The sequence below is a fragment of the Arachis stenosperma genome, chromosome 6, assembly GCF_014773155.1.
Source record: "Arachis stenosperma cultivar V10309 chromosome 6, arast.V10309.gnm1.PFL2, whole genome shotgun sequence".
In the NCBI taxonomy this organism is placed as follows: domain Eukaryota; kingdom Viridiplantae; phylum Streptophyta; class Magnoliopsida; order Fabales; family Fabaceae; genus Arachis; species Arachis stenosperma.
Genome location: NC_080382.1, coordinates 39,776,525 through 39,839,398, shown reverse-complemented (window position 1 = coordinate 39,839,398; position 62,874 = coordinate 39,776,525). Strand labels below are relative to the sequence as shown.

The following is a 62,874-nucleotide window of genomic DNA, read 5'->3' as shown; positions in this document are numbered from 1 at the left end:
GGGTAAATGACATAAAAATCCACTTCCGGGCCCACTTGGTGTGTGCTTGGGCTGAGCAATGAAGAAATTTCGTGTAGAGACTCTCCTTGGAGTTAAACGCCAGCTTTAGTGCCAGTTTGGGCGGTTAACTCCCAATTAGGTGCCAGTTCCAGCGTTTAACGCTGGGATTTTCTTGAGGTGACTTTGAACGCCGGTTTGGGCCGTCAAATCTTGGGCAAAGTATGGACTATCATATATTGCTGGAAAGCCCAGGATGTCTACTTTCCAACGCAGTTGAGAGCGCGCCAATTAGGCTTCTGTAGCTCCAGAAAATCCACTTCGAGTGCAGGGAGATCAGAATCCAACAGCATTTGCAGTCCTTTTGAGTCTCTGGATAAGATTTTTGCTCAGGTCCCTCAATTTCAGCCAGAAAATACCTGAAATCACAGAAAAACACACAAACTCATAGTAAGTCCAGAAAAGTGAATTTTAACTAAAACTAATAAAAATATACTAAAACTAACTAGATCATATCAAAACATACTAAAACAATGCCAAAAAGCATACAAATTATCCGCTCATCACAACACCAAACTTAAATTGTTGCTTGTCCCCAAGCAACTAAAAATCAAATAAGATAAAAGGAAGAGAATATGCAATGAATTCAAAAAACATCTGTGAAGATCAGTATTAATTAGATGAGCGGGGCTTTTAACTTTTTGCCTCTGAACGGTTTTGGCATCTCAATCTATCCTTTGAAATTCAGAATGGTTGGCTTCTTTAGGAACTTAGAATCCAGATAGTGTTAATGATTCTCCTAGTAAAGTATGATGATTCTTGAACATAGCTATTTATTGAGTCTTGGCTGTGGCCCAAAGCACTCTGTCTTTCCAGTATTACCACCGGATACATACATGCCACAGACACATAATTGGGTGAACCTTTTCAGATTGTGACTTAGCTTTGCTAAAGTCCCCAATTAGAGGTGTCCAGGGTTCTTAAGCACACTCTTATTTGCCTTGGATCACAACTCTTATTATTATTTTTTTTTCGTTTTCTTTTTTTCTCTTTTTTTTCGGTTTTTTTTTTTTGAATAGCAATGCTTTTTCTTGCTTCAAGAATCATTTTATTGATTTTTCAGATCCTCAATAACATGTCTCCTTTTTCATCATTCTTTCAAGAGCCAACATTCATGAACCACAAATTCAAGATACATATGCACTGTTTAAGCATACATTCAGAGAACAAAAATATTGCCACCACATCAAAATAATTAAACTATTATAAAATTCAAATTTCATGCAATTCTTCCTTTTTCAATTAAGCACATTTTTATTCAAGAAAGGTGATGGATTCATAGGACATTCATAACTTTAAGGCATAGACACTAAGACACTAATGATCACAAGACACAAGCATGGATAACATAAAGCATAAAAATCGAAAACAAAGAATAAAGAACAAGGAAATCAAGGAATGGGTCCACCTCAGTGATGGCGGCTCTTCCTTGCTTTTGAAGGTCCTATGGAGTGCTTGAGCTCCTCAATGTCTCTTCCTTGCCTTTGTTGCTCCTCTCTCATGATTCTTTGTTCTTCTCTAATTTCATGGAGGAGAATGGAGTGTTCTTGGTGCTCCACCCTTAGTTGTCCCATATTGGAACTCAACTCTCCTAGGGAGGTGTTTAGTTGCCCCCAATAGTCTTGTGGAGGAAAATTCATCCCTTGAGGAATCTCAGGGATCTCATGATGAGTGGGATCTCTTGTGTACTCCATCCTTTTCTTAGTGATGGGCTTGTCCTCATCAATGGTGATGTCTCCCTCTATGTCAACTCCCACTGAATAACAGAGGTGACAAATGAGGTGAGGAAAGGCTAACCTTGCCAAGGTAGAGGTCTTGTCCGCCACCCTATAGAGTTCTTGGGCTATAACCTCATGAACCTCTATTTCTTCTCCAATCATGATGCTATGGATCATGATAGCCCGGTATATGGTAACTTCGGACCGGTTGCTAGTGGGGATGATTGAGCGTTGTATGAACTCTAACCATCCTCTAGCCACGGGTTTGAGGTCATGCCTTCTCAATTGGACCGGCTTTCCTCTTGAATCTTGCTTCCATTGTGCGCCCTCTTCACATATGACTGTGAGGACTTGGTCTAACCTTTGATCAAAGTTGACCCTTCTAGTGTAAGGATGCTCATCTCCTTGCATCATAGGCAAGTTGAACGCCACCCTCACACTTTCCGGACTAAAATCCAAGTATTTCCCCGAACCATAGTAAGATAATTCTTTGGATCCGGGTTCACACTTTGGTCATGGTTCTTGGTGATCCATGCATTGGCATAGAACTCTTGAACCATCAAGATTCCGACTTGTTGAATGGGGTTGGTAAGTACTTCCCAACCTCTTCTTCGGATCTCATGGCGGATCTCCGGATATTCACCCTTTTTGAGTGAAAAGGGACTTCGGGGATCACCTTCTTCAAGGCCACAACTTCATAGAAGTGGTCTTGATGCACCCTTGAGAGGAATCTATCCATCTCCCATGATTCGGAGGTGGAAGCCTTTGCCTTCCCTTTCCTCTTCTAGAGGTTTCTCCGGCCTTGGATGCCATAAATGGTTATGAAAAAGCAACGCTTTTACCACACCAAACTTAAAATGTTTGCTCGTCCTCGAGCAAAAGAAGAAAGAAGAGAGTAGAAGAAGAAAAATGAGGAAGGGGAGATGGTGGTGTATTCGGCCAAGGAGGGGGAGAAGTGGGTTTAGGTAGTGGGAAAATGAAGGGGTAAAGAGGGGTTTATATAGGAAAGAGGGGGATGAGGGTTCGGCCATTTGAGGGTGGGTTTGGGAGGGAAAGTGGTTTGAATTTGAAGGGTGAGGTTGGTGGGGTTTTATGAAGGATGGATGTGAGTGGTGAAGAGAAAGATGGGATTTGATAGGTGAGGGGTTTTTGGGGAAGAGGTGTTGAGGTGATTGGAGAATGGGGGAAGAAGAGAGAGAGTGATGGTAGGGTCCTGTGGGGTCCACAGATCCTGTAGTGTCAAGGAAAAGGCATCTTTGCACCAAATGGCATCAAAATCCACGTTTTGAGCCTTTTCTGGCGTTAAACGCCGGGCTGGTGCCCCTTTCTGGCGTTAAACGCCAGGTTTTTACCCTTTACTGGCGTTTAACGCCAGTCTGGTGCCCCTTTCCGGCGTTAAACGCCCAGAATGGTGCCAGACTGGGCGTTAAACGCCCAACAGCTAGCATTACTGGCGTTTGAACGCCAGCTTCTTCTTCTCCAGGGTGTGCTGTTTTTCTTCCTGTTTTTCATTTTGTTTTTGCTTTTTTCATTGTTTTTGTGACTTCTTATGATCATCAACCTACAAAAAAGATAAAATAACAAAAGAAAATAATTAATTATAAAACATTGGGTTGCCTCCCAACAAGCGCTTCTTTACTGTCATTAGCTTGACAGAGGACTCTCATGGAGCCTCAGAGTTGTTCAGAACCGTGTTGGGACCTCCCAACACCAAACTTAGAGTTTGAATGTGGGGTTCAACACCAACTTAGAGTTTGGTTGTGGCCTCCCAACACCAAACTTAGAGTTTGACTGTGGGGGCTCTGCTTGGCTCTGTTTTTAGAGAAGCTCTTCATGCTTCTTCTCCATGGTGACAGAGGGATATCCTTGGGCCTTAAACACCAAGGATTCTTCATTCACTTGAATGATCAACTCTCCTCTATCAACATCAATCACAGCCTTTGCTGTGGCTAGAAAGGGTCTGCCAAGGATGATGGATTCATCCATGCACTTCCCAGTCTCTAGGACTATGAAATCAGTAGGAATGTAATGGTCTTCAACCTTAACCAGAACATCCTCTATAAGTCCATAGGCTTGTTTTCTTGAATTGTCTGCCATCTCTAGTGAGATTTTTGCAGCTTGCACCTCAAAGATCCCTAATTTCTCCATTACAGAGAGGGGCATGAGGTTTACACTTGACCCCAAGTCACACAAGGCCTTCTTGAAGGTCATGGTGCCTATGGTACAAGGTATAGAAAACTTCCCAGGATCTTGCCTCTTTTGAGGTAGTTTCTGCCTAGACAAGTCATTCAGTTCTTTGGTGAGCAAGGGTGGTTCATCCTCCCAAGTCTCATTTCCAAATAACTTGTCATTCAGTTTCATGATTGCTCCAAGGTATTTAGCAACTTGCTCTTCAGTGACATACTCATCCTCTTCAGAGGAAGAATACTCATCAGAGCTCATGAATGGCAGAAGTAAGTCCAATGGAATCTCTATGGTCTCATTTTGAGCCTCAGATTCCCATTGTTCCTCATTGAGGAACTCAGAGGAGATTGGTACACGCCCACTGAGGTCTTCCTCAGTGGTGTCCTCCTCCTTTCTTTCCTCTCCATATTCGGCCATGTCTATGGCTTTGCACTCTCCTTTTGGATTTTCTTCTGTATTACTTGGGAGAGTGCTAGGAGGGAGTTCAGTAACTTTCTTACTCAGCTGACCACTTGTCCTTCCAAATTTCTGATGGAGGACCTTGTTTCATTCATGAAACTTTGAGTGGTCTTTATTAGATCAGAGACCATTGTTGCTAAGTCAGAAGTATTCTGCTTAGAACTCTCTGTCTGTTGCTGAGAAGATGATGGAAAAGGTTTACCATTGTTAAACCTGTTTCTTCCACCATTATTATTGAAACCTTGTTGAGGTCTCTCTTGATTCTTCCATGAGAGATTTGGGTGATTTCTCCATGAAGAATTATAGGTGTTTCCATAGGGTTTTCCTAGGTAATTCACCTCTTCCATGGAAGGGTTCTCAGGATCATAAGCTTCTTCTTCAGATGAAGCATCCTTAGTACTATTTGGTGCATTTTGCATTCCAGACAGACTTTGAGAAATCAAATTGACTTGTTGAGTCAATATCTTGTTCTGAGCCAATATGGCATTCAGAGTGTCAATCTCAAGAACTCCTTTCTTCTGACTAGTCCCATTGTTCACAGGATTCCTTTCAGAAGTGTACATGAATTGGTTATTTGCAACCATTTCAATCAATTCTTGAGCTTCTGCAGGCGTCTTCTTCAGATGAAGAGATCCTCCAGCAGAGCTATCCAAAGACATCTTGGATAGTTCAGAGAGACCATCATAGAAGATACCTATGATGCTCCATTCAGAAAGCATGTCTGAGGGACATCTTCTGATTAATTGTTTGTATCTTTCCCAAGCTTCATAGAGGGATTCTCCATCCTTCTGTCTGAAGGTTTGGACTTCCACTCTAAGCTTACTCCATCTTTGTGGTGGAAAGAACTTTGCCAAGAAGGCTTTGACTAGCTTTTCCCAAGAGTCCAGGCTTTCTTTAGGTTGAGAGTCCAACCATATTCTAGCTCTGTCTCTCACAGCAAAAGGGAATAGCATCAGTCTATAGACCTCAGGGTTAACCCCATTAGTCTTGACTGTGTCACAGATTTGCAAGAACTCAGCTAAAAACTGATGAGGATCTTCCATTGGAAGTCCATGAAACTTGCAATTCTGTTGCATTAGAGAAACTAATTGAGGCTTAAGCTCAAAGTTGTTTGCTCCAATGGCAGGGATAGAGATGCTTCTCCCATAGAAATCAGGAGTAGGTGTAGTAAAGTCACCAAGCACCTTCCTTGCATTGTTTGCATTGTTGTTGTTTTCGGCTGCCATGTGTTCTTCTTCCCTGAAGAATTCGGTCAGGTCCTCTAAAGAGAGTTGTGCCTTGGCTTCTCTTAGCTTTCGCTTCAAGGTCCTCTCAGGTTCAGGGTCAGCTTCAACAAGAATGCCTTTGTCTCTGCTCCTGCTCATATGAAAGAGAAGAGAAACAGAAAGTGTGGAATCCTCTATGTCACAGTATAGAGATTCCTTGAAATGTCAGAGGAAAAGAGAAATAGAAAGAAGAAGGAGAAGAAGAATTCGAACTTTACTTGGATAAGGTTCGAATTGTGCATTTAGAAGGAGTGGTACTCCATAAATAGAAGGATGTGGGAAGGAGGGAAGAGAATTTTCGAAAATTCATTAAAATATTTTGAAAACATTTTTGAAAAACATTAATTGATTTTCGAAAATCAAAGTGGAAAAGAAATCAAGTGATTTTTGAAAAAGATTTTGAAATTAGAAATTAAAAGATTTGATTGAAAACTAATTTGAAAAAGATGTGGTTAAAAAGATTTAATTGAAAAGTTATGGTTTTAAAAAGATGTGATTGAGAAGATATGATTTGAAAACAATTTTAAAAGATATGATTTGAAAACACTTTGAAAAGATATGATTTTAAAAATTAATGACTTGCCTAACAAGAAAGATATGATTCAACATAAAACCTTCCTCAACAGAAAAGGCAACAATTTTTGAAATGTTCAATCAAATCATTAATTGTTAGTAAGTATCTTTTAAAAAGGAAAGAAATTGATTTTGAAAACATTTGATTGAAAAGATTTGATTTGAAAAAGATTTGATTTTGAAAAACTAAGAAAATTGATTTGAAAACAAAATCTTCCCCCTAGCACCATCCTGGCGTTAAACGCCCAGAATGGTATACATTCTGGCGTTTAACGCCCAAAATGCTACCTCTTTGGGCGTTAAACGCCCAACCAGGTGCCCTGGCTGGCGTTTAAACGCCAGTCTGCCTTCTTCACTGGGCATTTTTGAATGCTCAGCTTTTTCTGTGTAATTCCTCTGCAGTATGTTCTGAATCTTCAATTCTTTGTATCATTGACTTGAAAAGACACAAATTAAAAAATATTTTTTGGATTTTTAATAATCAAAATGCAAATGAATCAAATAACAATGCATGCAAGACACCAAACTTAGCAGTTTGTATACTACTGACACTAACAATATGAGAATGCATATGAGACACACAAAATACTTCAAGTCAATAGAATTCAAAGATCAAAACAAAGAATATATGCATGGATTCGAAAATTATAACAAAAACATGCATTTGACACCAAACTTAGGATGAGACACTAAACTTATGCAAGAAACATCAAATATTTTTGGTCTTTTTGGTTTTGTAAATTTTTTTGTGTTTTTCGAAAATTAAGTAGGAAAAGGTATCAAAATTCTTAATGAGAATTCCAGGAATCAGTGCAATGCTAGTCTAAGACTTCGGTCCAGGAATTAGACATGGCTTCACAGCCAGCCAAGCTTTCAAAGAAAGCTTCGGTCCAAAACACTAGACATGACCAAAGGTCAGCCAAATCTTAGCAGATCACTGCTCCAAGAGCAAAATTGATGAGAATCAACAAGCTCTTGTGGTGATAAGTTGAAACCTCGGTCCAATCAGATTAGACATGGCTTCTCAGCCAGCCAGATTTCAACAAATCATCATGAAACTCTAGAATTCATCTTCAAGAATTTCGAAAAAAAATTAATACCTAATCTAAGCAACAAGATGAACCGTCAGTTGTCCAGCCTAAACAATCCCGGGCAATAACACCAAGAACTTGATGTTGTTGCCGGATCTTGGCACTGATGTTACCAAAAGCTTGCTCAAAACTTGAACAATCCCCGGCAACGGCGCCAAAAACTTGGTGTCGCGAAATTGTGAACAATACTTTTTCACAACTCAAATAATCCCCGGTAATGGCTCCAAGAACTTGGTGGCTCAATACCATGGCATTACACAACTTCGCACAACTAACCAGCAAGTGCACTGGGTCGTCCAAGTAATAAACCTTAATCTATGGTGTGTAGAAACTCCACCGTTGAAAATACATAAGCATAAGGTCTAGGCATGGCCGAATGGCCAGCCTCCCAATGATCTAAGATAGCATAAAACTCAAAGATAGCTACCAAGATGTGTTTTAAATACAATAGTAAAAGGTCCTACTTATAGAAAACTAGTACATAGATGGGTAAATGACATAAAAATCCACTTCCGGGCCCACTTGGTGTGTGCTTGGGCTGAGCAATGAAGAAATTTCGTGTAGAGACTCTCCTTGGAGTTAAACGCCAGCTTTAGTGCCAGTTTGGGCGTTTAACTCCCAATTAGGTGCCAGTTCCAGCGTTTAACGCTGGGATTTCTTGAGGTGACTTTGAACGCCGGTTTGGGCCGTCAAATCTTGGGCAAAGTATGGACTATCATATATTGCTGGAAAGCCCAGGATGTCTACTTTCCAACGCCGTTGAGAGCGCGCCAATTGGGCTTCTGTAGCTCCAGAAAATCCACTTCGAGTGCAGGGAGGTCAGAATCCAACAGCATCTGCAGTCCTTTTGAGTCTCTGGATCAGATTTTTGCTCAGGTCCCTCAATTTCAGCCAGAAAATACCTGAAATCACAGAAAAACACACAAACTCATAGTAAAGTCCAGAAAAGTGAATTTTAACTAAAAACTAATAAAAATATACTAAAAACTAACTAGATCATATCAAAAACATACTAAAAACAATGCCAAAAAGCATACAAATTATCCGCTCATCAGAATACCACAGACAAGGTTAGACTTTCCGGATCCCCATGAATACCGTCATCTATCTAGCTTATACCACGAAGATTCTGTTGGGGAATCTAAGAGATATGCGCCCGGCCTAAGGTAGAACGGAAGTGGTTGTCAATCACGCGCGTTCATATGTGAGAATGATGATGAGTGTCATGGATCATCACATTCATCAAAGTGTTGTGCAACGTATATCTTGGAATAAGAATAAAAGAGAATTGAATAGAAGGTAATAGTAATTGTATTGAAACTTGAGGTACAACAGAGCTCCACACCCTTAATCTATGGTGTGCAGAAACTCCACCGTTGAAAATACATAAGTGAAATGTTCAGGCATGGCCAAATGGCCAGCCCCCAAAACGTGATCACAGGATTTAAAATACGATCCAGGATCCCCTGTGGTCAAAAAGACGTCTAATACACTAGTTAAATGTTCTATTTATAATAAACTAGCTCCTAGGGTTTACATGAGTAAGTAATTGATGCATAAATCCACTTCCGGGGCCCACTTGGTGTATGCTTGGGCTGAGCTTGATCAATCCACGAGCTGAGGCTTTTCTTGGAGTTGAACTCCAAGTTATGACATGTTTTGGGCGTTCAACTCCGGATCATGACGTTTTTCTGGCGTTTAACTCCAGACAGCAGCATGTACTTGGCGTTCAACGCCAAGTTACGTTGTCAATTCCCGAATAAAGTATGGACTATTATATATTGCTGGAAAGCTCTGGATGTCTACTTTCCAACGCCATTGAGAGCGCGCCATTTGGAGTGTAGCTCCAAAAAATCCATTTCGAGTGCAGGGAGGTCAGATTCTAACAGCATCAGCAGTCCTTTTGTCAGCCTTTTTCAGAGTTTTGCTCAAGTCCCTCAATTTCAGCCAGAATTTACCTGAAATCACAGAAAAACACACAAACTCATAGTAAAGTCCAGAAATGTGAATTTAACATAAAAACTAATGAAAACATCCCTAAAAGTAGCTTGAATTTACTAAAAACTACCTAAAAACAATGCCAAAAAGCGTATAAATTATCCGCTCATCAGCCGCCTCTATGGTTGAACCATTAGCTTAGCATCATCCTCCAATAGGATCTTGTGCATGCATCTGGCTGGGCTAATGCCCTTAAGATCACTTATGTACCACCCAAAAGCTGTCTTGTGTGTCCTTAGCACATGAATTAGTGCTTTCTCTTCATGTGGCTCTAAAGCAGAGCTTATGATCACGGGAAAAGTGTCATCCTCTCCTAGAAATACATATTTCAGGGATGGTGGTAGTGGTTTGAGCTCGGGTTTAGGAGGCTTCTCCTCTTCCTGAGGAGTTTTCAGAGGCTCTTTTATTTTCTCTGGTTCCTCCAGATCAGGCAAAACATCTTTAAAAATGTCCTCTAGCTCTGATTCGAAACTCTCAGTCATATTGACCTCTTCCACCAGAGAGTCAATAATATCAATGCACATGTAGTCGTTTGGGGTGTTTGGATGATGCATAGCTTTGACAACATTCAACTTAAACTCATCTTCATTGACTCTCAGGGTCACCTTCCCTTTTTGGACATCAATGAGGGTTCGTCCAGTTGCTAGGAAAGGTCTTCCTAGAATGAGAGTTGCACTCTTGTGCTCCTCCATTTCCAGCACCATAAAGTCAGTGGGAAAGGCAAATGGCCCAACCTTGACAATCATGTCCTCAATTACGCCTGATAGAATTTTAATGGAGCCATCAGCAAGTTGGAGGCATATCCATGTTGGTTTGACTTCTTCAGTCAAACCTAACTTTCTGATAGTGGATGCAGGTATCAGGTTGATACTTGTCCCAAGATCACATAGAGCTGTCTTGGTACAAGCATCCCCTAATGTGCATGGTATCATAAAGCTTCCAGGATCTTTAAGATTCTCTGGTAAGCTTTTTAGAATGACTGCACTGCATTCTTCAGTGAGGAAAACTTTTTCAGTTTCTCTCTAATCCTTCTTATGACTTAAGATCTCTTTCATGAACTTAGCATAAGAGGGTATTTGCTCAAGTGCCTCTGCAAATGGGATCTTTATTTCAAGAGTCCTGAAATAATCTGCAAAGCGGGCAAATTATTTATCCTGTTCCGCTTGACGAAGTTTTTGTAGATAATCTTGGCTTTATATTCTTCAACCTTAGTTGCTGCAGGTTTATTCCCTACAGAGGTGGTTGGAGAAGCCTGCTTAAGGGGGTTGTTATAAGCACTTGCAGGTGTCTGACCCCTCATTGGCGTTTGAACGCCAGGATTGGGGGCTGGATGGGCGTTTAACGCCAATTTTCCACCCTTTTCTGGCGTTTTGACGCCATAATTGGGCATCCACTGGGTGTTGAATGCCAATTTTGCACCCTTTTCTGGCATTTGAACGCCAGAATCATTCTTCTCTGGGCTCTTACGATCATCAGAGGGATTTTGGACAGTGGCTTGGTCATCCTCTATCAGTTGTCCCTTTCTTGGCTTCCTGCTATTTTGAGTTGATGTATTCAATTGCTGTCTTGTCTGATCCAATTGTGCTTCCATATCCTTGTTAGCATTTTAAGTGTCTTGTAGCATCTCTTTAAATTCTGCTAACTGTTTTGTTAGAGAAAATAATTGCTGATTAAATTCAGCAACTTGTTCTAGGGGACTAGGTTCAGTGGATACTGCTTTTTAGCCTCTTCTTTCATGGAAAATTCACTATTTAAATACAGATGCTGATTTCTGGCAACTGTATCAATGAGCTCTTGAGCCTCTTCAATTATTTTTCTCATGTGTATAGATCCACTAGCTGAGTGGTCTAGAGATATCTGAGCTTTTTCTGCAAGTCCATAGTAAAAGATGTCTAATTGCACCCATTCTGAGAACATTTCAGATGGGCATTTCCTTAGCATCTCTTTGTACCTCTCCCAGGCATCATAAAGAGATTCATTATCCTCTTGTTTAAAGCCTTGGATGTCCAGCCTTAGCTGTGTCATCCTTTTTGGAGGGAAATATTGATTCAGGAATTTGTCTGATAGCTATTTCCATGTTCTTATGCTGGCCTTGGGTTGGTTATTTAACCACCTCTTAGCTTGGTCTTTTATAGCAAATGAAAATAGCAATAATCTTTAGACATCTTGATCCACTTCCTTATCACGTACTGTGTCAGCAATTTGTAAGAACTGTGCCAGAAACTCAGTAGGTTCTTCCTGTGGAAGACCAGAATACTGACAATTTTGCTGCACCATGATAATGAGCTGAGGATTTAACTCAAAACTGCTGGCTCTTATGGAGGGTATACAGATACTACTTCCATATGAGGGGTTGGCATATGACCCCAGAGTCCTTCTAGACTTTTCGTTTCCCCTTAGGTCCATGATGGAGAAAGGGAGATGTGTGAATTGCAAATAAACAATTTTTCTCTCTTTTTTTTGAAAATCGAAATTAAAAGGAAAAAATTAAAATAAAATAAATGAAAAATTGAATATAAGTTTCGAAAATTAAGAAGGGAAAAAGAAATAAAAGAAATTAGAAAACTAAACTAATTAATTAATTAAAAAGATTTGAAAATTTTTGGATATGATTTTCAAAAATGAAGAGGGAGAAAGTGGTTAGGAAGTTTTGAAAAAGATATGTCTTAAAATTAAAGATACTTGTAAAAAAATAAATAAAAGAAAAGGCTTGAAAAAGATATGATTTTAAAATTTGAGATTAGAAAATATAAGATAAGATTTTGAAAAAGATATGATTTTTGAAAAAGATTTGAATTTAGAAATTCAAAACTAAGATAAGAAAAAATAAAAATTTTAAAATAAAAGTCTGAATTTTTTTTAATAGGAAAATTTGAAAATTCAGTTAAAATAAAGAAAAAAGATATTTTTGAATTTAATGAGGAAAGAGAAAAATAATAAAATGACACCAAACTTAGAATTTTTAGATTAAAACAAAGAAAACAAACAAGAAAACTTTGAATGTCAAGATGAACACCAAGAACACTTTGGAGATCAAGATGAACACCAAGAACAATTTTTGAAAATCTTTAGGAAAATAAAAACATAAAGGACACCAAACTTAAAAATTTATATACTTTGGACACTAATAATTCGAAAATGCACAAGAAAAACAAGGAAAGACACAAAACAAGAAAAAATACAGATCAAACAAGGAAAATAAACAAGAACAATTTGAAGATCAAGAAAGAACACAATGTATATATTTTCGAAAAAATTTTAAGAAAAATTAAAACATGCAATTGACACAAGACTCAAACAAGAAACAAAAAAAAAAAACTTGGTGCTCGAAATTGTAAATCACACTTTTCACAACTCGTACAACTAACCAGCAAGTGCACTGGGTCGTCCAAGTAATACCTTATGTGAGTAAGGGTCGATCCCACGGAGATCGTCGGCTTGAAGCAAGCTATGGTTATCTTATTATTCTTAGTCAGGATATTAATAATAATTCTTAGTTTTATTTGTAAAAAGTAAAAGAACATGAAATAAATAATACTTGTTATGCAGTAATGGAGAACAGGTTGAGGTTTCGGAGATGCTTTGGCCTCTGAATCTCTACTTTCCTACTGCCTTCTTCTTTAAACACGCAAGGTTCCTTCCATGGCAAGCTTTATGTTGGTGGATCACCGTTGTCAATGGCTACCATCCGTCCTCTCAGTGAAAACATGTCCGCTATGGTTTCCCGCATGGCTAATCATCTGTCGGTTCTCACTTGTGTTGGAATAAGATCCATTGATCTTTTTGCACACTGTCACTGCACCCAACAGTTGCGAGTTTGAAGCTCGTCACATTCATTCCTTCCTAGATCCTACTAGAAATACCACAGATAAGGTTTAGACTTTTCGGATCTTAGGAATGCCGCCAATTGATTCCAGCTTATACCAAGAAGGTTCTGATCTCACGGAATTGAATGCCCTATTATCAGGAGAGACAATCAAACTCGTGAATTAGGAGCCCAAGAGATACACACTCAAGCTGTTGCAGGTAGAACGGAAGTGGTTGTCAGGCACGCGTTAATAAGTTGAGAACGGTGATGAGTGTCACGGATCATCACATTCATCACATTGAAGTACGAGTGAATATCTTAGAATAGAAGCAAGCGTGATTGAATAGAAAATAGTAGTAATTGCATTAATTCATTGAGACACAGCAGAGTTCCTCACCCCCAACCATGGGGTTTAGAGAGTCATGCCGTCAAAAGTACAAGAAGGAATGTAAAAAATGTCATGAGGTGCCAAATGAATCTCTCAAAGTAGTTTTTATACTAGACTAGTGACCTAGGTTTACAGAGAATGAGTAAGTAGATGCAGAGAGTGCAAAAATCCACTTTCGGGGCCCACTTGGTGAGTGTTTGGGCTGAGCTTCCTAGCTTTCACGTGCTTGTGCTATTTCTAGATTTAAACGCCACTTTTGGTGCCAGTTTGGGCGTTTAACTCCAGCTTTGGTGCCAGTTCTGGCGTTTTACGCAAGAAAATGGTCTCTGACCGGCGTTTTGATGCCAGTTTGGGCCATCAAATCTCGGAAAAAGTATAGACTATTATACATTTCTGGAAAGCCCAAGATGTCTACATTCCAACGCAATTGAAAGCGTGCCGATTGGGCTTCTGTAGCTCCAGAAAATTCATTTCGCGTGTAGAAGGGTCAGAATCCAACAGCATCAGCAGTCCTTTTTTCAGCCTCTGAATCAGATTTTTGCTCAGGTCCCTCAATTTCAGCCAGAAAATACCTGAAATCATAGAAAAACACACAAACTCATAGTAAAGTCCAGAAATGTGATTTTTTTTTGCATAAAAACTAATAATAATATACTAAAAAGTAACTAAAACCTATTAAAAGCTACCTAAAAACAATGCCAAAAAGCGTATAAATTATCCGCTCATCAACAACCTCCAAGGCATATCATGGTTGAAGAATTTGAAGAGGTTGATCAAGAGATGGAAATTAAAGAAGAAGAGGCACAACCTCCTATGCCTTTGGTAAGCAATGAAGGAGAGATTGAATTGGAAGAAAGCTACCAAGAAGAAGAGGTTGAAATTGAAGAAGTTTGCAAAGAGGTGGAAGTTGTCAAGGAAGAGCACAAGGGAGTGGAGCTTGAAATCACCTTGCAAAAGTTATTGGAGACCTCTCCCCCTAAGTCACCATCATCCTTCACAACATTCAAGTGGGTAAAATTCATATCCCTTAGCTTTCTCATTCCACTTGAATTTGGTTTGCTTGAGACGGATGGGCAACTTAGAGCTCTTTGTCATTTTAAGAGTAAAAGGGAGATGGTTAGTGGTTGGCAGCACAATCCTAGGTTTCTTATGGTTGGAAGTCTAAGGTCTAAGTTCAAGGATTGGTGTAGAGTTCGATTGAATGAGTTTAGGAAGATGTCTTGGTGCATAAATGAGAATTCTTCAACCTTGTCAACCGAATGGAAGCATGAAGATCAAGAAGAAAGGGTGATGACCAACAAGGTTTGGGACCCCGGAATACACCTCAACCTTTATCAATCTTGGGGCCTTGTCACTTGTTCCAATTTTCTTGGAAGCTTGATGCGTTTAGTTTGGGATCTCGGAGGCAATTGGAATTGCAAGCATTGGTGGGATTCCTGGAAGAGTTCAAGCATAAGCCACCCTGACAAGGAACTCACCAAATGTCCAACTTAAGGACAATAACTAAAAGTGCTAGGTGGGAGACAATCCACCATGGTATATTATTCCTATTTCTCTTTTGTTTATATTAGTAATAAGTTAATTTATTATTTTTAATTATGTTTATTTCGTTTAATTTATGGTTTAGTTGTTTAATAATTTCTAAAAATAGTAAACCTTCCACGCGTAAGCGTCTATGACGCACACGCGTCATATGAAGGTTCGCACTATTTTGAAAATAATGGGTAGAGAGTTGAGCTAGAATCATACTGGTAAGGTGCCTGGTGCACGAGCCAACCCACGCGTACGCGTTGGTGACGCGTGCGCGTCACCTGCAATGTGGTCAATCCACGTGTAAGTGTCCGCAACGCGTATGCGTGGATGGAAAATCGGCGTAAAATGATGTCTTGACCCGAGAGTTGTGCGGGAAGGAGGCTGGTGTTGTGCGTCTGGCACGACGAGATGTCACGCGTACGCGTGACTGACGCTTACACGTCGCCTCTTCTTCTGCACACCCACGCGTACGCGTGGGCGATGCTTACGCGTCACGTCGCAGATTCTGCTCCTCCCATTTTTTTCTCTCCTTTCTTATTCTCTCCTCTTTCTTTCTCACTTCCTTCTCCTTTCACATATCCTCCTTATTCTCTTTCATTTTCTTTTACTTATTGCATTCACGTACCTTCATTCGTTGCATTTAATTTTGTGCATGTTTTTATTTTCTTTTCTAAGACTACCATTTTTCCGTTGGTGTTAAATTTTCTTACTCATCTGTTGAATATTTCTTCCATCATTTTGGTGCACAATGACTTGTTTATATTATTGGGTGATATTATTTATCGCTCAATGCTAATCTTTTATAACACTTTTATTCCTTGTGCATTGATATGAACTTATATTGTCTTTCATGACCCACTCTCTCCCCCCATTGTTGCAATTCTTGCACTATTGATATGCCATTTGCTTATATTATTTTCTCACTTCATGTTGTAGCTACCATGTAGTTGAGAACCTCATTATTCTTTGGCATTAGCCCACCCATGTTTATTTGTCTACATATCTTTGTTTGTGGGTTACTCTTCCTCCTCTTTCTCTTCTTTCAGGATGGCCATCAAGAAGGGAAACAGATAACTTCTAAATAGGGCGAACAACAAGTCACTGCGCACAAGCTTTGAAGGAACTCCGCAGTTGTAGCAGCCCGTCTACTTGCACATCTTTGCATGCACCGAGGACGGTGTAATCTTTAAGTGTGGGGAGGTCGATACCAACTTCTGTGGGTTAGTTATTTTCTTCTCAACACCAATGTTTAATTTCTTTTGTTAGTTCATTATTGCATTTGCATGTTTGATTGCATGTTTGTTTGATTTTGTACATATTTTACTAACTACTTGGTTGAAGTAACTATTCTCTTTTCAAGATACTGTTTTATAGCATTCCACTAATTTAAATCAAAATTTTGTTAAACTTGCTTGAAGAAATTTATTTTGGAACATGGTTTAGAGCTCGAACACACAAAACCAGTGAGATTTTGAGCCTATTCGATTGGTTGCATTCTATCAACCAATATATTTAGTTTTGGTGTATGTTGTTCTCTCTAAAATTGTGATTTTTGTCTTGCTTAATTCTATATTTCCATTGTTTGATGTATGCATACACTTATATGATAGAGGCCTTTGTTTCACTTAGCTTACATACCCATATGGCCTTAACCTTTCATTATCCTTTGCAAACCAATGTTGAGCCTATTTTACCCATTTGTTCTTTACTTTATCACATCATTAACTCTAAGCGAAAAACAATAATGTCATTAATTTGAATCCTTGGTTATCTTAGACTAGTGAGAGTGCTCATGATTTAAGTGTGGAAAAATTGGGTTTGGGAACATTTGGTTTGAGAATTGGGTATTGTATATTTTTTTGAATTTGTGAAAAAGATAGTTAAGCACATATTCTTGCATTCAATACCTTAATCATATGCATAAAAAGAAAAAAAACCAAAGAAAAAAATAAAGAGAAAAAGAAAAAAAGAGAGCAAATAATAAAAGGGGACAAAATGCCCCGAAATATATGGTGATAGCAATGCATATGTACTGTACTCAAAGTCGGATGCATGAATATCTTGCAAAACATAGTTAATGGGTAGTCAGATTTTGCATGTGATTATATGGATTGTCTTAAGTTAGGTGGGAAGTTTGGGTTAATTAAGGATTCAGATTTTAGTCCACTTGACCAAATACAATCCTACCTCGACCCTAACCCCATTACAACGCTTAAAAGACCTCTTGATATGTGTATTTTATGCATTAAATCTTTGTTGATTGGTAGAAGAAGAGAAAGTCTTAGAAAGCAAGCTTAGTAGAGAATTGAGAGAATCGAACCTCAAACACTTGAGTGATTAGAGTGTATACACTTCCGATGAGGGTTCGATGCTCGATTCTTTGTTCCCGGCTTTCATGAGCTATTTTCTTCTGCAAGTCTACTTGTACTTTATTTTGAGATTTGAATTAGTGGAATCCAGTTTATATTTATTCTTGGAGAATTTATTTACTTTTAAACCAAGTAGGAAAGAGCATTTTGCATTTAGTTTCATTCATATAGATAGGTTGAATTTCATACATTCTAGCATTCCTTTTCTCTCTTTTATAGTTTCTCTTGAGCTTAGCATGATGACATGCTAATGTTTAAGTGTGGAGAGATTGATAAACCGCTATTTTACGGTTTATCTTGTGCTTAATTTAGTGGGTTTTATACATTATTCTCACACTTATTCATTGAATTTGCATGTTTTACATTTTCCTTCCTAATTTTGTGCTATGATTGAAAACATGCTTCTTTGGCCCTAAAGTTGCTAATTTTAATCCTCTTTTATTACCATTCGATGCCTTGATATGTGTGTTAAGTGATTTAAGGGTTTATAGGGCAGGAATGGCTTAGAGGATGAAGAGGAAGCATGTAAAAGTAGAAGGAATACAAGAAACTGAAGGGATTGCAAAGATGTCAAGCGTGACCTCTTCGTATTAAATCGATCATAACATGAGCTATAGAGGTCCGAATGAGGCGATTCCAGTTGTGTTGGAAAGATAACATCTGGGCTTCGAAATGATATACAATTTGTCATAGTTACCTTGTTGTTAGGCAATGCGTACGCATGGATAGTGTGGTAGACAAGCGAAGCGTATGCGTGGGCGACGCGTACGCATGACAGAGCCACATGCTGGACGTATCAGAAAATGCTGGAGGCAATTTCTGGGCTGGTTTGGACCCAGTTTCAAGCCCGAAAACACAGATTAGAGGTTGCAGAGTGGAGGAATTAATCATTCACTTCTCATTCACTTCTCAAATCCAGGTTCAATGTTCCTTTAATTTAGTTTCTCTTCTACTTTTATTTGTTCTAGCATTCTAGTTTACTTTATTTTCCTTGTTGATTACTTTATGTTGACAATTTAGTTTATGAATATTTCATGTTATATTCATTTTCCATATTAATGAAATTTGAGATATTGTATGTTTATTGCTTCTTCCTTTAATTGTCCTCATTTATATTTGCAATTAGTTGTTTAGATTAAATGTTCTTCTATTACTTTTCTATGCTTTTGTTTTATGCCTTCCAAGTGTTTGATAAAATGCTTGGAAGGATGTTAGAGTAGATTTTTCTCCTCTTGGATTAGGTTGACTAATTGGTGACTCTTGAGTTATCTAATTCTCTTGTTGATTGATAATTAGAAGTTGCTAATTGATTTGAATTCCACTAAAGCTAGTCTTTCCTTAGGAGTTGACTAGGACTTGAGGAATCAAATTGATTTATCCACTTGACTTTCCTTCATAGTTAGAGGTTAACTAAGTGGGAGCAATGGACAATCGATGTCACAATTGAGGAGGATAATGAGGATAGGACTTCTAGTTCTCATACCTTGCCAAGAGCTTTATTAGCTATTAGTTTAATTCTTGCAATTTACATCTCTTGTTTCTTATCTTAAAAATCCCAAAATATACGTGTCCATAACCAATAACAAGAACACTTCCCTACAATTCCTTTGAGAGACGACCCGACGTTTGAATACTTTAGTTTATTTTTATAGGGGTTTGTTACTTGTGACAACCAAATGTTTGTATGAAAGGATTGTTTGTTGGTTTAGAAACTATACTTGCAACGAGAATTCATTTGTGAAATTCTTTACCACAAAAAAATCCGATCATCACACCTCTTTGAGCTACGCAATGATTTGGAGAAGGTTATGGTGGGTTTCGGGTGAAGCTCGCTCCCCATTATTTTGGCGTTATGGGACTGGAGAAATTTGCGATTAAAAGAAAAATTTTGGGTGAAGATGGGTTCTTGATGGTTCTTGCATTGGTGGATTCCAAAGGTAGGTTATTAGATGTTTCAGCTAAATGGCCTAGTACATTGAAACCCAAAACTGATTTACGTCAGAGTAAGCTCTTTCTTGAGGTTGAGAAATTCAGAAAGTTGTTGCAAGGACCATCTTATAAGCTTAGTAATGGTAGTTTAACTCCTCAGTATGTCTTGGGGGATTTGTGTTATCCCCTTTTGCCATGGCTTTTAACACCTTATAATAGGATGAATGACAAAGATAGTTTTGGTTCTGCTAAAAGAGCATTCAACTGTGCACATGCACGTGAAATGAGGTTAGTTGGTGATGCCTTTGGGAGGCTAAGGGTTAGGTGGCAGCTCCTTTCAGATTCAAGGAAGTGGAAAGGGGAGTGTGTTGAGTATTTGCCTTATGTGATTGTAACTTGTTGTTTGCTGCATAATTTCTTGATTAAGTCTAACGAGCCAATGCCAGTTAAAGAAGTGAGAATTGTTGAAAAGGAAAGAGCAGATGATGTTGCTTCTGATGGAGTGGTGGATCAGAATGCAATAAGGATAAGAGATGCACTTGCCATGCATTTGAGTAGGGTGAGCTTGAGAGGATGAATCAATGAATGAATGCTTTGGAACAAGAAAAGTCTGATGTCTATAAAACCTTGTACTACCACTTCCATTAAATTAGTTGGCTTTTAATGCCCTTTTTATGTGTAGCATTTTCGTCACGTATACCATGTGAATTTTTACTGTATCAATCACAATTAGAAATATGAAGTCTTTATTATAGGTGGAAGACAAGGTATATAAGTAATTTCATAACTCATTAACATTTTTTTATGCTTAACGTTAATAGGAACTAAATTGAAAAAAAATTAACGTATAGGAACCCAATTGAAAAGAAAAAAAGTATAGGGACCTGAAAAGTATTTAAACATATATATATATATATATATATATATATATTTATTATCTAACTACTTTTAAGGGAGTCATAACTATAACTTACGAACAGAAAACCAACTCCATTGTAGATCTGTATTCTTTAGATGGTCACCAAAATAAAAAATCCTAACATTATAAGTTGTGAATTAACATAACTATCATCGCCACATTTGAGTAAGTTGAGCTATGGATTATGCAATATAAAATTTTGCCTTTGGATGTCTCTCTTATGATAAGAGTAGATGGCTAATTTTCTTAATGACTTTGTTATCAATTCAATCAATTTGATTCTACTGTGTGGATGATTGATATTTTAACCTTTTCTCAACTCATTCTTGCAAAATGCATAGAAGTGTATAATCCTATATTAAGTCAACAGTGAATATGACTTTCTTGTTTCTTTGTATGTTTCAGATCTACACATTTTCTAAACTTTTTGATAAATTCAATCTTCTTTTTCCAATTTTTATTTACTTCCTTTCATCCTCTTCAACTAACATTTCTCTTCTCCTAGAACATTCCTTCAACCATCATTGAATTTTTTGTGTGTGTGCTTATGTGATGGTTATAGCTAAAGCATGTGATGGTTGAGCTTCTTTGGGATTTATTTATTTATTTGCTAAAGGGATCTATTTTGAGCTTATATTCATGATCTATTTGTATAATGTACTTATATCACCCTGAACCATACCACATTAGGAGGAATTGGATTATTATGTAAATCTCTGCAACAAGGAATTTTATAACAATTAGCAATATTAGCAACACAAGGCAGACATAAAGAATATGCACTATAGAAAATTAGAATGCCTAATTAGTATTTGTTTTACCACACCAATTTATTTTAATAAAATAATTTTATTATTTTATTCCTTTGTTGTGTCACAGACTCATAGCTGCCAGTTGTCCTGATACCAACCGCTATCTAATAAAGAGAACTGCTATGCTTGTCAAGCATTGACCCAATAATGGATGCACTATTATTTTAAAGAGGATATATATTTCATCTTTAACGATAAGCAATCTCAAAAATATAGACAAGCATAGACAAACGTAAAATGGTTGCAATCTTAGCTTTTTATACTATTACGCCGAAAGAGGAAACTACCAAGGGTCTTCTATAGTTATAAGACAATGACCAACTCTGGTGTTAGAGTCATACACCCTTACACTACATTTACAAGGCAAAGCACAACAACCTAGATGTTGTCCAGGACTTCGCTGGTATGGGTTTTAAGATGGATCAGGGACTTGCTAGTCGAGGTGGTGATGGGATCGGATCTCTGGAGCGGCGAGGGGTGGTACTTGCAAAGACACTCCAACGCTCAAGTCAGAATGGACCTGAGAAGTGTAGGTGAAGGTTAGTAATGTGTAACGTACCTGAAGGAGCCTCTGACTCCCTATAAATAGTTATATTGTTACCTTATCTTATCTTGTTGGCTAAGATAAGGCAAGTATTTGAGTTTGAATGTTGGTTAGAGATTCGAGGTTGGCCAATTTGGGCTGCAAAAATGCCCAGACCGGGGAGATCGAGCCTCTATTTGATCACTTGGGAACCTAGAGCCCAAGTCCGAAATAGTTGCCCCTGGAGCAAGAGAGTATGCTTGCTTAATCTTGTCGTGGGGTGAGTTCGTCATTCCGTTGATGGATGAGAATTATGTCGGTTTAGAATCTCTCAATAGAAATAGAATTGTTTCGTTGCAAGCATAGTCCAAACTGACAATTAACCCTCTCAATCAAACTTTAGAATACAAGATTGTCACAATCCAAAACAAATATAAACTGAGAGTTTTAAATCCCAGGTCGTTTTTCCTCGGACTAGCAATTGAGTGCACACTTTTGGTTGTTGGTGCACGAAATTATGATCTCTAATAATGGCATTCAACTTTAAATGCGCATCTACTAACTAAGCACTTTCTTCACAACCTCGCACAACTAACAAGCAAGTGCACTGGGTCGTCCAAGTAATAAACCTTACGTGAGTAAGGGTCGATCCCACGGAGATTGTTAGTATGAAGCAAGCTATGGTCATCTTATAGATCTCAGTTAGGCGAATAATAAATGGTTATAGAGTTTTCGAATAATAATAATAATTAAACAGAAAATAAAGATAAAAATACTTATGTAAGTCATTGGTAAGAATTTCTGATAAGTGTATGGAGATGCTGTGTTCCTTTTGGATCTCTGCAACATGCTGCTTTCATACTTTCAATTCTTCTTACTCCTTTCCATGGCAAGCTGTATGTAGGGCATCACCGTTGTCAATGGCTACATCCCATCCTCTCAGTGAAAAAGGTCCAAATGCTCTGTCACGGCACAGCTAATCATCTGTTGGTTCTCGATCATGTCGGAATAGAATCCATTGATTCTTTTGCGTTTGTCATCACGCCCAACAATCGCGAGTTTGAAGCTCGTCACAGTCATTCAATCCCTGAATCCTACTCGGAATACCACAGACAAGGTTTAGACTTTCCGGATTTTCATGAATGCCGCCATCAATTCTAGCTTATACCACGAAGATTCTGATTAAGGAATCCAAGAGATATACGCTCGGTCTAAGGTAGAACGGAGGTGGTTGTCAGTCACGCGTTCATAGGTGAGAATGATGATGAGTGTCACGGATCATCACTTTCATCATGGTGAAGTGCAACGAATATCTTAGAATAGGGATAAACTTAATTGAATAGAAAATAGTAGTAATTGCATTGAAACTCGAGGTACAGCAGAGCTCCACACCCTTAATCTAAGGTGTGCAGAAACTCCACCGTTGAAAATACATAAGTGATGAAGGTCTAGGCATGGCCGAATGTCCAGCCCCCAAAACGTGATCACAGGATCAAAAATACAATCCAGGATGTCTGATACAATAATATAATGTCTTATTTATATTAGATTAGCTACTAAGGTTCACAGAAGTAAGTAATTGATGCATAAATCCACTTTCGGGGCCCACTTGGTATGTGCTTGGGCTGAGCTTGAGCTTTACACATGCAGAGGCTTCTTTTGGAGTTGAACCCCAAGTTGTAACGTATTTTTGGCGTTCAACTCTGGTTCGTGACGTGTTTCTGGAATTTGACTCCAGAATGCAGCATGGAACTGGCGTTGAGCGCCAGTTTGCGTCGTCTAATCTCGAATAAAGTATGAACTATTATATATTGCTCGAAAGCTCTGGATGTCTACTTTCCAATGTCGTTGAGAGCACGACATCTGGAGTTCTTTAGCTCCAGAAAATCCATTTCGAGTGCAGGGAGGTCAGATTCCAACAGCATCAGTAGTCCTTTGTCAGCCTTTTATCAGAGTTTTGCTCAGGTCCCTCAATTTCACCCAGAAAATACCTGAAATCATAGAAAAACACATGAACTCATAGTAAAGTCCAGAAATGTGAATTTAGCATAAAAACTAATGAAAACATCCCTAAAAGAAGCTAGATCCTACTAAAAACTACCTAAAAACAATGCCAAAAAGAGTATAAATTATCCGCTCATCACAACACCAAACTTAAATTGTTGCTTGTCCCCAAGCAACTAAAAATCAAAATAGGATAAAAAGAAGAGAACATACTATAAATCTCAGAACATCAATGAATGTTAGTTCTAATTAGATGAGTGGGACTTGTAGCTTTTTTGCTTCTGAATAGTTTTGGCATCTCACTTTATCCTTTGAAGTTTAGAATGATTGGCATCTATAGGAACCTAGAATTTCAGATAGTGTTATTGGTTCTCCTAGTTAAGTATGTTGATTCTTGAACATAGCTACTTTTATGAGTCTTGGCCGTGGCCCTAAGCATTTTGTTTTCTAGTATTACCACAGGATACATAAATGCCACAGACACATAACTGGGTGAACCTTTTCAGATTGTGACTCAGCTTTACTAAAGACCCCAATTAGAGGTGTCCAGAGTTCTTAAGCACACTCTTTTTGCTTTGGATCACGACTTTAACCACTCAGACCCAAGCTTTTCACTTGGACCTGCATGCCACAAGCACATGGTTAGGGACAGCTTGATTTAGCCGCTTAGGCCTAGATTTATTTCCTTGGGCCCTCCTATCCGTTGATGCTCAAAGCCTTGGATCCTTTTTACCCTTGCCTTTTGGTTTTAATGGCTATTGGCTTTTTCTGCTTGCTTTTTCTTTTATATTTTTTTTCGCCACTTTTTTTTTCTTTCGCAAGCTTTTGCTTCTTCACTACTTTTTCTTACTTCAAGAATCAATTTCATGATTTTTCAGATTATCAATAACATTTCTCTTTGTTCATCATTCTTTCAAGAGCCAACAATTTTAACATTCATAAACAACAAGATCAAAAAATATGCACTGTTCAAGCATTTATTCAGAAAACAAAAAGTATTGTCACCACATCAATATAATTAAAATAATTTCAAGGATAAATTCGAAACTCATGTACTTCTTGTTCTTTTGAATTAGGAACATTTTTCATTTAAGAGAGGTGAAGGATTTATGGAATTATTCATAGCCTTAAGACATAGTTACTAGACACTAATGATCATGTAATAAAGACACAAACATAGATAAACATGAAGCTTAAAAATCGAAAAACAGAGAATCAAAAACAAGGAATGAGTCCACCTTAGTGATGGTGGCGCCTTCTCCTTGAAGGACCAATGATGTCCTTGAGCTCTTCTATGTCTCTTCCTTGCCTTTGTTGCTCCTCCCTCATTGCTCTTTGATCTTCTCTAATCTCATGGAGAATGATGGAGTGCTCTTGGTGTTCCACCCTTAGTTGGTCTATGTTATAACTCAAGTCTTCTAGAGAAGTGTTGAGTTGTTCCCAATAGTTGTTGGGAGGAAAGTGCATCCCTTGAGGCATTTCTGGGATTTCTTGGTGATGAGCTTCCTCATGCGTCTCTTGGGATCCATGAGTGGGCTCTCGTGTTTGCTCTATCTTCTTCTTAGCGATGGGCTTATCCTCCTAAATGGGGATGTCTCCTTCTATGATAACTCCAGCTGAGTAACATAGATGGCAAATAAGATGAGGAAAAGCTAGCCTTGCCATGGTGGAGGACTTTTTGGCTATTTTGTAGAGTTCAAGGGAGATGATTTCATGAACTTCTACTTCCTCTCCATTCATGATGCTATGGATCATGATGGCCCGATCCATAGTAATTTCGGATCGGTTGCTAGTGGGGATGATGGAGCATTAGATGAACTCCAACCATCCTCTAGCCACAGGCTTGAGGTCCAGTCTTCTTAATTGAACCGGCTTACCTTTGGAGTCTCTTTTCCATTGAGCTCCTTCCACACATATGTCCATAAGGACTTGGTCCAACCTTTGATCAAAGTTGACCCTTCTAGTGTAGGGTATGCATCTCCTTGCATCATAGGCAAGTTGAATGCCAACCTCACATTTTCCGAACTAAAATCTAAGTATTTTCCCCGAACCATTGTAAGATAATTCTTTGGATTCGGGTTCACACTTTGATCATGGTTCCTAGTGATCCATGCATTGGCATAGAACTCTTGAACCATTAAGATTCCGGCTTGTTGAATGGGGTTGGTCAGAACTTCCCAACCTCTTCTTTGGATCTCATGTCGGATCTCAGGATACTCATTTTTCTTGAGTTTGAAAGGGACCTCGGGGATCACCTTCTTCTTGGCCACAGCTTCATAGAAGTGGTCTTGATGGGCTTTGGAGATGAATCTCTCCATCTCCCATGACTCGGAGGTGGAAGCTTTTGTCTTCCCTTTCCCTTTTCTAGAGGTTTCTTGTAACGACCCAATTTTCAGTACGCCTAGGACATACCAGAAACTGAGTGCTACCAATTTGTCATCCTAATTATTATCTATTATTTATTATATGAGCCTGATTCGTTGTTAAAAGCGTAGTTAGTTTGCGAGATACTTTTTTTTGAAAACGTTTGGATTAATAAACAGAATCATTTATAATCAATTCACAAATAATAACAGATAAAACAGTTATAAATAACCACACATAAATACATCACAAGCAGCTAACAAGATTCAGTGATCCAGCCTTTATTAGAGTATAGACTTTTAGTTAGAACACCCCTAGATATAGCTAAATAATATCTATATACATATATATATATATATATATATATATATATATATATATATACAACATCCCAGGTCCTGACCTGTTCAAGAAGTCCCTAAGCTGGCACCCAGGCTAGCCTAGACTCTATACTCGCCTAGTCCCTCTAAACTACTAAAGCGAGGGAAAGTACGTTCTAAGTCTTCAAAACTCAAGTCAAGTGAACGTCACCAAAGGTAGGACATCATTTGCTATTCATCTGCACGATCAGACATTGCCATAAGACGTCCCTCTGGTACCTCATCAAGTAGCCACACAACGGGAGTCTCGTACACAGGAATCAGGTTAAAGTGCGCATACAAACGGGGTGCAGACGTTGGGTGGTCTCACAGTATATACATGTACATAGATAAAGAGATTCACCCTAGACTCAGAAGACTACCTAGAGCGGAATTCTCTTTACGAACGGTCATCAGCGAACTACGGAAGGGTACTCATGCTTCCATCTGGAGGGGGAAGGGAGAGAGAAGGGGTAAGAACTGGGGAGTTCTTAGTAGGGCCGGGGTTATTAGTTACGTTCATTAATTTTGTGTTGTTTAGTAGACTAATAGCAGAATATAGAGAAGTAGTAAACAGAAGACAGATAAATAGAGAAAATAGAGAAAACAGAAAAAGATCACAAACAGAAGAATACAAGAAAGTAAAACACAGACACAAACACAGAGAATAGAATACAAACAAAGAAAGCATACATTCATGCAACAATCATAATAGAGAAAATGCACAACCAAGTATGATGCATGTCTAGCCCTAGTGCAGATAATGAGCTCATCTGTCGGTTACATACCCGCTCCCGATGTTACCCAGCAACCTCTGTCTGGATAAGGCTTTCCTGTTGGCAATATCCACTGCAAGCAACCTTTGTCTTGCAGGGTATCCACTGCAAGCAACATTTGTCTTGCAGGGCAAAACTTATTAGCCGATATACGCCCAACAGTCTCACTGTAAGCAACCTCTGTCTTACAGGAGCAACAACATACTCACTGTAAGCAACCTCTGTCTTACAGGAGCACATTCATCTTGATACCTCTGTAAGCAACCTCTGTCTTACAGCAAAGCATTATAGCAAGGTATCCCAGGAAAGCGTTCTCAGTGGTCGTACCACCATCTATCTGACTGCCTCTCTGTAGTAGATTCTTACATAATCATTCTCATTATCATTATTCATTAACATTCTCATTATTCATCATCACTTTCACATTCTTATGCTGTACCTCTTTCTGTCTCTGTTCAATCATGCTATACAAACTCTACAGCTTTTACTTTTACAACATCTTAACTCCAACCATTTCTCTTTGTCACATTACTCTCTTCTCTGTGTCTTTTTACTTTTCTCAGATTACTCTTTTCTCTGTATCCCTCTATTCTGCTCTGGTTACTCTGTTCTCTGTTTTTCTTTACTCTGCTCTGGTTTCTCTACTTAACATATGTATTTAAAGCTTATGTAAATTTTGGTATGAATAGTTAGCCTGTCCCAAGTATAGGTTCATTAAGTCTATACTGAAACAGTTTAACTTTTCATATAATACTTAACCCTAGTCGCAACTCAAGGACTAACTATGTTGCCCTAGTTCGTTCACTAATTCTATCTGTTTTTCTGTCATTAAAACATTACAGACTTTTTCTTCGATTTTTATCTTTTCTTTAACTTTTTATCTTTTCTTTATCTTTGCCTCACTAACATGTTATTACCACTCCCTAAGTGTTTTATGAAGGTAATTATGAGATTCTGCACTTAAAGTTGTCTTTCTAAAGCTTTTATAGAAAATTGCCTTTTCTGCATTATTTTATTATTTTTATTAAAATATTATTTTAATTAAATATTATTATTTAATATTTTATTATTATTATTATTTATTAATATATTTTCGAAAATTAACTTTACTTTAACCTTTAACCTTTAAAATTCACTTTTTACCACCCGTAACTTTTAATATTTCTACTTTTACCACCCTAACTTTCAGAAATTACCAGACAACCCCTAAAACACCAAAAATTTTACTTCCTTGCCCTTTTTAAGATCTAAGGCCTGTTCTTCATTGTTCTTCATCACACTCAAAGTGTTCTTCATGTTCTTCATAAATTCTTCAGATTCTTTCTCTATTTTTACCCGTTTTTCAGTCTTTTCAGCAACCGATTTTTACTATAATTCATAATAAATTAGCAGCCACTAAAACCCCATCTTTTCTACATGATTTCAACACAAATTGAACCTCAATTTAAGCTTAGGGTTTCGTTTTTCCCAGCTGCCCAAGAACATGAACTTTAAAGCTTAAATTTCATCAAATTTCATCAGAATTTCACCAAATTTCCACCAAGAATCAATCATATATGCAACCAATTTTTAGCACAACCAAATAATACAAAATTCACACATCTCAAACACAAATAATCAAGATTAATTTCGTGACACCCTACCTGGTTTTGCCACTCCAAATTCAATCAAACTTTCAGGTGGTCCTTGGTGCACGAAATTGTGATCAATACTTTTCACAGCTCAAATAATCCCCGGTAATGAATCCAAAAACTTGGTGCTCAATACCATGGCATAAACACAACTTCGCACAACTAACCAGCAAGTGCACTGGGTCGTCCAAGTAATACCTTACGTGAGTAAGGGTCGATCCCACGGAGATTGTTGGTATGAAGCAAGCTATGGTCACCTTGTAAATATCAGTCAGGCAGACTCAAATGGGTATAGATGATGAATAAAGCATAAAGATAAAGATAGAGATACTTATGTATATCATTGGTGAGAGCTTCAGATAAGTGTATGAAGATGCCTTCCCTTCCGTCTCTCTGCTTTCCTACTGTCTTCATCCAATCCTTCTTACTCCTTTCCATGGCAAGCTCATGTAGGGTTTCACCGTTGTCAGTGGCTACCTCCCATCCTCTCAGTGAAAATGTTCCCATGCTCTGTCACAGCATATGGCTAATCAGCTGTCGGTTCTCGGTCAGGCCGGAATAAAATCCATCGATCCTTTTGCGTCTGTCACTAACGCCCCGCCTGCTAGGAGTTTGAAGCACGTCACAGTCATTCAATCATTGAATCCTACTCAGAATACCACAGACAAGGTTAGACCTTCCGGATTCTCCTGAATGCCGCCATCAGTTCTCGCCTATACCACGAAGACTCTGATCTCACGGAATGGCTGGCTCGTTTGTCAGGCGAGCACTCGGTTGTCAGGCGATCAACCATGCATTGTGTATCAGGAATCCAAGAGATATTCACTAAGCCTCGTATGCTTGTAGAACAAGAATGGTTGTCAGTCACTTTGTTCATAAGTGAGAATGATGATGAGTGTCACGGATCATCACATTCATCAAGTTGAAGAACAGGTGATATCTTGGAACAAGAACAAGCGGAATTGAATAGAAGAACAATAGTAATTGCATTAATACTCGAGGTACAGCAGAGCTCCACACCTTAATCTATGGTGTGTAGAAACTCCACCGTTGAAAATACATAAGAACAAGGTCTAGGCATGGCCGTGAGGCCAGCCTCCCAGTGATCAAAAGATTCAAAGATCTCCAGATGTCTAATACAATAGTAAAAGGTCCTACTTATAGAAAACTAGTAGCCTAAGGTGTACAAAGATGAGTAAATGACATAAAAATCCACTTCCGGGCCCACTTGGTGTGTGCTTGGGCTGAGCAATGAAGCATTTTCGTGTAGAGACTCTTCTTGGAGTTAAACGCCAGCTTTTATGCCAGTTTGGGCGTTTAACTCCCATTTTGGTGCCAGTTCCGGCGTTTAACGCTGGAATTCCTGAGGGTGACTTTGAACGCCGGTTTGGGCCATCAAATCTTGGGCAAAGTATGGACTATCATATATTGCTGGAAAGCCCAGGATGTCTACTTTCCAACGCCGTTGAGAGCGCGCCAATTGGGCTTCTGTAGCTCCAGAAAATCCACTTAGAGTGCAGGGAGGTCAGAATCCAACAGCATCTGCAGTCCTTTTCAGTCTCTGAATCAGATTTTTGCTCAGATCCCTCAATTTCAGCCAGAAAATACCTGAAATCACAGAAAAACACACAAACTCATAGTAAAGTCCAGAAAAATGAATTTTAACTAAAAAATAATAGAAATATACTAAAAACTCAACTCAAACTACCAAAAACATACTAAAAACAATGCCAAAAAGCGTATAAATTATCCGCTCATCAGTCCTTAAGCACTTTTTCCTCCTAAATCACATCAAGAACAACTTTAAATCCAAAATCTCTCAACTGACCAAATCTCACTCAGTATGTTAGGAAGAGATATCTCACCTTATACTTGCTGGAAATTCACATTTCTTGGCCCTCAAGTCAAGTTAAGCATGATTCCTAAGGAAAAACATCAAGAAAACACATGTTTACATGGTTTTCCTTGAAAACAGAATTGAAGAGGGAGGGAGACAGCCATCTCACCTTATTTCCAGCCTTGATAAGTCACATGGTTATGTAGAGGAAGAAGAGAGGATCATTTTGGTGAAATCGGAGTTTTGATTTGAGTTTTAGTTCAGCAGAAATCAAACTTTGAAGATTAAAGGGTCATGAAAGTTTCTCTCTTTTCTCTCTTCACATTTTCGGCCAAAGGGAGTAAATGACCAGCCTTGGAGTGTCTTGGGGGTGTAAGGAGAGTTGTGATTGGTTGGCTTGAAGGTGGATTAAAATAATATTAAAATATCTTTGGTGTATAACAACTAAAACTAGGTGTATCGGAACACTTGTAAAAATATCTCTAAAAATTATTTTCTGAGCTACTAGCATAAATGACACTAGTAACATATTTATTATGAGAATAAAACATGTATGATGAGCCCTTAGCATTGCTAAAGTCATCAGAGAGTGCTGGTGCTAAGCTGCACCAGTAAACCGTGAACCTGGTTAAACCGATTTCCTGTTTTTAACTAAAACAGACTAGGTAACCTTATAATATCATTCAAGAATCTTCTTATACAAATATAATGATAATATCATCCTATTATCTCTCTTCTCTCATAAATTGAGTCCGGTTTGTCAAACTGAGACTATTTACAAAAAACCGAATCAAAACTCCTAACCGATACGGTTCAAAAACTAGGTTCTTCGCGATTGCGTTGTCGGGCTTGTCTCAGAAGATGTTCTAGTTTAAGGATGACATAATGACAATGAGGATTGAGATGCTTGATGATATATAATAGGTCTTCCCTTTACTGATCTTCCGGAGAAATCCGTGTCTTCAGAAAAGATCTCGCGTACTCGAAAAACAGGGTTGTTACATTTCTCCGGCTTTAGGTGCCATAAATGGTTATGGAAAAATAAAAAAGCTATGCTTTTACCACACCAAACTTAGAATATTTCTCGCCCTCAAGCAAAAGAATAAAGAAGAGAAGAAGAAGAAGAAAATATGGAGGAAAAGGAGAGGTGTGTGGTTTCGGCCAAGGTGAAGAAGAAAGGGTTGTGGTGTGTGAAAATAAAGAAGGATAGAGGGGTTTATATAGTGAAGGGAGAGGGAGTAGGTTCGGCTATTTAGGGTGGGTTTGGGTGGGAAAGAGATTTTGGATTTTGAAGGTAAGTGGGGTTTATGGGGAAGAGTGGATGGGTGTGAGTGGTGAAGAGGTGATGGGGAAGAGAGATTGAGGTGATTGGTGAAGGGTTTTGGGGAAGAGTGTTATTGGATTGTGTGAAGAGGAGAGAATGTGAGTTGAGGTAGGTGGGGATCCTGTGGGGTCCACAGATCCTAAGGTGTCAAGGATTATCATCCCTACACGAATGAGGCGTGTAAAACGCCCTCTGCATGAAATCCTGGCGTTCAACGCCAGATTGCTTGTTTCTGGCGTTGAACGCCAGCTTCATGCTTGTTTTGGGCATTCAACGCCCATTTGCATCATGTTTCTGGCGTTGAACGCTAGTTCCATTCTTGTTTCTGGCGTTCAGCGCTAGCTCTCCTCAGGGTGTATTCCTGGCGTCTGAACGCCAGGATGCTACTTGTTTCTGGCATTCGACGCCAGATCCATGCTCTATTCTAGCGTTGAACGCCAGCCAGATGTTCCTTACTGGCGTTTAAACGCCAGTAAGTCCTTCCTCCAGGGTGTGCTTTTTCTTCTGCTGTTTTTAATTCTAGTATTTATTTTGTGACTCTACATGATCATGAACCTAATAAAACATAAAAGAACAATAAAAAAATAAAATTAGATAAATAAAAATTGGGTTGCTTCCCAATAAGCGCTTCTTTAATGTCAATAGCTTGACAGTGGGCTCTCATGGAGCCTCACAGGTGATCAGGTCAATGTTGTAGACTCCCAACACCAAACTTAGAGTTTGGATGTGGGATTCAACACCAAACTTGGAGTTTGGCTGTGGCCTCCAAACACCAAACTTAGAGTTTGATTGTGGGAGCTCTGTTTGACTATGTACTGAGAGAAGCTTTTCATGCTTCCTCTCCATGGTTGCAGAGGAACACCCTTGGGTTTTAAACACAAGGTAGTCCCCATTCAATTGAAGGACTAATTCTCTTCTGTTAACATCTATCACAGCTCCTGCTGTGGCTAGGAAAGATCTTCCAAGGATGATGCATTCATCCTCCTCCTTCCTAGTGTCTAAGATTATGAAATCAGCAGGGATGTAAAGGCCTTTAACCTTCACTAGCACATCCTCTACCAATCCATAAGCTTGTCTTACTGACTTGTCTGCCATTTGCAATGAGAATATGGCAGGCTGTACCTCAATGATCCCCAGCTTCTCCATTACAAAGAGTGGCATAAGATTTATGCCTGACCCTAGGTCACACAGACTCTTCTCAAAGGTCATGGTGCCTATGGTACAGGGTATTAAGAATTTACCAGGATCTTGTCTCTTTTGAGGTAAAGTTTGCTGAATCCATGTATCTAATTCATTAATGAGCAAGGGAGGTTCACCTTCCCAAGTCTCATTACCAAACAATTTGGCATTCAGCTTCATGATGGCTCCTAGATATTGAGCAACTTGCTCTCCAGTTACATCTTCATCCTCTTCAGAGGAAGAATAGTTTTCAGAGCTCATGAATGGCAGAAGGATGTTTAATGGAATCTCTATGGTCTCTATATGAGCCTCAGATTCCTTTAGGTCCTCAATAGGGAACTCCTTCTTGCTTGAGAGACGTCCCATGAGGTCTTCCTCGTTGGGATTCACATCCTCTCCTTCCTCTCTAGGTTCGGCCATGTTGATTATGTCAATGGCCTTGCACTCTCTTTTTGGATTCTCTTCAGTGTTGCTTGGGAGAGTACTAGGAGGAGTTTCAGTGATTTTCTTACTCAGCTGGCCCACTTGTGCCTCCAAATTTTTAATGGAGGACCTTGTTTCACTCATGAAACTTAAAGTGGCTTTAGACAGATCAGAGACCAAGTTTGCTAAATTAGAAGTGCTCTGCTCAGAATTCTCTGTCTGTTGCTGAGAAGATGATGGATAAGGCTTGCTATTGCTGAACCTATTTCTTCCAACATTATTAAAGCCTTATTGAGGCTTTTGTTGATCTTTCCATGAGAAATTTGGATGATTTCTCCATGATGAATTATAGGTGTTTCCATAAGGTTCACCCATATAATTTACCTCTGCTATTGCAGGGTTCTCAGGATCATAAGCTTATTCTTCAGAAGATGCCTCTTTAGTACTGTTGGATGCATTTTGCCATCCATTCAGACTTTGAGAAATCATATTGACTTGCTGAGTCAACATTTTGTTCTGAGCCAATATGGTATTCAGAGCATCAATTTCAAGAACTCTCTTCTTTTGAGGCGTCCCATTGTTCACGAAATTTCTCTCAGAAGTGTACATGAACTGGTTATTTGCAACCATGTCAATAAGTTCTTGAGCTTCTGCAGACGTTTTCGTTAGGTGAATGGATCCACCTGCAAAATGGTCCAATGACATCTTGGAGAACTCAGATAGACCATAATAGAATATATCCAGAATGGTCCACTTTGAAAGCATGTCAGAAGAACACCTTTTGGTCATCTGCTTGTATCTTTCCCAAGCTTTATAGAGGGATTCACCATCTTTTTGTTTGAAAGTCTGAACATCCACTCTAAGCTTGCTCAGCTTTTGAGGGGGAAAGAACTTTGCCAAGAAGGCCGTGACTAGCTTATCCCAGGAGTCCAGGCTATCTTTAGGTTGTGAATCCAACCATATTCTAGCTCTGTCTCTTACAGTAAAGGGGAAAAGCATGAGCCTGTAGACTTCAGGATCTACTCCATTAGTCTTAACAGTCTCACAGATCTGCAAGAACTCAGTTAAAAACTGGTAGGGATCTTCTGATGGAAGTCCATTGAACTTGCAGTTCTGTTGCATTAGAGCAACTAGTTGAGGTTTCAGCTCAAAATTGTTTGCTCCAATGGCAGGGATTGAGATGCTTCTTCCATCAAACTTGGAAGTAGGTGTAGTGTAATCACCAAGCATCCTCCTTGCATTTTTATTTTTGGCTGCCATCTCCTCTTTTTTTTTCAAAAATTTCTGTAAGGTTGTCTCTGGATTGTTGTAATTTAGCTTCTCTTAGTTTCCTCTTCAGAGTCCTTTCAGGTTCAGGATCTGCTTCAACAAGAATATTCTTGTCCTTGCTCCTGCTCATATGAAAAAGAAGGGAACAGAAAATAATAATAGGGATCCTCTTTACCACAGTAGAGAGATTCCTTTATGTTAGTAGAAGAAAAAGGGAATAGAAGAAGGAAAAGGTAAGAATCCAAACACAAGGGTGAAGATAGGTTCAGATTCTTTGAGATAAAGAGAAGTGTTAGTAAATAAATAAATAAATAGAAGGAGATGAGAGGGAGAGAATTCGAAAATTAATTTTGAAAAAGGGTTAGTGATTTTCAAAAATTAAAAGAAGAATTAAAATTAAAATTTAAAATTTAAAATAATTAGTTAATTAAAAGAATTTTGAAAAAGAGGGAGGTAATTTTCGAAAATTAGAGAGAGGAAAGTAGTTAGGTGGTTTTGAAAAAGATAAGATATAGTTAAAACAAACAAAAAGTTAACTAGTTAGTTGAAAAAGATTTGAAATTTAATTTTGAAAAGATAAGAAGTTAGAAGATATTTTGAAATCAAATTTTTGAAAAAGATAAAATTTTGAAAAAGATATGATAGAAAAGATATTTTGAAAAATAATTGATTTTTAAAATTAAAATTTGATTACTTGACTAACAAGAAACTAAAAGATATGATTCTAGAATTTAAAGATTAAACCTTTCTTAACAAGAAAGTAACAAACTTCAAATTTTTGAATCAATCACATTAATTCTTAGTAAAGTTTTCGAAATTTTGAAGTAAAGATAAGAAAAATATTTTGAAAAAATATTTTTAAATATTTTCAAAAATTAGTAAGAAAATGAAAAAGATTTGATTTTCGAAAAAGATTTTGAAAAGATAAGATTTTTTTTTAAAATTGAAATTTTGACTTGACTTATAAGAAATAGCTAAGTTTTAAAAATTTTTGACTAAGTAAGAATTTTCGAAAATTATGAGCAAAATAAGAAAAAGATATATTTTTATTTTTAAATTTTTAATTATGAGAGAGAGAAAAAAATGAAACGTCAATTTTGTGTTTTTCTCTTTTCTTTTTGGATCAAAACAAAGAATGCATGCAAGAACACTATGAATGTCAAGATGAACACCAAGAACACTTTGAAGATCATGATGAACATCAAGAACATATTTTTAAAAAATTTTCGTTGTAAAGAAAACATGCAAGACACCAAACTTAGAAATCTTTAATGCTTAGACACTATGAATGCAAAAATGCACATGAAAAACAACAAAAGACATAAAACAAGAAAACATGAAGATCAAACAAGAAGACTTATCAAGAACAACTTGAAGATCATGAAAAACACCATGCATGAATTTTCGAAAAATACATAAAATTTTTAAAACATGCAATTGACACCAAATTTAAAATTAGACTTAAGACTCAAACAAGCAACATAAAATATTTTTGAATTTTATGATTTTATAAAATTTTTTTGTATTTTATTTTATCTTTTTCGAAAACATATTTTGGAAAAAGGAAGTAATGAATCCAAAGTCCTCAATCAGAATCCCAGGAATCATATAATGTTAGTCTAAAGCTCCGGTCCAGGAATTAGAAATGGTTTTGTAGCCAACCAGGCTTCAACATGTTACATGAAACTCTAGAATTCATTCTTAAAAACTCTGAAAATTTTCGAAAATAGGTGATAAATTTTTGAAAGCTTTTTGAAAAAATTTTGAAAATAAAACAAAAAAGAAAATTACCTAATCTGAGCAACAAGATGAACTGTCAGTTGACCAAACTCGAACAATCCCCGGCAACAGCGCCAAAAACTTGGTGCACGAAATTGTGATCTCTAATAATGGCATTCAACTTGATATGCCCATCTACTAACTCAGCACTTTCTTCACAACCTCGCACAACTAACCAACAAGTGCACTGGATCGTCCAAGTAATAAACCTTACGTGAGTAAGGGTCGATCCCACAGAGATTTTTGGTATGAAGCAAGCTATGGTCATCTTATAGATCTCAGTTAGGCGAATAATAAATGGTTATGGAGTTTTCGAATAATAATAATAATTAAACAGAAAATAAAGATAAAAATACTTATGTAAGTCATTGGTAAGAATTTCAGATAAGTGTTTGGAGATGCTGTGTTCCTTTTGGATCTCTGCAACATACTACTTTCATACTTTCAATTCTTCTTACTCATTTTGATGGCAAACTGTATGTAGGGCATCACCGTTGTTAATGGCTACATCCCATCCTCTCAGTGAAAAAGATCCAAATGCTCTGTCACGGCACGGCTAATCATCTGTCAGTTCTCGATCATATCGGAATAGAATCTATTGATTCTTTTGCGTTTGTCATCACGCCCAACAATCGCGAGTTTGAAGCTTGTCACAGTCATTCAATCCCTGAATCCTACTCGGTATACCACAGAGAAGGTTTAGACTTTCTGGATTCTCATGAATGCCGCCATCAATTCTAGCTTATACCACGAAGATTCTGATTAAGGAATCCAAAAGATATGCGCTCGGTCTAAGGTAGAACAGAGGTGGTTGTCAGTCACATGTTCATAGGTGAGAATGATGATGAGTGTCACGGATCATCACATTCATCATGGTGAAGTGCAACGAATATCTTAGAACAGGGATAAACTGAATTGAATAGAAAATAGTAGTAATTGCATTGAAACTCGATGTACAGCAGAGCTCCATACCCTTAATCTATGTTGTGCAGAAACTCCACCGTTGAAAATACATAAGTGATGAAGGTCCAGGCATGGCCGAATGGCCAACCCCCAAAACGTGATCACAGGATCAAAAATACAATCCAGGATGTCTGATACAATAATAAAATGTCTTATTTATATTATACTAGCTACTAGGGTTTACAGAAGTAAGTAATTGATGCAGAAATCCACTTCCGGGGCCCACTTGGTGTGTGCTTGGGCTGAGCTTGAGCTTTACACATACAGAGGCTTCTTTTGGAGTTGAACGCCAAGTTGTAACATGTTTTTGGCGTTCAACTCTGGTTCGTGACGTGTTTCTGGCGTTTGACTCCAGAATGCAGCATGGAACTGGCGTTGAGCGCCAGTTTGCGTCATCTAATCTCGAATAAAGTATAGACTATTATATATTGTTAGAAAGCTCTGGATGTCTACTTTCCAACGCCGTTGAGAGAGCGCCATTTGGGATTCTGTAGCTCCATAAAATCTATTTCGAGTGTAGGGAGGTCAGATTCCAACAGCATCAGCAGTCCTTTGTCAGCCTTTTATCAGAGTTTTGCTCAGGTCCCTCAATTTCAGCCAGAAAATACCTGAAATCATAGAAAAACACACAAACTCATAATAAAGTTCAGAAATGTAAATTTAGCATAAAAACTAATGAAAACATCCCTAAAAGTAGCTAGATCCTATTAAAAACTACCTAAAAATAATGCCAAAAGCGTATAAATTATCCGCTCATCAGTTGTGAAATCAGGGGTTATCAATCATATAACAGAAATTAAAAGAACTAGAAATCAAATTGAGTAAAACAAGAAAATATCAAGAACTAAAGATAGCAACAAGCAAAAACTAGTGAAGATGTGATTTAGTGCATAAAAGGGCCTTGACTTGGGAATGAGAATTAAGGAATCCTATCATTGTCATAACCACAATTATAGCAATTATGATGAGTTAATCTCACTTCATCAACCCCTAACATCGAGGAGTAAGTCAAGCAAGCATAATTGACCTTAATCTACAAGTCCTAGCTAACTTACTAATTAACTTAGTAAAAAGCTAGCATTAGTGGAAACAAGAGTCAACTAACAACCCAAGAACTACCACTAAATGTCGGACATTATAACTCTAGTATCCTAGGAACTCATTTCCCAAGCCAAGGTTTGAAAATCTACTCAAAATTCCTAAGTGGCATTTTCACAAACACTTGGTGGGCATAAAAGCAAAACATAGGAAATTACAAAGAAAAATGAAAACTATAACCAAACTATGCACAAATTCAACAATAAAAGCTCAATCAAACATATATAAATCATAAAACATCAAAATCATTAACAAAAAACTCAAGAAATCAAAGTTGGATATATTAACAAAGTAACTTGAACTAGAAGAAAATGTAGCAAGAGTACTGTAATTAAAGAGCAAATTAGAGATTACTTACAATGAAATAAGAAAAATCCAAAATCAAAATAGTAATTATAAAGTTCTACTATAAACCCTCATAAAACCCTAAGAGAGAATTGAAAGAACACTACTCTTACTCCTAATGATGTTATTCTCATGTGTATAAAATGTGTTTTCCTCTTTAATATGAAATGATCCCCCTTTGATATAGCACTCCAATTAGCTTCAACACTTCCAAAATTGGGCCAAGAGGCCCCCAAAATTGTGAGTCACGTGCTTCATTAATTGAGTCACACGCCCAGACGTGTGCGTACGCTCAGGATGTTGTGCGTACGCACACTTGAGTGTGTGCTTCTCCTTTGTTTTCTTCATGTGTTCTCTCCTTTTGCATGCTTTCTTCCACTTCTATCAAACCATTATTGCCTAATTGACCTGAAATCACTTAACAAAACATATCACCATATCGAATGGAATAAAAGTGGCATTGAATTGATCAATTTAAGCACAAAAATGCATGTTTTCATATTTAGGTAAAATTTAGAGAGAAAACACAAAAGTATGCTATTTTAGTGAATAAGCGTGGGTTTATGTGATGAAATCCATCTAATTCAAGTCAACATTTACCATCAAATATGGATTCATTAGTGGTGTCGAAAACTGCATGTTGTAAGTGGAAAGGTTGCGTCCTTCCGTGCTTTTGGAACAAGGTCAGGAGTTTGCTGTGTCTAGAACGCCTAACCATCCCACCTTCTTTATGTTGTGCTTCTCGATGGTGTGCCTATTAGTTATGATTTCTGAGGGGTCATAATGACACTTGATAAGAGAAGTTTAGGTTTTTTCTTTTTTACCCCTCGTCCTTTCGTATTTCAGTTTTGAATAGGGGGTTTTATTTTTCCTTCGAAACTGTTTCTTCTTCACCCTTCCTTTTTCACTTTTTCTTCTTTTGGCCTTTTCCCGTTCAAACAATTTTTCCCATTCTTTTGCCGCTGCACTACTGGCGCTACATTCCTTCACGCTTATCTGCAACTTTATTCTGACGTCTGCATTTCAGGTTAGTGCTTTTGTTCCATTTATCTATTTCGTTTGTTGTGTTGTTTTTTTGCTTTTTCCCTTTTAGTTATTTCTGTTTTCTACATAGTGGTAGTAGTGTTGTAGAGAGGCTAGGTGACCGGTTTGTAGGGGTGGCAAATAGGCCAAAACCTGCTAGACCGGCCCGCGCAACCCGACAAAAAAGGCAGGCTGGACAAGAAATTTGAGATCGCCAAACTTAAAAAGTCTGCCTAATCTACACCGCCTAATCCGTTGTCTTTAGTGGGCTTCAGCAAGGCGGGGCGGGCTTCTCTGGCGGGCCAAGCATTTTTTTGTCAAGGCCATTGTTTTACAAATTTCTATGATGTTATTGATCTACAAGAGGATGAAGATTATAGTTGAAGATGTACTAAGTTATATCTCAGATTATGTTTTATGTTTGATTGATTATAAACTTAAATATGTTTAATTATATGTTTTGAACAATATTTGTTTTGCTTTAGACAATGTTGGTTTAATTATTTTGTTTCAAAAAACTTGGTTTATCATTATGTTTATTACATATTTATAATTATAAGACTTTAATATTTGTGAATTTATAAATTATATTTTTTTATGTCTTTAGAAATTATAAATTTATTGAAATAGTTGTGAAATTATATATATTATTTAATGTTTAATAGTTCAAGCCCACCAACCCGCCAGCCTGCCATTAGGCGGGGTAGGGGAGGAATTCAGGACCACTTCACTAGGTTGGGCAGACTAGCCCGCCAAACGGTGGACTTTTGGCTGGGCGGGGTAGGGCAATCTTTCCTATTTGCCACACCTAGTGGTTTGGAATATGGTAGTTTGCTTGTTTGCAGTTTTGGTATAGGTAGAAGTTTCCCTTTTTGTGTGTTTTCTGGGTAGAGGGATGACAGTGGAGTCCCCTATTTGAATATAGGTATGGTGTGATGGAGGGGAGGTAAGCGAAACATGGGCCTAATATTTTCGGCTGAAGGCATGCTGGATCGTTACCATTGGATGACATCTAATGTTTCGGGCACGCCTTCCCGTTTAGACGAGAGGGATCTCCAGAAACTCCGTGATGAGCAGGCTGCATTGAGAGAGGGCGAGGCCGGGAAATGGTACAAACTGCTGCTTGTCGATGTGAATGAGAGGGTTTCTTAGATGAATACGGATTCCCTATAAATCCCCGATTGGATATAGGTACATGAGCCTTTGTTCACCAGGTTGGGAGTTCGGCTACCGTTTTCTAATTTCAAACGGCTTTATTGGACCGAGTTTCCATAGGCTGTCCTAGCTGCATCCCAATAACTGGATAGCCATCCGAACCTTTGAGTTGGTTTGCAATTTTTTGGAGTTGCTGGTTGATGCACGAAAACTTGTCTCTCAACAAATTTCCCTTTGGCAATTATACCGAATTGTCGTCAAGTAAAAACTCACAATAGAATGAGACCGAATCCCACAGGGATTGATTGGTCGAGCAACTTTAATTAGAGGAATGTTCTAGTTGAGCTAAGCAAAGTTGAGTTGAGAATTGCAGAAAATTAAATGGCGGGAAAGATAAATGACAGGGAATGTAAGTGCTGAAAGTAAATGGTAGAATATAAATTGCAGAAAAGTAAATTGTAGAATCTTAATTGGGAGATGAGCATCAAAGTAAATAGCAGGAATTAAAGAGAATGGGTAAGATCAGAAATGGAGAATTCATTGGGCTTAGGAGATGTTGTATTCTCCGGATCAAGTTCATCTTCATCTCTTCCTCAATCAATGCATTCATTGATCTCCTTGGCAATCTTAAGTGATTGGATCCCAATTCTTTGGCAACACAATCTCTCTAAGCTTGAACAATTGCCCAATTCCTTGATTTAATTGCTCATGGGAAGAGATGAAGTATGGTCACTGATTATACCACATGCATTCCCAAATCAAAGTATTGGTAGGATTATATGTCACTATATCCATACACACCCCAATTTGGTCCAGCATGAGAAAGCATTTCTAGCATGATCTCCTCATTCCTCTTCCAAGGTTCCGAGGAGATCCATTTATGGAGAGCTTATTTTCCAAGATAACTAACCAAATGGATGAAGATCGAATGCTTTCTAGTAAAATCAAGAGAAAAGAAAGAGGAAGAAGAATGAAAACTACAATTGATCCATCAAATTACAATAGAGCTCCCTAATCCAATGAAAAAGGGGTTTAGTTGTTCATAGCTCTAGAAATGGAAAGCAGAAATGAACAGTACATTGTAAAGTAAACTAAATTGCAGAGAAAGTAACTATACAGAGTGTTTACAAGTCTTGGATCCCCAGATCCCAATCTGAATCCCCCTTTTTTAGGTCAAAACTACTCATATATATACTACTTCTCTGATCCTCTATCAGCTCTGCAAGTCTTGGATATGGGCCTTTGATCTTCAGTTGAAGCAGTGGGCTTAGCTTTACTTGTAGAAAGAAGTTGAGTCAGGCATGGTTCACATTTAGTCAAGGCGTTAGTGGTGTTAACATTAAGTGTAAATCCTGGTTCGAAGACGTTAGTGACATTAACTTTGTCACTAACGTCCCAACTCATTTGAGCTACGTTAACTCATATGTTAGTGGCACTAACGTGACCACTAACGTAGCCTTTCCTATCCTTCGCTAGCGTTATTGGCACTAACTTTGCCAATAACGCTACATCCTTGTCTTTCTCCCACGTTAATAGTCCACGTTAGTGTTACTAACATGGCTATTAACGTAGGCATGCCATGACACGAAGACGTTAGTGACACTAACTTTGTCACTAACGTTACAAAACTTCCTCCATTCTACGTTAGTGCTCATGATAATGGCATTAACGTGGCCACTAACGTGGGCATATTGGCCATCTCCAACGTTAGTGACAAAGTTAGTGTCACTAATGTTGGCTCCTTATCCTTGCTCCACGTTACCTCCTATGTTAGTGGCACTAACGTGGCCACTAACGTGGGTAAACTTGGCATGTTCCAACATTAGTGACAAAGTTAGTGTCACTAATGTTGGCGATCCTTTTTGCTCCACGTTAGAGCTCACGTTAATGGCATTAACGTGACTCTTAACGTGGTGTTCATGGCCTTTGTAACGTTAGTGGTGTTAACTTCACCACTAACGTTGGAGCTTCTTCTTTCTTCCACGTTAGTCCCCATGTTAGTGCATCTAACGTGGTAACCAACATAGGCTATGTTGGCCTTCGAAGACTTAGTGGTGTTAACTTTACTAATAACGTTGCAAGCTTGCTCCCTTTTCACGTTAGTGACCACGTTAGTAGCTCTTCTATGCTTCATTTGGCCTGAAATCAAACAAACAAAGTGCATCAAAGTTTTGTTCTAGATCATGAGATCCTGCATAATCTAAATTGGCATTCAATTCATGCATTATTCTCATGAAATCATGTAAAGTTCACAATGTTTGCTTGAATCAAGATGTAAGTGCATATTCACCCAAAAACTTGCTTATTATCTAAGAAAATGCATGAAACTACCTAAAATATGTAAAGAAAAGGCTAGTGAAACTGGCCAAAATGCCTTGGCATCACAACACCAAACTTAAATCTTACTTGTCCCCAAGCAAGTACTAAAACATAAGAAGAAAGAATGAATGTACAAGATAAAAAAGTCCTTATTTATAGAAGTCAAGTCCTTGGTTCATGGGGTTTCATGCATAGCAACTTAGGTTCATGCCTTTGCTAGTTTCTAGGCCCTTAACATGTCCTTGAACACTCACTTGGTTGCATTCTATGAGACTTTTATTTACTGATCCCCCTTTTTTTTGCATTGCTTTCTTAGGCTAAGTGCTCTGTGTTAAGGCAACTCTTTATGATAAGCTTTGATGAACGGATAATTTCTACGCTTTTTGGCATTGTTTTTAGGTAGTTTTTAGTAAGTTCAAGCTACTTTTAGGGATGTTTTCATTAGTTTTTATGTTAAATTCACATTTCTGGACTTTACTATGAGTTTGTGTATTTTTCTGTGATTTCAGGTAATTTCTGGCTGAAATTGAGGGACTTGAGCAAAACTCTGAAAAAGGCTGACAAAAAGGACTGCTGATGCTGTTGGAATCTGACCTCCCTGCACTCGAAATGGATTTTCTGAAGCTACAGAACTCCAAATGGCGCGCTCTCAATGGCGTTGGAAAGTAGACATCCAGAGATTTCCAGCAATATATAATAGTCCATACTTTATTCGGAAATTGACGACATAAATTGGCGTTGAACGCCAAGTACATGCTGCTGTCTGGAGTTAAACGCCAGAAAAACGTCATGATCCGGAGTTGAACGCCCAAAACACGTTATAACTTGGAGTTCAACTCCAAGAGAAGCCTCAGCTCGTGGATAGATCAAGCTCAGCCCAAGCATACACCAAGTGGGCCCCGGAAGTGGATTTATGCATCAATTACTTACTCATGTATACCCTAGTAGCTAGTTTAGTATAAATAAGACTTTCTACTATTGTATTAGTCGTCTTTTGACCACGTTTCATCTCTGGTCTCAGTTTTGTTTTATTCTTCATCATAGGAGGCCATTGAGCACGTTTTAGGGGGCTGGCCATTCGGCCATGCCTGAACCTTTCACTTATGTATTTTCAACGGTGGAGTTTCTGCACACCATAGATTAAGGGTGTGGAGCTCTGCTGTACCTCAAGTTTCAATACAATTACTATTACTTTCTATTCAATTCCCTTTTATTCTTATTCCAAGATATACGTTGCACAACACCTTGATGAATGTGATGATCCGTGACACTCATCATCATTCTCACCTATGAACGCGCGTGACTGACAACCACTTCCGTTCTACTTTAGGCCGGGCGCATATCTCTTAGATTCCCCAACAGAATCTTCGTGGTATAAGTTAGATAGATGGCGGCATTCATGAGGATCCGGAAAGTCTAAACCTTGTCTATGGTATTCCGAGTAGGATTCTGGGATTGAATGACTGTGATGAGCTTCAAACTCCTGAAGGCTGGGCGTGATGACAAACGCAAAAGAATCAAGGGATTCTATTCCAACCTGATTGAGAACCGACAGATGATTAGCCGTGCTGTGACAGAGCATAGGACCATTTTCACTGAGAGGAGGGGATGTAGCCATTGACAACGGTGATGCCCTACATACAGCTTGCCATGGAAAGGAGTAAGAAGGATTGGATGAAAGCAATAAGAAAGTAGAGATTCGAGAGGAGCATAGCATCTCCATACGCCTATCTGAAATTCCCATTATTGATTTACATAAGTATTTCTATCCCTTTTTATTTTCAATTTATTATTAATTATTCGAAAATCCATAAACCAATTTAATCTGCCTAATTGAGATTTATAAGATGACCATAGCTTGCTTCATACCAACAATCTCCGTGGGATCGACCCTTACTCACGTAAGGTATTACTTGGATGACCCAGTGCACTTGCTGGTTAGCTGTACAAAGTTGTGAAAAATTATATAGAAACCATGGTATTGGCATCCTGTTTTTGGCGCCAGTGCCAGGGAATGAAAAGCAATGAATTTTGCAAAATGGAATAACATATGAATAACAATTTCGTGCACCAAGTTTTTGGCGCCGTTGCCGGGGATTGTTCGAGTATGGACAACTGACGGTTCATCTTGCTGCTCAGATTAGGTAATTTTCTTTTCAAAAATCTTTTTCAAAAATTTTTCTTTTCTTTTTCATTTTTCCAAACTTTATTTTCGAAGAAAAAAATTAATAAAAATCCAAAAAAAAATCATAAAATCATAAAAACCAAAAATATTTTATGTTTCTTGTTTGAGTATTGAGTCAATTTTTAAGTTTGGTGTCAATTGCATGCTTTAAAAATTTTTCTTGCATTTTTCAAAAATTCATGCATTCATGATGTTCTTCATGATCTTCATGTTGTTCTTGACAAGTCTTCTTGTTTGATCTTGATGATTTCTTGTTTTGTGTTGTTTGTTGTTTTTCATATGTATTTTTTGTTTGTTAGAGTCCATGCATTAAAGATTTCTAAGTTTGGTGTCTTGCATGTTTTCTTTGCATCAAAAAATTTTTCAAAAATATGTTCTTGATGTTCATCATGATCTTCAAAGTGTTCTTGGTGTTCATCTTGATATTCATAGTGTTCTTGCATGCATCTTGTGTTTTGATCCAAAATTTTTATGTTTTGGGTCATGTTTGTGTTTTTCTCTCTCCTCATTAAAAATTCAAAAATAAAAAAATATCTTTTCCTTATTTCCCTCCAAATTTTCGAAATTTTGGGTTGACTTGGTCAAAAATTTTTAAAATTAGTTTTTTCTTACAAGTCAAGTCAAATTTTCAATTTAAAAAAAAAACTTATCTTTTCAAAATCTTTTTCAAAAATCATATCTTTTCCAATTTTTCCTCTTTTTCGAAAATTTCAAAAATATTTTTCAAATTATTTTCAAAATCTTTTTCTTATCTTTTATATCATATTTTCGAAAATTAGCTAACAAATAATGTGATTGATTCAAAAATTTGAAGTTTGTTACTTTCTTGTTAAGAAAGGTTCAATATTTAAATTCTAGAATCTTATCTTGTAGTTTCTTGTTAGTTAAGTCTTTTTAAAAATTAAATCTTTTTCAAAATATCTTTTTCTTAAAATTTTTATCTTATCTTTTTATCTTATCCTTTTCAAAATTTTATCCTTTTCAAAATTTGATTTCAAAATATCTTATCTAACTTCTTATCTTCTTATCTTTTCAATTTTGATTTCAAATCTTTTTCAATCAACTAACTAACTTTTTGTTTGTTTCTTATCTTTTTCAAAACCACCTAACTACTTTTCCCTCTCTAATTTTTGAAAATACCTCTCTCTTTTTCAAAAATTCTTTTTAATTAATTGTTTTAAATTTTAATTCTATCTTATCTTTTAATTTTCAAAAATACTAACCCCTTTTTTTTTCAAAATTATTTTCGAAATTCTCTTTCTCTTTTCTTCTTCTATTTTATTATTTATTTACTAACACTTCTCTTCCCCTCTCTTCATCTAAAAATCCGAACCATTCTTCTACATTCTTCTCCCCTTTCTTTTTCTACTAACATAAAGGAATCTCTATACTGTGACATAGAGGATTCCTCTTCTTTTCTTGTTTTCTTCTCTTTCATATGAGCAGGAACAGGGAAAAAGGCACTCTTGTTGAAATTGATCCTGAACCTGAAAGGACTCTGAAAAGGAAACTAAGAGAAACTAAATTACAACAATCCAGAAACAACCTTTTAGAAATTTTCGAACAAGAGAAGGAGATGGCAGCCGAAAATAATAATAATGCAAGGAGAATGCTTGGTGACTTCACAAAGCCAACGTCCAAATTAGATGGAAGAAGCATCTCCATTCCTGCCATTGGAGCCAATAATTTTGAGCTTAAGCCTCAACTAGTTGCTTTAATGCAACAAAACTGCAAGTTTTATGGACTTCCATCTGAAGATCCTTATCAGTTTTTAACTGAGTTCTTGCAGATCTGTGAGACTATAAAGACGAATGGAGTTGATCCTGAAGTCTACAGACTCATGCTTTTCCCTTTTGCTGTAAGAGACAGAGCTAAAATATGGTTGGATTCACAACCTAAGGATAGCCTGGACTCCTGGGATAAGCTGGTCACTGCCTTCTTGGATAAATTCTTTCCTCCTCAAAAGCTGAGCAAGCTGAGAGTGGATGTTCAAACCTTCAAACAAAAAGATGGTGAATCCCTCTATGAAGCTTGGGAAAGATACAAGCAGCTGACCAAAAGATGTCCATCTGACATGTTTTCAGAATGGACCATATTAGATATATTCTATTATGGTCTCTCTGAATTTTCGAAAATGTCATTGGACCATTCTGCAGGTGGATCTATTCACCTAAAGAAAACACCTGAAGAGGCTCAAGAACTCATTGATATGGTTGCAAACAACCAATTCATGTACACTTCTGAGAGGAATTCTGTGAATAATGGGATACCTCAGAAGAAAGGAGTTCTTGAAATTGATGCTCTGAATGCCATATTGGCTTAGAACAAAGTGTTGACTCAACAGGTCAACATGATCTCTCAAAATCTGAATGGATGGCAACATACATCCAACAGTACTAGAGAGGCAGCTTCTGAAGAAGCTTATGATCCTGAGAACCCTGCCATGGCAGAGGTTAATTACATGGGTGAACCTTATGGAAACACCTATAACTCATCATGGAGAAATCATCCAAATTTCTCATGGAAGGATCAACAAAAGCCTCAACAAGGCTTTAACAATGGTGGACGCAATAGGCTGAGCAATAGCAAGCCATATCCATCATCTTCTCAGCAACAGACAGAGAATTCTGAACAAAACACTTCTAATTTAGCCAATCTAGTCTCTGATCTGTCAAAGGCCACTTTCAGTTTCATGAGTGAAACAAGATCCTCCATTAGAAATCTGGAGGCACAAGTGGGCCAGCTGAGTAAGAAAATCATTGAAACTCCTCCCAGTATTCTCCCAAGCAATACAGAAGAGAATCCAAAAGGAGAGTGCAAGGCCATTGATATAATCAATATGGCCGAATGCACAAGGGAGGAGGAGGACGAAAATCCTAGTGAGGAAGACCTCCTGGGACGTCCCTCAAGCAAGAAGGAGTTTCCTATTAAGGATCCAAAGGAATCTGAGGCTCATATAGAGACCATAGAGATTCCATTAAATCTCCTTTTGCCATTCATGAGCTCTGAAGACTATTCTTCCTCAGATGAGGATGAAGATGTGACTGGAGAGCAAGTTGCTCAATATTTAGGAGCTATCATGAAGCTGAATGCCAAGTTGTTTGGTAATGAGACTTGGGAAAATGAACCTCCCTTGCTCATTAGTGAACTAGATACCTGGATTCAGCAAACTCTACCTCAAAAGAAACAAGATCCTGGCAAGTTTTTGATACCTTGTTCCATAGGCACCATGACCTTTGAAAAAGCTCTGTGTGATCTGGGGTCAGGGATAAATCTTATGCCACTCTCTGTAATGGAGAAGCTGGGGATCATTGAGGTACAACCTGCCTTGTTCTCATTACAATTGGCAGACAAGTCATTGAGACAAGCTTATGGAATAGTAGAGGACGTGTTAGTAAAGGTTAAAGGCCTTTACATCCCTGCTGATTTCATAATCTTAGACACTAGGAAGGAAGAGGATGATTGCATCATCCTTGGAAGACCTTTCCTAGCCACAGCAGAAGCTGTGATAGATGTCAACAGAGGTGAATTAGTCATTCAATTGAATGGGGAATAACTTGTGTTTAAGGCACATGGCCATCCCTCTGTGACAAAAGAGAGCAAGCATAAAGAGCTTCTCTCAGTTCAGAGTCAAGAAGAGCCCCCACAGTCAAACTCTAAGTTTGGTGTTGTGAGGCCACAACCAAACTCTAAGTTTGGTGTTAAGACCCCATATCCAAACTCTAAGTTTGGTGTTGGGACCATACAACATTGACCTGATCACCTTGTGGCTCCATGAGAGCCACTGTCAAGCTATTGACATTAAAGAAGCGCTTGTTCGGAGGCAACCCAATTTTATTTATCTAATTTTTATTTTATTATTATTTTGTGTTTTATTAGGTACATGATCATGAGGAGTCACGAAAAAATCATAAAAATTAAAAACAGAATCAAAAACAGCAGAAGAAAAAATTCACACCCTGGAGGAAGCACAAGTGATGAGCGGATAATTTGTACGCTTTTTGGCATTGTTTTTAGTATGTTTTTAGTAGTTTGAGTTGAGTTTTTAGTATATTTTTATTAGTTTTTAGTTAAAATTCACTTTTCTGGACTTTACTATGAGTTTGTGTGTTTTTCTGTGATTTCAGGTATTTTCTGGCTGAAATTGAGGGACCTGAGCAACGATGGAGTTTCTACACACCATAGATTAAGGTGTGGAGCTCTGCTGTACCTCGAGTATTAATGCAATTACTATTGTTCTTCTATTCAATTCCGCTTGTTCTTTGTCCAAGATATCACTTGCTCTTCAACTTGATGAATGTGATGATCCGTGACACTCATCATCATTCTCACTCATGAACAAAGTGACTGACAACCACTCTTGTTCTACAAGCATACGAGGCTCTAGTGTTTATCTCTTGGATTCCTGATACACGATGCATGGTTGATCGCCTGACAACCGAGTGCTCGCCTGACAAACGATCCAGCCATTCCGTGAGATCAGAGTCTTCGTGGTATAGGCAAGAACTGATGGCGGCATTCAAGAGAATCCGGAAGGTCTAACCTTGTCTGTGGTATTCTGAGTAGGATTCAATGATTGAATGACTGTGACGTGCTTCAAACTCCTGAAGGCGGGGCGTTAGTGACAGACGCAAAAGAATCACTGGATTCTATTCCGGCCTGATTGAGAACCGACAGATGGATAGCCGTGCCGTGACAGGGTGCGTTGAACATTTCCAATGAGAGGATGGGAGGTAGCCACTGACAACGGTGAAACCCTTGCATAAGCTTGCCATGGAAAGGAGTAAGAAGGATTGGATGAAGACAGTAGGAAAGCAGAGAGACGGAAGGGACAAAGCATCTCCATTCGCTTATCTGAAGCTCTCACCAATGATATACATAAGTATCTCTATCTTTATCTTTATGTTTTATTCATCATCTATACCCATTTGAGTCTGCCTGACTGAGATTTACAAGGTGACCATAGCTTGCTTCATACCAACAATCTCCGTGGGATCGACCCTTACTCACGTAAGGTATTACTTGGACGACCCAGTGCACTTGCTGGTTAGTTGTGCAAAGTTGTGTAGTGATCACAATTTCGCTATATATAGAGAACTAGATGTTCGAAGATGAAAAATACAATAGTAAAAGGTCCTATATATAGAGAACTAGTAGCCTAGGGTGTACAGAGATGAGTAAATGACATAAAAATTCACTTCCGGGCCCACTTGGTGTGTGCTTGGGCTGAGCAATGAAGCATTTTCGTGTGGAAACTCTTCTTGGAGTTAAACGCAAGCTTTTATGCCAGTTTGGGCGTTTAACTCCCATTTAGGTGCCAGTTCCGGCGTTTAACGATGGGATTTCTGTAGGTGACTTTGAACGCCGGTTTGGGCCATCAAATGTTGGGCAAAGTATGGACTATCATATATTGCTGGAAAGCCCAGGATGTCTACTTTCCAACGCCATTGAGAGCGCGCCAGTTGGGCTTCTGTAGCTCCAGAAAATCCACTTCGAGTGCAGGGAGGTCAGAATCCAACAGCATCTGCAGTCCTTTTCAGTCTCTGGATCAGATTTTTGCTCAGGTCCCTCAATTTCAGCTAGAAAATACCTGAAATCACAGAAAAACACACAAACTCATAGTAAAGTCCAGAAAAGTGAATTTTAACTAAAAACTAATAAAAATATACTAAAAACTCAACTCAAACTACTAAAAACATACTAAAAATAATGCCAAAAAGCATACAAATTATCCGCTCATCACAACACCAAACTTAAATTGTTGCTTGTCCCCAAGCAACTGAAAATCAAATAAGATAAAAAGAAGAGAATATACTATAGACTCCAAATTATCAATGAAACTTAGCTCCAAATTAGATGAGCGGGACTAGTAGCTTTTTGCCTCCGAACAGTTTTGGCATCTCACTTTATCCTTTGAAATTCAGAATGATTGGCTTCTTTAGGAACTCAGAATCCAGATAGTGTTGTTGATTCTCCTAGTTAAGTATGATGATTCTTGAACACAGCTACTTTTATGAGTCTTGGCCGTGGCCCAAAGCACTCTGTCTTCCAGTATTACCACCGGATACATACATGCCACAGACACATAATTGGGTGAACCTTTTCAGATTGTGACTCAGCTTTGCTAAAGTCCCCAATTAGAGGTGTCCAGGGTTCTTAAGCACACTCTTATTGCCTTGGATCACAACTTTATTTCTTTCTTTTTCTTTCTTTTTCTCTTTCTTTTTCGTTTTTTTTGTATTCACTGCTTTTTTCTTGCTTCAAGAATCATTTTTATGATTTTTCAGATCCTCAGTAACATGTCTCCTTTTTCATCATTCTTTCAAGAGCCAACAATTTTAACATTCATGAACCACAAATTCAAAAGACATATGCACTGTTTAAGCATACATTCAGAAACAAAAGTATTGCCACCACATCAAACTAATTAAGCTGGTTTTAAAGATGAATTCGAAATCCTGTACTTCTTGTTCTTTTGTGATAAAAACAGTTTTCATTTAAGAAAGGTGATGGATTCATAGGACATTCATAACTTTAAGGCATAGACACTAAGACACTAATGATCATAAGACACAAACATAGATAAACATAAGCATAGAAATTCGAAAAATAGAAAAATAAAGAACAAGGAGATTAAAGAACGGGTCCACCTCAGTGATGGCGGCTTGTTCTTCCTCTTGAAGGTCTTATGGAGTGCTTGAGCTCCTCAATGTCTCTTCCTTGTCTTTGTTGCTCATCTCTCATGATTCTTTGATCTTCTCTAATTTCATGGAGGAGGATGGCATGTTCTTGGTGCTCCACCCTTAGTTGTTCCATGTTGGAACTCAATTCTCCTAGGGAGGTGTTAATTTGCTCCCAATAGTCTTGTGGAGGAAAGTGCATCCCTTGAGGTATCTCAGGGATCTCATGATGAGAGGGGTCTCTTGTTTGCTCCATCCTTTTCTTAGTGATGGGCTTGTCCTCATCAATGGGGATGTCTCCCTCTATGTCAACTCCAACTGAATAACAGAGGTGACAAATGAGATGAGGAATGGCTAACCTTGCTAAGGTAGAGGACTTGTCCGCCACCTTATAGAGTTCTTGGGCTATAACCTCATGAACTTCTACTTCTTCTCCAATCATGATGCTATGGATCATGATGGCCCGGTCTAGAGTAACTTCGGACCGGTTGCTAGTGGGAATGATTGAGCGTTGGATAAACTCCAACCATCCTCTAGCCACGGGCTTGAGGTCATGCCTTCTTAATTGAACCGGCTTCCCTCTTGAGTTTCTCTTCCATTGAGCGCCCTCTTTACAAATGTTTATGAGGACTTGGTCCAACCTTTGATCAAAGTTGACCCTTCTTCATGGCCACAACTTCATAGAAGTGGTCTTGATGCACCCTTGAGATGAATCTCTCCATCTCCCATGACTCGGAGGTGAAAGCTTTTGCCTTCCCTTTCCTCTTTCTAGAGGTTTCTCCGGCCTTGGATGCCATAAATGGTTATGGAAAAACAAAAAGCAATGCTTTTACCACACCAAACTTAAAAGGTTTGCTCGTCCTCGAGCAAAAGAAGAAAGAAGAGAGTAGAAGAAGAAGTAATGAGGAAGAAGGGAGTGGCTTTGTGTTTCGGCCATTATGGATGGGAAAGTGGTTTGAATTTGAATGGTGAGGTAGGTGGGGTTTTATGAAGGATGGAGGTGAGTGGTGAAGAGAAAGATGGGATTTGATAGGTGAGGGGTTTTTGAGAAAGAGGTGTTGAGGTGATTGGTGAATGGGTGAAGAAAAGAGAGAGTGATGGGGTTGGTGGGGATCCTGTAGGGTCCACAGATCCTTAGGTGTCAAGGAAAAGTCATCCCTGCACCAAATGGCATGCAAAATCACGTTTTGAGCCAATTCTGGCGTTAAACGCCGGGCTGGTGCCCATTTCTGGCGTTTAACGCCAGGTTCTTGCCCTTTCCTGGCGTTTAACGCCAGTCTGGTGCCCCTTTCTGGCGTTAAACGCCCAGAATGGTGCCAGACTGGGCGTTAAACGCCCACCTGCTAGCCTTACTGGCGTTTAAACGCCAGTAGGTTCTTCCTCCAGGGTGTGCTGTTTTTCTTCCTGTTTTTCATTCTGTTTTTGCTTTTTCAATTGATTTTGTGACTTCTTATGATCATCAACCTACAAAAAAAATAAAATAACAAAAGAAAATAGATAAAATATAACATTGGGTTGCCTCCCAACAAGCGCTTCTTTAATGTCAGTAGCTTGACAGAGGGCTCTCATGGAGCCTCACAGATACTCAGAGCAATGTTGGAACCTCCCAACACCAAACTTAGAGTTTGAGTGTGGGGGTTCAACACCAAACTTAGAGTTTGGTTGTGGTCTCCCAACACCAAACTTAGAGTTTGACTGAGGGGGCTCTGTTTGACTCTGTTTTGAGAGAAGCTCTTCATGCTTCCTCTCCATGGTGACAGAGGGATATCCTTGAGCCTTAAACACAAAGGATTCTTCATTCGCTTGAATGATCAGTTCACCTCCATCAACATCAATCACAGCCCTTGCTGTGGCTAGGAAGGGTCTGCCAATGATGATAGATTCATCCATGCACTTCCCAGTCTCTAGGACTATGAAATCAGTAGGGATGTAATGGTCTTCAATCTTCACCAAAACATCCTCTACAAGTCCATAAGCTTGTTTTCTTGAGTTGTCTGCCATCTCTAGTGAGATTCTTGCAGCTTGTACCTCAAAGATCCTTAGCTTCTCCATTACAGAGAGAGGCATGAGGTTTACACTTGACCCTAAGTCACACAGAGCCTTCTTGAAGGTCATGGTGCCTATGGTACAAGGTATGGAAACCTTCCCAGGATCTTGTCTCTTTTGAGGTAATTTCTGCCTAGACAAGTCATCCAGTTCTTTGGTGAGCAAAGGAGGTTCATCCCCCCAAGTCTCATTTCCAAATAACTTGTCATTTAGCTTCATGATTGCTCCAAGGTATTTAGCAACTTGCTCTTCAGTGACATACTCATCCTCTTCAGAGGAAGAATACTCATCAGAGCTCATGAAAGGCAGAAGTAAGTCCAATGGAATCTCTATGGTCTCATTTTGAGCCTCAGATTCCCATGGTTCCTCATTGGGGAACCCAGTGGAGGCTAGTGCACGCCCATTGAGGTCTTCCTCAGTGGCGTTCACTTCCTCTCCTTCCTCTCCAAATTCGGCCATGTTAATGGCCTTGCACTCTCCTTTTGGATTTTCTTCTGTATTGCTTGGAAGAGTACTAGGAGGGAGTTCAGTAATTTTCTTGCTCAGCTGTCCCACTTGTGCCTCTAAATTTCTAATGGAGGACCTTGTTTCAGTCATGAAACTTTGAGTGGTTTTGATTAGATCAGAGACCATGGTTGCTAAGTCAGAGGGGTTCTGCTTAGTATTCTCTGTCTGTTGCTGAGAAGATGATGGAAAAGGCTTGCCATTGCTAAACCTGTTTCTTCCACCATTATTGTTGTTGAAACCTTGTTGAGGTCTCTCTTGATTCTTCCATGAGAAATTTGGGTGATTTCTCCATGAAGAATTATAGGTGTTTCCATAGGGTTCTCCTAGGTAATTCACCTCTTCCATTGAAGGGTTCTCAGGATCATAGGCTTCTTCTTCAGATGAAGCATCCTTAGTACTGCTTGGTGCATTTTGCATTCCAGACAGACTTTGAGAAATCAAATTGACTTGTTGAGTCAATATTTTGTTCTGAGCCAGAATGGCGTTCAGAGTATCAATCTCAAGAACTCCTTTCTTCTGATTAGTCCCATTGTTCACAGGGTTCCTTTCAGAAGTGTACATGAATTGGTTATTTGCAACCATTTCAATTAGCTCTTGAGCCTCTGTAGGCGTCTTCTTCAGATGAAGAGACCCTCCAGCAGAGCTATCCAAAGACATCTTAGATAGTTCAGACAGACCATCATAGAAAATACCTATGATGCTCCATTCAGAAAGCATGTCAGATGGACATTTTCTGATTAATTGTTTGTATCTTTCCCAAGCTTCATAGAGGGATTCTCCATCCTTCTGTCTGAAGGTTTGGACTTCCACTCTAAGCTTACTCAATTTTTGAGGTGGGAAGAACTTTGCCAAGAAGGCATTGACTAGCTTTTCCCATGAGTCCAGGCTTTCTTTAGGTTGTGAGTCCAACCATGTCCTAGCTCTGTCTCTTACAGCAAAAGGGAATAGCATAAGTCTGTAGACCTCAGGGTCAACCCCATTAGTCTTGACAGTGTCACAGATTTGCAAGAATTCAGCTAAGAACTGATGAGGATCTTCCAATGGAAGTCCATGGAACTTGCAATTCTGTTGCATTAGAGAAACTAATTGAGACTTAAGCTCAAAGTTGTTTGCTCCAATGGCAGGGATAGAGATGCTTCTCCCATAGAAGTCGGGAGTAGGTGCAGTAAAGTCACCCAGCACCTTCCTTGCATTGTTGTTGTTTTCGGCTGCCATGTGTTCTTCTTCTTTGAAGAATTCGGTTAGGTCCTCTACAGAGAATTTTGCCTTAGCTTCTCTTAGCTTTCGCTTCAAGGTCCTTTCAGGTTCAGGGTCAGCTTCAACAAGAATGCCTTTGTCTTTGTTCCTGCTCATGTGAAAGAGAAGAGAACAATAAAATATGGAATCCTCTATGTCACAGTATAGAGATTCCTTGAGGTGTCAGAGGAACAGAAAAACAGGAAGAAGAGGTAGAGAATTCGAACTTAATTAGATAGAGTTCGAATTGTGCATTGGGAAGGAGTGATACTCCATAAATAGAAGGATGTGGGAAGAGAGGAAGAAATTTTCAAAAATCAAGTGAAATATTTTGAAAACATTTAAAAAAAATTAATTAATTTTCGAAAATCAAGAGTGAGAAAGAGATCAAGAAATTTTTGAAAAAGATTTTTGAAATAAGAAATAAAAAAGATATGATTTGGAAACTATTTTGAAAAAGATGTGATTAAAAAGATATGATTGAAAAGTTATGGTTTTAAAAAGATATGATTTGAAAAGATATGATTTTGAAAACAATTTAAAAAGATTTGATTTTAAAAATTAATGACTTGCCTAACAAGAAAAGATATGATTCAAACATTAAACCTTTCTCAACAGAAAAGGCAACATACTTAAAATGTTTAATCAAATCATTAATTGTTAGTAAGTATCTTTGAAAAAGGAAAGAAATTGATTTTGAAAACATTTGATTGAAAAGATATGATTTGAAAAAGATTTGATTTTGAAAAACTTTGAAAACTTGAAAAAAAATTGATTTTGAAAACAAAATCCTCCCCCTTGTGCCATCCTGGCGTTAAACGCCCAGAATGGTGCACATTCTGGCGTTAACGCCCAATGCACTACCTTTTTGGGCGTTAAACGCCCAACCAGGCACCCTGGCTGGCGTTCAAACGCCAGTCTGTCCTTCTTCACTAGGCGTTTTGAACGCCCAGCTTTTTCTGTGTAATTCCTCTGCTGCATGTTCTGAATCTTCAGTTCCCTGTACTATTGACTTGAAAATAGAACTAAGATCATATAAACAATGCATGCAAGACACCAAACTTAAAATGAGACACTAGACTGAACAAGAAACATAAAATATTTTTGGGTTTTTTTTTTATGATTTTGTAAATTTTTTTGGATTTTTCGAAAATTAAGTGGAAGAAGAAAATAAAGGTATCGAAATTCTTAATGAGAATTCCAGGAATCATGCAATGTTAGTCTAAAGCTTCAGTCTAAAGGAATTAGACATGAATAGGCAAGCTTCAGCAGAACATTGCATTCAAGAGCTAAATTGATGATAATCAATCAGCTTTGGTGATGATAAGAACATCACCTTGAAACACTAGAATTCATTCTTAAGAATTCTGAAAAATACCTAATCTAAGCAACAAGATGAACCGTCAGTTGTCCATACACAAAACAATCCCCGGCAACGGCGCCAAAAACTTGGTGCGCGAAATTGTGATCACTACACAACTTTGCATAACTAACCAGCAAGTGCACTGGGTCGTCCAAGTAATAAACCTTACGCGAGTAAGGGTCGATCCATGGAGATTGTTGGTATGAAGCAAGCTATGGTCACCTTGTAAATCTCAGTCAGGCAGACTCAAATGGGTATAGATGATGAATAAAGCATAAAGATAAAGAGAGAGATACTTATGTATATCATTGGTGATAGCTTCAGATAAGCGTATGAAGATGCCTTCCCTTCCATCTCTCTGCTTTCCTACTGTCTTCATCCAATCCTTCTTACTCCTTTCCATGGCAAGCTTATGCAAGGGTTTCACCGTTGTCAGTGGCTACCTCCCATCCTCTCAGTGAAAATGTTCCTATGCTCTGTCACAGCATATGGCTAATCAGCTGTCGGTTCTCGGTCAGGCTGGAATAGAATCCAGCGATTCTTTTGCGTCTGTCACTAACGCCCCGCCTGCTAGGAGTTTGAAGCACGTCACAGTCATTCAATCATTGAATCCTACTCAGAATACCACAGACAAGGTTAGACCTTCCGGATTCTCTTGAATGCCGCCATCAGTTCTCGCCTATACCACGAAGACTCTGATCTCACGGAATGGCTGGCTCGTTTGTCAGGCGAGCACTCGTTTGTCAGGCGATCAACCATGCATCGTGTATCAGGAATCCAAGAGATATTCACTAGAGCCTCGTATGCTTGTAGAACAAGAGTGGTTGTCAGTCACTTTGTTCATGAGTGAGAATGATGATGAGTGTCACGGATCATCACATTCATCAAGTTGAAGAACAAGTGATATCTTGGACAAAGAACAAGCGGAATTGAATAGAAGAACAATAGTAATTGTATTAATACTCGAGGTACAGCAGAGCTCCACACCTTAATCTATGGTGTGTAGAAACTCCACCGTTGAAAATACATAAGAACAAGGTCTAGGAATGGCCGTGAGGCCAGTCCCCAGATGATCTAAGAACTAGATGTCCGAAGATGAAAAATACAATAGTAAAAGGTCCTATATATAGAGAACTAGTAGCCTAGGGTGTACAGAGATGAGTAAATGACATAAAAATTCACTTCCGGGCCCACTTGGTGTGTGCTTGGGCTGAGCAATGAAGCATTTTCGTGTGGAGACTCTTCTTGGAGTTAAACACCAGCTTTTATGCCAGTTTGGGCGTTTAACTCCCATTTAGGTGCCAGTTCCGGCGTTTAACGCTGGGATTTCTGTAGGTGACTTTGAACGCCGGTTTGGGCCATCAAATCTTGGGCAAAGTATGGACTATCATATATTGCTGGAAAGCCCAGGATGTCTACTTTCCAACGCCGTTGAGAGCGCGCCAGTTGGGCTTCTGTAGCTCCAGAAAATCCACTTCGAGTGCAGAGAGGTCAGAATCCAACAGCATCTGCAGTCCTTTTCAGTCTCTGGATCAGATTTTTGCTCAGGTCCCTCAATTTCAGCTAGAAAATACCTGAAATCACAGAAAAACACACAAACTCATATTAAAGTCCAGAAAAGTGAATTTTAACTAAAAACTAATAAAAATATACTAAAAACTAACTAGATCATACTAAAAACATACTAAAAACAATGCCAAAAAGCGTATAAATTATCCGCTCATCACACACCCTGGAGGAAGAACCTACTGGCGTTTAAACGCCAGTAAGGCTAGCAGTTGGGCGTTTAACGCCCAGTCTGGCACCATTTTGGGCGTTTAACACCAGAAAGGGGCACCAGACTGGCGTTAAACGCCAGGAAAGGGCAAGAACCTGGCGTTAAACGCCAGAAATAGGCACCAGCCCGGCGTTTAACGCCAGATTTGGCACAAAACGTGTTTTTGCATGCCATTTGGTGCAGGGATGACTTTTCCTTGACACCACAGGATCTGTGGACCCCACAGGATCCCCACCAACCCCACCACTCTCTCTTCTTCTTCACCCATTCACCTATCACCTCAATACCTCTTCCCCAAAAACCCTTCACCTATCAAATCCCATCTTTCTCTTCACCACTCACATCCATCCTTCATAAAACCCCACCTACCTCACCCTTCAAATTCAAACCACTTTCCCTCCCAAACCCACCCATACATGACCGAACCATGAGCCTCCCTCTCCTATATAAACCCTTCTTCACCCCTTCATTTTCACACAACCTAAAACACCACTTCTCCCCCTCTTTGGCCGAACTCAAAGCCATACCCTTCTTCCTCATTTCTTCTTCTTCTACTCTCTTCTTTCTTCTTTTGCTCGAGGACGAGTAAACCTTTTAAGTTTGGTGTGGTAAAAGCATTGCTTTTTGTTTTTCCATAACCATTTATGGCATCCAAGGCCGGAGAAACCTCTAGAAAGAGGAAAGGGAAGGCAAAAGCTTCCACCTCCGAGTCATAGGAGATGGAGAGGTTCATCTCAAGGGTGCATCAAGACCACTTCTATGAAGTTGTGGCCTTGAAGAAGGTGATCCCCGAGGTCCCTTTTTCACTCAAAAAGAGTGAATATCCGGAGATCCGACATGAGATCCGAAGAAGAGGTTGGGAAGTTCTCACCAACCCCATTCAACAAGTCGGAATCTTAATGGTTCAAGAGTTCTATGCCAATGCATGGATCACCAAGAGCCATGATCAAAGTGTGAACCCGAACCCAAAGAATTGGCTTACTATGGTTCGGGGGAAATACTTGGATTTTAGTCCGGAAAATGTAAGGTTAGCATTCAACTTGCCTATGATGCAAGGAGATGAACATCCTTACACTAGAAGGGTCAACTTTGATCAAAGGTTGGACCAAGTCCTCACTGACATTTGTGAAGAGGGCGCCCAATGGAAGAGAGATTCAAGAGGGAAGCCGGTTCAATTAAGAAGGCATGACCTCAAACCCGTGGCTAGAGGATGGTTGGAGTTTATCCAACGCTCAATCATTCCCACTAGCAACCGGTCTGAAGTTACTTTAGACCGGGCCATCATGATCCATAGCATCATGATAGGAGAAGAAGTGGAAGTTCATGAGGTTATAGCCCAAGAACTTTATAAGGTGGCGGACAAATCCTCTACCTTGGCAAGGTTAGCCTTTCCTCGCCTCATTTGTCACCTCTGTTACTTAGTAGGAGTTGACCTAGAGGGAGACATCCCCATTGATGAGGACAAGCCCATTACTAAGAAAAGGATGGAGCAAACAAGAGACCCCTCTCATCATGAGATCCCTAAGATACCTCAAGGGATGCATTTTCCTCCACAAGACTAATGGGAGCAAATTAACACCTCCCTAGGAGAATTGAGTTCCAACATGGGACAACTAAGGGTGGAGCACCAAGAACACTCCATTCTCCTCCATGAAATTAGAGAAGATCAAAGAATCAAGGAAGAGACATTGAGGAGCTCAAGCACTCCATAAGGCCTTCAAGAGGAAGAACAAGCCGCCATCACTAAGGTGGACCCGTTCTTTAATCTCCTTGTTCTTTATTTTTCTGTTTTTCGAAAATTATGCTTTATGTTTGTCCATGTTTGTGTCTTATGATCATTAGTGTCTATGCCTTAAAGTTATGAATGTCCTATGAATCCATCACCTTTCTTAAATAAACAAATGTTCTTAATTGAAAAAGAAAAGAATTGCATGAATTTGAATTTTATAACAGTTTAATTATTTTGATGTGGTGGCAACACTTTTGTTTTCTGAATGTATGCTTAAACAGTGCATATCTTTGAATTTGTGGTTCATGAATGTTGGCTCTTGAAAGAATGAAAAAGGAGACATGTTACTGAGGATGAAAAATCATAAAAATGATTCTTGAAGCAAGAAAAAGCAGTGAATACAAAAAAAAAACGAAAAAAACGAAAAAAAAAAGAAAAAAAAAGAGAAAAAGAAAAAAGGAAGAAATAAAGTTGTGATCCAAGGCAAAAAGAGTGTGCTTAAGAACCCTGGACACCTCTAATTGGGGACTTTAGCAAAGCTGAGTCACATCTGAAAAGGTTCACCCAATTATGTGTGTGGCATGTATGTATCCGGTGGTAATACTGGAAGACAGAGTGCTTTGGGCCACGGCCAAGACTCAATAAGTAGCTGTGTTCAAGAATCATCATACTTAACTAGGAGAATCAATGACACTATCTGGATTCTGAGTTCCTAAAGAAGCCAATCATTCTGAATTTCAAAGGATAAAGTGAGATGCCAAACTATTCAGAGGCAAAAAGCTAAAAGCCCGCTCATCTAATTAATACTGATCTTCATAGATATTTTTGGAATTCATTGCATATTCTCTTCTTTTATCTTATTTGATTTTCAGTTGCTGGGGACAAGCAACAATTTAAGTTGGTGTTGTGATGAGCGGATAATTTGTATGCTTTTTGGCATTATTTTAGTATGTTTTTAGTAGTTTGAGTTGAGTTTTAGTATATTTTATTAGTTTTTAGTTAAAATTCACTTTTCTGGACTTTAATAGGAGTTTGTGTGTTTTTCTGTGATTTCAGGTATTTTCTGGCTGAATTGAGGGACCTGAGCAAAAATCTGATCCAGAGCTGAAAAGGACTGCAGATGCTGTTGGATTCTGACCTCTCTGCACTCGAAGTGGATTTTCTGGAGCTACAGAAGCCCAACTGGCGCGCTCTCAACGGCGTTGGAAAGTAGACATCCTGGGCTTTCCAGCAATATATGATAGTCCATACTTTGCCCAAGATTTGATGGCCCAAACCGGCGTTCAAAGTCACCCTCAGAATTCCCAGCGTTAAACGCCGGAACTGGCACCTAAATGGGAGTTAAACGCCCAAACTGGCATAAAAGCTGGCGTTTAACTCCAAGAAGAGTCTCTACACGAAAATGCTTCATTGCTCAGCCCAAACACACACCAAGTGGTCCCGGAAGTGGATTTTTATGTCATTTACTCATCTCTGTACACCCTAGGCTACTAGTTCCCTATAAGTAGGACCTTTTACTATTGTATTTTCATCTTGGTCTTCCTGGTTCCTGATGAGCGGATAATTTGTACGCTTTTTGGCATTGTTTTTAGTATGTTTTTAGTATCTTTTAGTTAGTTTTTATTATATTTTTATTAGTTTTTAGTTAAAAATCACTTTTCTGGACTTTACTATGAGTTTGTGTGTTTTTCTGTGATTTCAGGTATTTTCTGGCTGAAATTGAGGGATCTGAGCAAAAATCTGATCCAGAGACTCAAAAGGACTGCAGATGCTGTTGGATTCTGACCTCCCAGCACTCGAAGTGGATTTTCTGGAGCTACAGAAGCCCAATTGGCGCGCTCTCAACGGCGTTGGAAAGTAGACATCCTGGGCTTTCC

The 62,874-nt window shown here is 38.6% G+C and overlaps 1 protein-coding gene and 2 non-coding genes across 3 annotated transcripts; all 3 read left to right on the top strand.

Annotated features, from left to right (window-relative positions):
- Positions 1–5,131: 5,131 nt before the first annotated feature.
- Positions 5,132–5,239, top strand: LOC130938375 (small nucleolar RNA R71). Its single transcript, XR_009069543.1, has one exon. It is a non-coding gene; the product is annotated as a small nucleolar RNA R71 (small nucleolar RNA).
- A 14,056-nt stretch (positions 5,240–19,295) lies between these two features.
- On the top strand, positions 19,296–21,640 carry LOC130933970 (protein ALP1-like). The gene is made up of 2 exons (XM_057863561.1): positions 19,296–19,931; positions 21,437–21,640. The coding sequence occupies exons 1-2, from the start codon at positions 19,296–19,298 to the stop codon at positions 21,638–21,640; spliced, it is 840 nt and encodes a 279-aa protein (XP_057719544.1).
- Positions 21,641–55,607: 33,967 nt separating this feature from the next.
- LOC130937647 (small nucleolar RNA R71) lies at positions 55,608–55,711 on the top strand. Its single transcript, XR_009068856.1, has one exon. It is a non-coding gene; the product is annotated as a small nucleolar RNA R71 (small nucleolar RNA).
- The last annotated feature ends 7,163 nt before the right edge of the window (positions 55,712–62,874 follow it).

Coding starts and splice junctions, on each gene's coding strand:
- LOC130933970 (XM_057863561.1), top strand. CDS start 19,296: ATGGGACTGGAGAAATTTGCGATTAAAAGAAAAATTTTGGGTGAAGAT. Junction 19,932..21,436: donor TTGCCATGCATTTGAGTAGG/GTGAGCTTGAGA, acceptor CTCTGGTGTTAG/AGTCATACACCCTTACACTA.